The 72,089-nt window shown below is 37.7% G+C and overlaps 1 pseudogene; it reads left to right on the forward strand.

Moving 5' to 3' along the window:
- LOC102178940 lies at nucleotides 46,283-57,159 on the forward strand (annotated as a pseudogene).

The following is a 72,089-nucleotide window of genomic DNA, read 5'->3' on the forward strand; positions in this document are numbered from 1 at the left end:
TCCAATGGATGTTGGCAATTTGATCTTTGGTTCCTCTGACATTTCTAAAACCAGTTTGAACATCTGAAAAGTCTCAATTCATGTACTGTTGAAGCCTGGCTTGGAGAATTTTGAGCATAACTTTGTGACCATGCAAAATGAGTGTGTAAGTGTGTGACAGTTTGAACATTCTTTGACATTGCCCTCCTCTGGGATTGAAATGAAAACTCCTAGTTCTGTGGCCACTGTTGAGATTTCCATATTTTCTGGCATATTGAGTGTAGCACTTTAACAGCATCACCTTTTGAAATTTGAAATAGCTCAACTGGAATTCCATCGCCTCCATTAGCTTTGTTTGTAGTGATGTTTCCTGTGGCCCACTTGACTTTACACTCTCAGATGTCTGGCTGTAGGTGAGTGATCACACCACTGTGGTGTCCTGGGTGATTAACATCAGTTTTATATAGTTTCTATGTTTATTCTTCTTACCTTGTCTTACTATCTTTTACTTCTTTTAGGTCCATAACAGTTTTATTACTTTATTGTGCACATCATTGCCTGAAATATTCCCCAAGTATCTCTAATTTTCTTGAAGAGATCTCTAGTCTTCCCCATTCTATTTTTTTTCCTCTGTTGCTTATCGTTGTTCACTGAGGAAGGCTTCTCATCTCTCCTTGCTATTCTTTGGAACCCTGCTTTCAGGTGGGTATATCTTTCCTTTTCTCCTTAGCCTTTCTCCTGCTTCATTTTTTACTCCAAGGCCATACTTTCCTGTATTCCAGGTATCTCCTGACTTCTTACTTTTGCACTTCAGTCCCCTATGATGCATAGGTTACTTTTTTTGTGTGGATGTTTGTTGGTTCTAGAAGGTCTTGTAGGTCTTCATAGAACTGTTCAACTTCAGCTTCATTAGTATTTTGGTTGGGTCGTAGACTTGTATTACTCTCATATTGAGTGGCTTGCCTTGGAAATGAAGAGAGATTGTTCTGTTCATCATTGATTGATCATTCTGATCAATCCGTTTTAGAGATTGCACCCAAGCAGTACAGTTAAGAATCTTTTGCTGTCTTTTGTAAGGAGAGCTCCATTAATTTATTCTAAGGGATTCTTGCCCACAGTAGTGGATATAATGTTCATTGGAATTCAATTCACTCCTTCCAGTCCATTTTAGTTCACTGATTCCTAAAATGTCTATATTCACTTGTGCCATCTACTGTTTGATCACTTCCAATTTACCTTGATTCATGGACCTCGCATTTCAAGTTCCTGTACAGTATTGTTCTTTACAACATTGGACTTTTCTTTCACCACCAGACATATCCACAACTGGGCATTGTTTTCACTTTGACTCAGCCTCTTCATTCCTTCTGGATCTATTTGTATCTATTTCTCCATTCTTCTCCAGTAGCACATTGGGCACCTAACGACCTGGGGGAGGGGTTCATCTTTCAATGTCATATCTTTTTGAATTTTCATACTGTTCATGGGTTCTCAAGGCATGAATACTGAAGTCATTTTCCATTCCTTCCTCCACTGCACCACGTTTTGTCAGAACACTCCACCATGAGCTGTCAATTTTTAGTGGCCCTACATTCCATAGTTCATAATTTTTTTGAGTTAGATAATGCTGGATCCATGTGGTCATTCAGGTGCCTGAATTGAGGTAAACTGGACAATGTCAAGCAAGAGATGGCAAGAGTGAGTATGGACATTTTAGGAATTAGTAACCTGAAATGGATGAGGAAAGGCAAATTTAATTCATATGACCATTATATCTTCTACTGTGGGCAAGAATCCCTTACAAAAAGTGGAGTAGCTCTAGTAATCAACAAAAGAGTCTGAAATGTCTTATGTGGGTGCAGTCTCAAAAATGACAGAATGATCTTGGCTTGTTTCCAAGGCAATCCATTCAACATTACAGTACCAAATCTATGCCCCAAGCACTAATGCCAAAGAAGATGAAGTTAAATGATTCTATGAAGATACTCAAGAACTTCTATAAGTAATGCAAAGGAAAAAAAAAAGTTCTTTCATCATAGAGTATTGGTATGTAAAGGTAGGAAGTCAAGAGATATCTGCAGTAACAGGCAAGTTTGGCCTTGGAGAACAAAATGAAGCAAGGAAAAGGATAACAGAATTTTGCCAACAGAAAACATTGGTCATAGCAAACACTCTCTTCTAACAACACACGAGATGTCTCTACACATGGACATCACCATATGCTCAATATTGAAATCCGATTGCTTATATTTTTTGCAGCTTAAGATGGAGAATCTCTATAAAGGCATTAAAAAAAAAAAAGACAGACTTGGATCTGACTGTGGCTTCAATCATCATCTCCTTATTGTCAAATTCAGGCTCAAAGAAAGCAATGAAAACAACTAGACCATTCAGATAAGACTTAATTAAAATTCCTTATAATTCTACAATGAAGATGACAAATATATTTAAGAGATTAGATCTGGTAGAGAGAATGCCAGAGAAATTATGGACTGAGGCTCATATCATTTTACAGAAGGTAATGATCAAAACCATCCACAAGAAAAAGAAATTCAAGAAGGCAAAGTGGGTGTCTAAGGAGGGCTTACATATAGCTTGGAAAAGAAAGAAGCAAAAGCAAAGGAGAAAGGGAACAAAATACCCACTAAATGCAGAGTTCAACAGAATTTCAAGAAGAGAGAAAAAAGCCTTGTTAAGTGAACAATACAATGAATAGAGGAAAACAATATAATAAGAAAGACTAGAGATCTCTTCAAGAACATTGGAGAATCCAAGGGAATATTTCATGAAAGAATAAGCACAATAAAGGACAGAAATGTCAAGGACCTAAAAGAAGCAGAATAAGAGGTGGCAAGAATACCGAAGGATTATATTAAAAAAAAAAAAAAGAAAGAAAGAAAGAAAGAAAGAAAGAAAGAAAAAACTAAATGACCCAGAAAACTACAATAATGTAAAGCCAGACATCCTAAAGTGTGAAATTAAGCATCCCTTATGAAGCATTACTATAAAGAAAGTTAACGGAGGTGGTAGAATTCCAACTGAGATTTTTAAAATCTTAAATGATAATGCTGTTGAAGCACTGCACTCAATATGCCAGAAAATTCGGAAAGCTCAGCAGTGGCCACAGGACTGGAAAATTTCAGTTTTCATTCCAGTCCCCCCAAAAAACAATACCAGTGAATGTTCAAACGACAATTGTTCTTGGTTCAAATGCTAGCAAAATAATGCTAAAAATCTTTCAAGCTAGGCTTCAACAGTATGTGAAGCAAGAACTTGCAGATGTACAAGCTGGATTTTGAAAAGGCATAGGAACCAAAAATCAAATGGCCAAAATTCATTGGATCATACAGAAAGCAAGATAATTACTACATATATATATATATCTTCTTCATTGACTACACTAAAGCCTTTGACTCTAAATCACAACAGACTTTGGAAATTTCTTCCTAAGAAACCTGCATACAGGACAAGAAGCAACAGTTAGAACCGGACATGGAACATGGACTGGTTCAAAATCAGGAAAGGATTAATCAAGACTGCATATCATCATCCTGCTTATTTAACTTCTATGTTGGGTACTCATGAAATATGCCAGGCTAGAATCAAAATTGCTGGGAGAAATATGAACAACCTCCAATATGCAGATAATACCATACTAATGGTAGAAAATGCAGGTAAACTAAAGAACCTTTTGATGAAGGTGAAAAAGGAGAGTGAAAAAGCTGGCTTAAATCTCAACATTCAAAAGCTAAGGTCATGGCATCCGGTCGCAGGTTCCATCACTTCATGGCAAATAGATGGGGAAAAATTTGAAATATAGACTTTATTTTATTCTGCTCTAGTATCACTGTGGATGGTGACTGCAGCCATGAAATTAAAAAAATGTTTGCTCCTTAGGAGAAAAGCTATGAAAACCCTAGACATCGTATTGAAAAGCAAAGACATCACTTTGTCAACAAAACTTCTTTTAGTCAAAGCTATGGTTTTTCCAGTAGTCATGTACTGATGTGAGAAACGGACCATAGAGAAAACTGAGAACTAAAGAATTGGTGCTTGCAAACTATGGTGCAGAGAAGATTCTTGAGAGTCCTTTGGACCCCAAGGAGATTAAACCAATCAATCCTAAAAGGAATCAACCCTGAACATTCATTGGAACGACTGATGCTATATCTGAAGCTCCAATACTTCGGCCATTTGATGCAAACAGCTGATTCAGCATGGGGATGACCCAGAGAGATGTTATGGGGAGGGAGGTGGGAGGGGGGTTCATGTTTGGGAACGCATGCAAGAATTAAAGATTTTAAAATTTAAAAAATAAATAAATAAATAAAATTAAAAAAATAAAAACAAACAAACAAACAAACAAAAAAAGAAATTGAGAGCAAGAGGCCAAGGGAACAACAGAGGATGAGATGGTTGTATCGTATCACTGACTCAATGGACTTGACTTTGAGCAAAGTCTGGGAGATAGTGAAGGACAGGGAAGTCTTAGGTGCCACAGTTCATAGGGTCACATAGAGCTGGACATGACTTAGTGACTGAACAACAGCAATGCATATTCCAATTAGAAATCCTTTGTGTTCCCATGTAAAACCTACTTAAAATACTGTCTTTAGCCTAATAGCCTACTTAAAATATAGGCTGGATGTAGCTGGGACCTTGTTGCCTATGTAGGGAAAACCCAGGTGCCACAAAGAGGCTGTAAAACTTTTGTAGCTTTTAAGCCCCCTAAACCTCTCTAGGCACCTGCTCTTTTAGGCCCATGAAACTTTCATTATATCTTCTGCATTCTTTGCCCCTTTTCCAATACTGAAGAAATCCTATTTTAATTCGAATATCAGTTGGAGATATTTAATAAAAGCTTCTGTAAAGGCCTATTTTTCTTCATTTTGTTCTTTCCAAATATTTGTTTAGTCTCTCATCTCTAAATGTTTAAACATTTAGAATTTAAGGGTTAGAGCCTACCAGACTTTTTTTTTTTTTTCATTTATATTGTGACTACCATTTTCCAAGATAAATAATATCTGAAAAGGACTCAAATTGGGGAAGGGAGAAAGAATGGAAAATTATCTAACATATAAATCACATCATTCAACTACATAAAACAATTAAACATCATTAAGAATCATCTTTGCATTTGTTAAATGCAAAGTAATTATTCAAAAGTATTCAAAAGTATTCAAAATTCCAGAACCACAGAAGTTTTCATGCTGTACCTAAAGGCTAGGCAGCTATGTGTTACCTGGCTAGTCAGAAATCATTCTTCTCTTGCTCATCCTCTTCCTTACTTCTTCCCTTTACACTTCCCTCCTTTCTTTGATATTTTCTCCCTTACAGTCTGCATGCAAAATAATAACAAAAAGTATAATTTAAATAAGATATAAACTTTAATAAGATATAAACTTCTAAATCCCCCAACTTTTTGGGGGGAAAATAATGCAAAAATTCATTCTGTTTATGTTCCATATATAACATATGTGAAACATGTATGGATAGAGTACTGAGCCAAAGTTTATAATATTTAAAATTCCAAGGAATTCTTTCAGATAACATGAAGAGCCTTATTTTATGGTAGAGGAAACAACGCCTGTGAAACTAAATATATTGGGCACTTTTATTCCAGCCCTTCACCTATTAAGTGGCATAGCATTTCATCCTAACTTTTGAGGGAATACTGTGCTCTCTTTCACTAACATACAGTTTCTTAATTTTGTGTAACATTTCATATCACTGAAAACATTTTGAAAGTTTCTCCAAGACCACAGCTGTCAAACCTAATAGCCAGGACAAAGTCTTCTCACAGCCTCCAGAAGACGTGCTTTTCCAAAAGGAGACAACTTGATGTTTTTCTCACAGCCCTGTTGTCCATATGTAGAGTGGTTTCAAAATCTATGCTATCACCTCTCCCTTTAAGGGAGTCGGTATTATGTTATATTGAAGGGTGTGTTCAGTTAGTTCAGTCACTCAGTCGTGTCCGACTCTGAGATCTCATGAATCGCAGTACGCCAGGCCTCCCTGTCCATCACCATCTCCTGGAGTTCACTCAGACTCATGTCCATCGAGTCAGTGATGCCATCCAGCGATCTCATCCTCAGTAGTCCTCAGTAGTCTCCTCCTGCCCCTAATCCTTCCCAGCATCAGAGTCTTTTCCAATGAGTCAACTCTTTGCATGAGGTGGCCAAAATACTGGAGCTTCAGCTTTAGCAACCTTCCTTCCAAAGAAATCTTAGGGTTGATCTCCTTCAGAATGGAATGGTTGGATCTCCTTGCAGTCCAAGGGACTCTCAAGAGTCTTCTCCAACATCACAGTTCAAAGCATCAATTCTTCAGCGCTCAGCCTTCTTCACAGTTGAACTCTCACATCCATACATGACCACAGGAAAAACCATAGCCTTGACTAGATGGACGTTAGTCGGCAAAGTCATGTTTCTGCTTTTGAATATACTACTTAGGTTGGTCATAACTTTTCTTCTAAGGAATAAGCGTCTTTTAATTTCATGGCTGCAATCACTATCTGCAGTGATTTTGGAGCCCCAGAAAATAAAGTCTGACACTGTTTCCACTGTTTCCCCATCTATTTCCCATGAAGTGATGGGACCGAATGCCATGATCTTCGTTTTCTGAATGTTGAGCTTTAAGCCAACTTTTTCACTCTCCTCTTTCACTTTCATCAAGAGGCTTTTTAGTTCCTCTTCACTTTCTGCCATAAGGGTGGTGTCATCTGCATATCTGAGGTTATTGATATTTTTCCCGGCAATCTTGATTCCAGCTTGTGTTTCTTACAGCCCAGCATTTCTCATGATGTACTCTGCATAGAAGTTAAATAAGCAGGGTGACAATATACAGCCTTGACGTACTCCTTTTCCTATTTGCAACCAGTCTGTTGCTCCATGTCCAGTTCTAACTGTTGCTTCCTGACCTGTATACAGATTTCTCAAGAGGCAGGTTAGGTGGTCTGGTATTCCCACATGGTTTGCAGGAATTATCTGGCAAACAGGAAATATATAAACAGGTGATTGGCAGACAGCCAAGATCAATAAATGAAACTGAATAATTTTGTTTTTACATACCTGACATTACTACTTCTGACACTCCTTTCAGCATTCTGTTGACTTCCTTATGTCATTTGGCTCTAAATTAAAATGTATGGGAAGAAATGAGGAGTCATTTTGCTACAAGTTCAATGAATATTTTCTTCCTTTGACAAGTCCTGATTTGTTTCCCAACATTATTACATATGTTCTATTTTATTTTCTGTCAATTTTCTCACATTAAATAAGCTAAAATCTCTTTTTTTTTTTCTACATCTGATTACTGATATTGCTCTAAAAGTGGATTCTCTATTCCATTATTAGTCCTGATCAATTCAGATCATTGTGCATGAGAAATTTTCCCCTTTTCTTATTATGCAAAATATATTTGTTTTTATATCATGTTACTCTATATGTTTTTTGCATAACATTTATTTGTATCTTCAGAAATTATTTTGAAAGTTATTCATTTGCTTTAAAAAGTCAGGTCACAAAGATAGCAGAGGAATAGAATGTGGAGACCACTTTCTCCCCCACAAATTCAGTGAAAGAACATTTGAACGCTGAGCAAATTCCAGAAAACAACTCTGAATGCTGGTGGAGGACATCAGGCACGCAGAAAGGCAGTCCATTGTCTTTGAAAGGAGATAGGATAAAATATAAAAGATAAAAAGAGAGACAAAGAGGTAGGGATGGAGATCCAGCCCAGGAAGGGAGCCTTAAAGGAGAAGTTTCCAAACACCAGGAAACACTCTCACCAGTGGGTCTATGGGGAATCTGGGAATCTCAGAGGACAACATAACCAGGAGGAAAAATAAATAAATAATCAAAACCTACAGATTATGTGCCTAATGGCAACTCCCAGCATTCACAACCACCACCAGCAAGCAGGGGCTGAACAGGAAGGTGCAGGCTGCATTGCATAGAGTAAGAACTGGGCCGAATGCCCTGAGGGCAATCTGAGGGACCTAACATGAGCTAGCAACCCAAACTGTGTGATATCCAGAGAGAGAGAGAGAAAAAAAAAAAAAAAAAAAGAGAGATAGAGAGAAAGAACTATCCTCCAAAAAGCCCTAACCTGAGGCATTGCCAGACCAGCTCACAGAACAAAGGGCTGAGAAAACACCAGAGGAGAGCTAGCAGGCTGTGGACCGGCTGATCCCCCTCTGGAGACAAGCAGGTGGGGGGTAGGCAGAGCCAGAAAGAGGCAATCGCGGCCCCAGAGAGGCATTATCCTCTATCAAACTGCAAACAGACTCTACTGCTAACCAAGAGTTCTTGGAATTCTGGATGGTTGACATCCACCCAGACGGTCGAAGCCAGAGATCAGCTCCCCAGAAGAGACACACAGCACACCTGAGAAGGCATGCCCTTGTACACCCAGAAAACCGAGTGGCTGGGATAGGGGAGGTGATAAGATGCACCACCCTGGGGTGACTATGCTCACTAAGCACCTAGTCACCTGAGCTGCTCGGACCTGGGAAGGGCACAAAACACAGGCCCAACTGACCTGCGGCTTTGGAGAGTACTTGAGAACCTGAACCTGAACCTGAGTGGCTTAGACCTGGGAAGTGCACGCAACCCAAGGCCAGCCTCAGATAGTTCCCAGCAGAGCAACCTAGAGCCTGAGAAGTGTAGACTGTGAAAGCACACATGCCGTGAGTGGGGGCAAACCCAGTGCAGCTGAAACTCTGTGAGCACTCCCCACACACACCAGTGATATTTGTTTGCAATGTTCCTCACTCCCCACAGCACGACTGAACAAGTGAGCCTAAATAAGTGACCACCTTCGCCCCCTTCTGTCAGGACAGAAATTAAACACTGAAGAGACCAACAAACCAAAGAAGCTAAAATAAGCAGAGAGAACCACTTTGGAAGTGACAGGTGCAACAGATTAAAACCCTGTAGTTAGCACTGACTTTATTGGAAGGGGCCTATAGATCTTGAGAAATATAAGCTGAATCAAGGAATGATCTGAATCTGAACTGATCCCACACTGTCCACAAGAGATCCAGAGAAATTCCTAGATATATTTTTACTATTATCATTTTTTTAGGTAAAAAATATTAAGTCCTCTATTACTCCTTTAATTTTCATTTTTATAATCTACTGCTGCTGCTACTGCTGTTAAGTCACTTCAGTAGTGTCCGACTCTCTGTGACCCCATGGACCGCAGCCTACCAGGCTCCTCTGTCCATGGGATTTTCCCACATAGAGTGGGGTGCCATCGCCTTCTCCATTATAATCTACTATTACCTTGCAAAAAAAGACTATATTTTTAAAGCAAACTTCATATATATATATTTTATAATTTTGTGACTTTAAAAATATATTGTACTTTTGAGAGTCTAACCTCTACTCTAGATTTTTAATCCTTGCTTTTTGGTATTTGTTATTGATTTTGTACCTTTAAACCCCCAATCTTTAGTGCCCATTTTTACTTGGGAGTGTGATTACTGTCTTGATTTCTGTCTCCCCCTTTTGACTCTCCTTCTTCTCCACAAGGTTGCCTCTATCCCCTCCCTCCTCCTTTTATTCTCTACTCAACTCTGTGAATTTCTTTGTGTGTTCTGAGCTGTGAAGAACACTTAGGGAACTGAACACTTGCTGGATCTGTCTCTCTCCTTTTGATCCCCTCTTTTCTCCTCCTGACAACCTCTGTTTCCTTCCTCCCTCTTCTCTCCTCTGTGTAACTCCATGAACATCTCTGAGGGGTCCAGACTGTGGAGAGCACATAAGGAAGTGATTATTGGCTAGCTTGCTCTCTCCTCTTTTGATTCCCCCTCTTCGCCTCCTGGTCACGTCTATCTCCCTCCTCCATCTTCTCTTCTCCATGTAACTCTGTGAACCTCTCCAACTGTCCCTTACTGTGGAGAAACTTTTCATCTTTAACCTAGACTTTTAATCATCAGTGCTGTATAAATGGAGAAGGCTTGAGGAAACTGTAAGAATAAGACTGAAAACCAGAGGTAGGAGGCTTAAGTTCAAATCCTGAGAACACCAGAGAATGCCTGACTCCAGGGAACAGTAATCGATAAGAGCTTATCCAAAAGCCTCCATACCTACACTGAAAACAAGCACTACCCAAGAGCCAACAAGTTCCAGAGCAAGACATGCCATGTAAGTTTTCTAGCAACACAGGAACATAGCCCTGAGTTTCAATATACAGGCTGCCCAAAGTTACGCCAAACCCACAGACATCTCAAAACTCACTACTGGACACTTCATTGTACTCGAGAGAGAAGAAATCTGGCTCCACACAACAGAACAGTGACACAAGCTTTTCTAACCAGGAAACATTGGCAAGCCACCTGTCCAACCCCACCTGTAGTGAGGACCCTCCACAATAAAGAGGAACCACAAACTGTCAGAATACAGAAAGGCCACCCCAAACACAGCAATCTAAACAAGATGAAAAGGCAGAGAAATACTCAGCAGGTAAAGGAACAGGATAAATGCCCACCAAACCAAACAAAAGAGGAAGACATAGGGAATCTGCCTGAAAAATAATTCAGAATAGTGATAGTGAAAATGATCCAAAATCTTGAAAGCAAAATGAAGTTACAGATAAATAGCCTGGGGACAATGATTGAGAAGATGCAAGAAATGTTTAACAAGGACCTAGAAGAAATTTAAAAAAAGTCAATATATAATGAATAATGCAATAAATGACATCAAAAGCACTCTGAAGGGAACCAACAGTAGAATAACGCAGGGAGAAGATAGGATAAGGAGGGTAGAAGACAGAATGATAGAAATAAATGAAGCAGAGAGGAAAAAAAAAAAAGAATCAAAATAAATGAGGACAACCTCAGAAACTTCTGGGACAATGTTAAATGCCCTGACATTAGAATCATAAGAGTCCCAGAAGAAGAAGACAAAAGGAAAGACCATGAGAAAATACTTGAGGAGATAAGAGTTGAAAACTTCCCTAAAATGGGGAACGAAATAGTCACCCAAGTCCAAGAAACCCAGAGAGTCCCAAACATGACATACTCAAGGCTAAACACCCCGAGACACATATTAATCAAGTTAACAAAGATCAAGCACAAAGAGCAAAATTAAAAGCAGCAAGGGAAAAACAACAAATAACACACAAGGGGATTCCCATAAGGATAACAGCTGATCTTTCAAAAGAAACTCTTTAGGCCGGAAGAGAATGGCATGACATACTTAAAGTGATCAAAGAGAAAAACCTACAACCCAGATTGCTGTACCCAGAAAGGATCTCATTCAAACATGAAAGATAATTCAAAAGCTTTACAGACAAGCAAAAGCTGAGAGAATTCAGCATCACCAAACCAGCTCTCCAACAAGTGCTAAAGGATATTCTCTAGACAGGAAACACAGAAAGGGTGTATAAACTTGAACTCAAAACAACAAAGTAAATGGCAATGGGATCATACTTATGAATAATTACCTTAAAAGTAAATGCATTGAATGCCCCAACCAAAAGACAAAGTCTGGCTGAATGGATACAAAAACAAGACGGCTATATATGTTGTCTACAAGAGACCCACCTCAAAAGAAGAGACACATACAGACTGAAAGTGAAGAGCTAAGAAAAGATATTCCACAGAAAGAGAGACCAAAAGAAAGCAGGAGTAGCAATACTCATATCAGATAAAATAGACTTTAAAACAAAGGCTGTGAAAAGAGACAAAGAACACTATATAATGATCAAAGGATCAATACAAGAAGAAGATATAAATTACAACTGTTGGGTATATATGAACCCAACATCACTTCATGGGAAATAGATGGGGTAACAGTGGAAACAGTGTCGGACTATTTTGGGGGGCTCCAAAATCACTGCAGATGGTAATTGCAGCCATGAAATTAAAAGACACTCCTTGGAAGGAAAGTTATGACCAACCTAGATAGTATATTAGAAAGCAGAGACATTACTTTGCCAACAAATGTCCGTCTAGTCAAGGCTATGGTTTTTCCAGTGGTCATGTATGGATGTGAAAGTTGGACTGTGAAGAAAGCTGAATGGCGAAGAATTAATGCTTTTGAACGGTGGTGCTGGAAAAGGCTCTTGAGAGTCACTTGGACTGTAAGGAGATCCAATGATCCATCGTAGAGGAGACCAGTCCTGGGTATTCACTGGAAGGACTGATGCTCAAGCTGAAAATCCAATACTTTGACCACCTCATGTGAAGAGTTAACTCATTGGGGGAACTCTGGGAATTGGTGATAAACAGGGAGGCCTGGTGTTCTTCAATTCATGGGGTCGCAAAGAGTTGGACCCGGCTGAGCGAATGAACTGAACTGAACTGAACATAGAGCACCACAATATGTAAAGCAAATGCTAACAAGTATGAAAGGGGAAATTAACAATAGCATACCCACTCACACCTATGGATAGATCAACAAAACAGAAAATTAACAAAGAAACACAAACTTTAAATGATACAATAGACCAGTTAGACCTATTTGATATCTATAGGACATTTCACCCCAAAACAATGAATTTCACCTTCTTCTCAAGTGTGTAAGGAACCTTCTCCAGGATAAAGTACATCCTGGGCCATAAATCTAGCCTTGGCAAATTAAAAAAAAAAAAATTGAAATAATTTCAAGCATCTTTTCAGTAAGATTAGATGTCAATTACAGGATTAAAACTATTAAAAATTCAAACATGTGGAGGCTGAACAACACTCTGCTGAATAACCAACAAATCACAGGAGGAATCAAAAAAGAAATCAAAATATGCATAGAAACGAATGAAAAATGAAAACACAACAACCCAAAACCTATGTGACACTGTAAAAGCAGTGCTAAAAGGCAGGTTCAGAGCAATACAGACTTACCTCAAGCAACAAGAAAAAAGCCGAATAAATAACCTAACTCTACACCTATAGCAACTAGAAAAGGAAGAAATGAAAAACCCCAGGGTTAGTAGAAGGAAAATAAATCTTAAAAATTAGGGCAGAAATAAATGCAAAAGAAACAAAAAAGGCCATAGCAAAAATCAACAAATCTAAAATTTGGTTCTTTGGGAAGATAAATAAAACTGACAAACCGTTAGCCAGACTCGTCAAGAAACACAGGGAGAAAAATCAAATCAACAAAATTAGAAATGAAAATGGAAAGATCACAACAGACAACACAGAAATGCAAAGGATCATAAGAGACTACTATCAGCAACTATATGCTAATAAAATGGACAACTTGGAAGAAATGGACAACTTGGAAGAAATGGACAAATTCTTAGAAAAGTACAACTTTCCAAACCTGAACCAGGGAGAAATAGAAAACCTTAACAGACCCATCACAAGCACAGAAATTGAAACTGTAATAAAAAATCTTCCAGCAAGCAAAAGCCCAGGACCAGATGGCTTCACAGCTGAATTCAACCAAAAATTTAGAGAACCAACACCTAGCCTATGCAAACTCTTCCAGAAAATTGCAGAAAAAGTAAACTTCAAAACTCATTCTATGAGGCCATCATCACCCTAATACCAAAACCAGACAAAGATGCACCCCCAAAAAAGAAAACTACAGGCCAATATCACTGATGAACATAGATGAAAAAATCCTTAACAAAATTCTAGCAAACAGAATCAAACAACATATCAGAAAGACCATACATCATGACCAAGTGGGCTTTATCCCAGGGATGCGAGGATTCTTCAGTATCCACAAATCAATCAATGTAATACACCATCCTAACAAATTGAAAGATAAAAACCATAGGATTATCTCAGTAGATGTAGAGAAAGCCTTTGACGAAATTCAACATTCATTTTGAAACCCCTCCAGAAAGCAAGAATAGAAGGAACATACCTCAACATAATAAAAGCTGTAAATGGCAAACCCACAAGCAAGCATTATCCTCCGTGGTGAAGAATTGAAAGCATTTCCCCTGAAGTCAGGAACAAGACAAGGGTGACTATTCTCACCACTGCTATTCAACATAGCTTTGGAAGATTTGACCACAGAAATAAGATTAGAAAAAGAAATAAAAGGAATCCAGATTGGAACAGAAGAAGTAAAACTCTCACTGTTTGCAGACTACATGATTACTAGAGCTAATCAATGAATATAGAAAAGTTGTAGGATATAAAATCAACACACAGAAATCCCTTGCATTCCTATACCCTAACAATGAGAAAACAGAAAGAGAAATTAAGGAAACAATTCCATTCACCACTGCAACAAAAAGAATAAGATACTTAGGAAATATCTACCTTAAAAAAAAAAAGAAAGACCTATATATATATATAAAACTACAAAACACTGATGAAAGAAATCAAAGAGGACACATATAGAAGCAGAAATATACCGTGTTCATGGGTTGGATGAATCAATATAGTGAAAATGAGTATATTACCCAAAGCAATCTATAGATTCAATACAATTCCTATGAAGCTACCAACAGTATTTTTCACAAAACTAGAACAAATGATTTCACAATTTGTATGGAGATACAAAAAACCTTGAATAGCCAAAGCAACCTTGAGCAAGAAGAATGGAACTGGAGGAATCAATCTGCCTGACTTCAGGCTCTACTACAAAGCCATAGTCATCAAGACGGTATGGTACTGGCACAATGACAGAAATATAGATCAATGGAACAAAATAGAAAGCTCAGAGATAAATCCACACACCTATGGACACCTTATCTTTGACAAACGAGGCAAGAATATGCAATGAAATAAAGACAATCTCTTTAACAAGTGGTGCTGGGAAAACTGGTCAACCACTTGTAAGAGAATGAAACTAGATCACTTTCTAACACCATATACAAAAATAAACTCAAAATGGATTAAAGATTTAAACGTAAGACCAGAAACTATAAAACTCGTCAAGGAAAACATAGGCAAAACACTCTCCAACATAAATCATAGCTGGATCCTCTATGACCCACCTCCCAGAGTAATAGAAATAAAGGAAAAAATAAACAAATGGGACCTATATTAAATTTAAAACCTTTTGCACAATGAAGGAAACCAGAAGCAAGGTGAAAAGACCAAATTCAGAATGGGAGAAAATAATAGCAAACAAAACAATTGACAAAGAATTAATCTCAAATTATACAAGCAACTCCTGCAGCTCAATTCCAGAGAAAAAAAAGAGGGTGGGGGGCAAAGATCTAAACGGACATTTCTCCAAAGAAGACATACAAATGGCTAACAAACACATGAAAAGATACTCAACATAACTCATTATCAGAGAAATGCAAATCAAAAACAATGAGGTACCATTTCACACCAGTCAGAATGGCTACTATCCAAAAGTCTACAAGGAATAAATGCTGGAGAGGGTGTGGAGAAAAGGGAACCCTCTTACACTGTTGGTGGAAATGCAAACAAGTATAGCCACTATGGAGAACAGTGTGGAGATTCCTTAAAAAACTGAAAGAACTGCCACATGGCCCAACAATCTCACTGCTGGGCATACACACCAAGAAAACCAGAATTGAAAGAGACACGTGTACCCCAATGTTCATCACAGCACTGTTTATAATAGCCAGGACATGGAAGCAACCTAGATGTCTATCAGCAGACGAATTGATAAGAAAGCTGTGGCACATATACACAATGGAATATTACTCACTCATTAAAAAGAATACATTTGAATCAGTTCTAATGAGGTGGATGAAACGGGAGCCTATTATACATAGTGAAGTAAGCCAGAAAGAAAAACACCAATACAGTATACTAATGCATATTTATGGAATTTAGAAAGATAATAATGATAACCCTACATGCCTGATAGCAAAAGAGACACATATATATAGAACAGTCTTTTGGACTCTGCGGGAGAGGGCAAGGGTGGGTGAATTTGGAGAACTGTATTGAAACATGCATATTATCATATGTGAAATGGATCACCAGTCCAGGTTTGATGCATGGGACAGGGTGCTTGGGGCTGGTGCACTGGGGTGACCCAGAGGGATGGGATGGGGAGGGAGGTAGGAGGGGGTTTCAGGATGGGGAACACATTTACACCCATGGTGGATTCATGTCAGTATATGGCAAAACCACTACAATATTGTAATTAGCCTCTAATTAAAATGAATACATTAAAAAAAAAAAACCCTGCCATTACCTTGAGTTACTTTTTATAATTAAAGTAAAACAAAATAATAATAATAAAAAGAGATCACCGTACTATCCATATTTATAATCTGAGAATTAAAAGAAAACTCAACTTTGAAAAATAAATAAATAAATAAAAATTAAAAGTCAGGTCACATGACAATTTCAGTTTCTTATTTTAATGTGTGATTTTGCTTACTTACTGAACACATGTTAGTTCACCAGACATCATAGGCAGTGCTGAGGGTAAAATAATAATAATCATTATTAATGAAAATGAGATTTAAAATAATGAGCATTATTATAAGAATATATTTTTTCAGTTGTCTTTTAAAAAATGCATTTGTTTTTATTTGTAAGCTAATTGCTTTAAAATTTTATGTTGCTTTTTGCCATCTATCAGCATGAATCAGGCAGAGATATACATGCATATGTCCTCTACCCCTTGAGCCTCCCTCCCACCCAGTTACTCCACCCCACCTCTGGAGGTTGTCAGAGAGCACTGGGTTGAGCTCCCTGCATCATACAGAAAATTCCCACTGGCTACCTATTTTACATATAATAATGCATATGTTTCAGTGCTACTCTTGCAATTTGTCTCACCTTCTCCTTCCCTTGCTGTGTCCACGAATCTGTTTTATATGTCTTCGTGTCTGTTGCTGCCCTGCAAATAAGTTCATTAGTGCTATTTTTCAACATTCCATATATAAGCATTAATATTCAATATTTGTTTTTTGCTTTCTGATTTACTTGTCTGTAAAGCAGGCTCTAGGTTTGTCCACCTCAGTAGAACTGACTCAAATTCATTCTCTAGGGCTGAGTTATATTCCACTGCATAAATGTACCATAACTTCTTTATCCATTCATCTGTCAATGGACATCTAGGTTGCTTTGTGTCCTGGCTGTCGTAAATGGTTTTCTCTAGGCATGTGCCCAGTAATGGGATTTCTGAGTCATATGGTAGTTTTATTCCTACTTTATAAAGAAGTCTCCATACTATTCTCCACACCCTCCCTAGCATTTATTTTTGTAGACTCTTTGATGATGGCCATTCAGACTTGTGTGAAGTGACACCTCATTGTAGCTTGAGTTTGAATTTCTCTGATTATAAATGATATTGAACATCTATTCAGGTATTTATTAGTCATACGTATGTCTTTTTTGGAGAAATGTCTGTTTAAATCTTCTGTCCATTTTTTGATTGGGTTGTTTGTTTTTTTTTCTGATGTTGAGTTGCCTGATCTGTATGTATCTTGCTGTGATTTTTGTCACAATGAGATCTGCGTATGTTTTCCTTTATTAGTTTTAGAGTTTCTGGTATAATATTTAGGTCTTTAATTCATTTTGAGTTTATCTTTGTGTATGGCATTAGGTAGGATTCTAATGTCATTCTTTTTTTTTTATTTTATTTTTTATTTTTTAAATTTTAAAATCTTTAATTCTTACATGCGTTCCCAAACATGAACCCCCCTCCCACCTCCCTCCCCACAACATCTCTCTGGGTCATCCCCATGCACCAGCCCCAAGCATGCTGCACCCTACGTCAGACGTGGACTGGTGATTCAATTCTTACATGGTAGTATACATGTTAGAAATCCCATTCTCCCAAATCATCCCACCCTCTCCCTCTCCCTCTCCCTCTGAGTCCAAAAGTCCATTATACAGATCTGTGTCTTTTTTCCTGTCTTGCATACAGGGTCGTCATTGCCATCTTCCTAAATTCCATATATATGTGTTAGTATACTGTATTGGTGTTTTTCTTTCTGGCTTACTTCACTCTGTATAATTGGCTCCAGTTTCATCCATCTCATCAGAATTGATTCAAATGAATTCTTTTTAACGGCTGAGTAATACTCCATTGTGTATATGTACCACAGCTTTCTTATCCTTTCTTCTGCTGATGGACATCTAGGTTGTTTCCATGTCCTGGCTATTATAAACAGTGCTGCGATGAACATTGGGGTACATGTGTCTCTTTCAATTCTGGTTTCCTCGGTGTGTATGCCCAGAAGTGGGATTGCTGGGTCATAAGGTAGTTCTATTTGCAATTTTTTAAGGAATCTCCACACTGTTCTCCATAGTGGCTGTACTAGTTTGCATTCCCACCAACAGTGTAGGAGGGTTCCCTTTTCTCCACACCCTCTCCAGCATTTATTGCTTGTAGATTTTTGGATCGCAGCCATTCTGACTGGTGTGAAGTGGTACCTCATTGTGGTTTTGATTTGCATTTCTCTAATAATGAGTGATGTTGAGCATCTTTTCATGTGTTTGTTAGCCATCCGTATGTCTTCTTTGGAGAAATGTCTATTTAGTTCTTTGGCCCATTTTTTGATTGGATCGTTTATTTTTCTGGAATTGAGCTGCATAAGTTGCTTGTATATTTTTGAGATTAGTTGTTTGTCAGTTGCTTCAGTTGCTATTATTTTCTCCCATTCAGAAGGCTGTCTTTTCACCTTGCTTATATTTTCCTTTGTTGTGCAGAAGCTTTTAATTTTAATTTAATGTCATTCTTTTATACTTAGCTTTCTAGCTTTTGCCAGCATCATTTACTGAAGAGACTATATTTTCTCCATGGTGTATTTTTTACTCCTTTGACAAAGATAAAGTGCCCATAGTATGTTCATGGTTTTATCTCTGGGTTTTCTATCGTGTTCTATTGGTCTATATTTCTGTTTCTGTGCTAGTACCATATTGACTTGTTGACTGTAGCTTTAGAGTGTAGTCTGAAAATGATGTATATTAAGTTGTCACCAAAAACACTCCACAGCATAAGTACTCCCAATTGTTTCTTTTTTCAGGTGAGAAGCTAAAGCAAAGATGAATTTAATTACAACTATAGCTAGGAAGTGTCAGAGCTAGGTTTCTAAGCCTCTTAATCACTACACTTTTTTGTAGGTAGTGTTATTATCATCATGTATTTTGACTTACTATCTAGCAAGAAAATAAAAATCAAAGTCCACCATGAGAAAACACTTAAACACTCATTTATCTACAAAGTTTACCTACAAGTTACCTAGAAAGCTGCATCCAACTTTCCCAGCACCTACTTTACTAGTTATGACAAAAGAAAGCCCCAAGAGTATTTAGTGGTTACCTCCAAACTACAGCTCTTTTAAAATGACACAACAACCATTTTGTGGATAGATTCCTGTACTGAAAGACAAAAATAAGAGTAATAAACTTAGTTTTTAGTTTTGTCTTGAAGTTGGTAGCTTATTTTCATTCTAATGACACATGCATTTACATGTTCCTCCTGCTCCATATCTCAGGTACTATACTAGACTTTGCAATAATGATTACGACTTTGTTACCTGTCCTAGAAAACATTTTAGTATTTTTAAATTTCCCTCGAAGTAGTTTCCTTCTGGAGTCCTTCAAGCCCTATTAGACAATTACTTCATGACAGGAAAAATTTTGTCTCTCTTTCACCACTATCTTCTAGTGCTTTTCTCAGGATGAGAAGTCAGTAAATGTTTTTTGAAATTCATTAAAGAAATTTGCCTCCAATTATGGTCAGTGGCTCACAAAATAACCATCAAAAATTTCCTAGTGCATACATTCTTATCAAAAGGCAAAAAGATAGGACACTGAAAGTTGAACTCCCGAGGATGGTAGGTGCCCAATATGCTATTGGAGATAAGTGGAGAAATAACTCCAGAAAGAATGAAGAGAAGGAGCCAAAGCAAAGACAACACCCAGTTGTGGATGTGACAGGTGATAGAAGCAAGGTCTAATGCTGTAAAGAGCAAAATTGCATAGGAACCTGAAAGGTTGGATCCATGAATTAAGGTTAATTGGAAGTGGTCAAACAGGAGATGGCAAGAGTGAACACTGACATTTTAGGAATCAGGGAACTAAAATGGGCTGGAATGGGTGAATTTAACTCAGACGACCGTTATATCTACTGCTGTGGGCAATAATTTCTTAGAAGAAATGGAGTAGCCATCATAGCCAACAAAAGAATCTGAAATGCAGTAATTTGATGCAATCTCAAAAACGACAGAATAATCTCTGTTCATTTCCAGGCAAACCATTCAATATCATGGTAATTTTAAGTCTATGCATGACCAGTAATGCTGAAGAAGTTTAAGTTAAATGGATCTCTGAAGACCTACAAGACCTTTTAGAACTAACACCCCAAAAAGATATAATTTTCATTATAGGAAACTGGAATGCAAAAGTAGGAAGTCAAGAACTACCAGGAGTAACAGGCAAATTTGGCCTTGGAGCACAGAATGAAGTAGGGCAAATGCTAATAGAGTTTTCCCAAGAGAACACATTGGTCATAGCAAACACCCTCTTTCAACAACACAAGAGAAGAGTCTACACATGGACATCACCAGATGGTCTACTTCAAAATCAGGCTGATTATATTCTTTACAACCAAAGATGGAGAAACTCTATGAATTGGGGGAAAAAAAAAATACCAGGAGCTGACTGTGGCTCAGTTCATGAACTCTTTATTGCCAAATGTAGACTTAAATTGAAGAAAGTATGTTAAACTGATAGACTATTAAAGTATGACCTAAATCAAAGCCCTTACAATTAAACACTGGAAGTGAGAAATAGATTTAAGGAAGTAGATCTGATAGACAGAGTGCTTGAAGAACTATGGACAAAGGTTCGTGACACTGTACAGGAAACAGGAATCAAGAATATCCCCAGGAAAAAGAAATGCAAATAGGCAAAATGGTTGTCTGAGAAGGACTTACAAATAGCTGATAAAAGAATAGTAGTGAAAAGAAAATGAGAAAAGGAAAGATATAACCATTTCAATGCAGAAATCCAAAGAATAACAAGGAGAGATATGAAAGTCTTCCTGAGTGATCAGTGCAAAGCAATAGAAGAAAACAATAGAACGGAAAAGACTAGAGATCTCTTCAAGAAAATTAGAGATACCGAGGGAACACTTTATGCAAAGATAGTCTCAATAAAGGACAGAAAAGGTATGGACTTAACAGAAGCAGAAGATACTAAGAAGAGGTGGCAAGAATATATGGGAAAACTGTACAAAAAAGATCTTCAGGACCCAGATAATCATGATGGTGTGACAACTCACCTAGAGCCAGACATCCTAGAATGTGAAGTCAAGTGGGCCTTAGGAAGCATCATTATGAACAAAGCTAGTGGAGGTGATAGAATTCCAGTTGAACTGTTTCAAAACTTAATATATGATGCTGTGGAAGTGCTGCACTCAATATGCCAGCATATTTGGAAAACTTAGCAGTGGCCATGGGACTGCAAAAGGTCAGCTTTCATTTCAACCCTGAAGAAAGGCAAAGTGCAATAATGATGAAACTACCGCATAATCACTCTCATCTCACAAATTAATAAAGTAAAGCTCAAAATTCTCCAAGCCAGGATTCAACAATATGGCGACCATGAACTCCCAGATGTTCTAGCTGGTTTTAGAAAAGGCAGAGGAACCAGAGATTAATTGCCAACATCTGATGGATCATCAATAAAACAACATAGTTCCAGAAATCATCTACTTCTACTTTATTGACTATGCCAAAGCCTTTGAGTATGTGAATCACAACAATCTGTGGAAAATTATGAAAGAGATGGGAATAGCAGACCATCTGACCTCCCTCTTGAGAGACCTGTATACAAGTCAGGAAGCAACAGTTAGAACTGGATATGGAACAACAGACTGGTTCCAAATAGGAAAAGGAGTATGTCAAGGCTGTATATTGTCACCCTGCTTATTTAACTTATATGCAGAGGACATAATGAAAATCGCTGGGCTGGATGAAGCAGAAGCTGGAATCAAGATTGCTGGGACAAATAACGATGACCTCATGCAGATGACAGCACCCTTATGGCAAAAGATGGAGAAGAACTAAAAAGCCTCTTGATGAAAGTGAAAGAGGAGAGAGTGAAAAAGTTAGCTTAAAGCTCAACATTCAGAAAATTAAGATCATGGCATCCGGTCCCATCACTTCGTGGCAAATAGATGGGGAAACAGTGGAAACAGTATCAGACTATTTATTTTGGGCTCCAAAATCACTGGAGATGGTGACTGCATCCATAAAATTAAAACTCTTACTGCTTGGAAGGAAAGTTATGACCAATCTAGATAGCATATTGAAAAGCAGAGACATTACTTTGCCAACAAAGATCTGTATAGTCAAGGCTATGGTTTTTCCAGTGGTCATGCATGGATGTGACAGTTGGACTGTGAAGAAAGCTGAGTGCCAAATAATTGATGCTTTTGAACTGTGATGTTGGAGAAGACTCTTGAAAGTCCCTTGGACTGCAAGGAGATCCAACCAGTCTATTCTGAAGGAGATTATCCCTGAGATTTCTTTGCAAGCACTGATGCTAAAGCTGAAACTCTAATACTTTGGCCACCTCATGCGAAGAGTTGACTCGTTGAAAAATACTCTTATGCTGGGAGGGATTGGAGGCAGGAGGAAGAGGGAATGACAGAGGATGAGATGGCTGGAAGGCATCACAGACTTGATGGACATGAATTTGAGTGAACTCCAAGAGATGGTGATGGACAGGGAGGCCTGGCATTTCATGGTGTCACAAAGAGTTAGACACGACTGAGTGACTGAACTGAACTGATTATGAAATAAGACTTAAATATGTGTGTAACTAAAGTGAGAACAGAAAACGTTACTGGTGAACATGGAGGTTATGTAATTACAAAGAAAACTTAGTTCTTTAAATATTGTGAAGACCTGAATTTCTATAGTATTCAAAGGCTTAATATAGACAACATAAAGCACAGCAAATTATTTTGCTATGACATGAAATCTTTGCTGTCCAGGAATCCTAGATACAAAGTAGAGAAAAACTTTGTTTATGATTTCTTATTAAGAGTAAACTAATTTTTTTTTTAAACTTTGTCTTTTAGACATAGAGAAAGCAAATTTCAAAATATTCACCGGTGTACAGTTGATTTGTGGAGAAAAGGGAACCCTCCTACACTGTTGGTGGGAATGCAAACTAGTACAGCCACTATGGAGAACAATGTGGAGATTCCTTAAAAAATTGCAAATAGATCTACCTTATAACCCAGCAATCCCACTTCTGGGCATACACACCGAGGAAACCAGAATTGAAAGAGTACCCCAATGTTCATCGCAGCACTGTTTATAATAGCCAGGACATGGAAACAACCTAGATGTCCATCAGCAGATGAATGGATAAGAAAGCTGTGGTACATATACACAATGGAGTATTACTCAGCCATTAAAAAAAATTCATTTGAATCAGTTCTGATGAGATGGATGAAACTGGAGCCGATTATACAGAGTGAAGTAAGCCAGAAAGAAAAACACCAATACAGTATACTAACACATATATATAGAATTTAGAAAGATGGCAATGACGACCCTGTATGCAAGACAGCAAAAAGGATGCAGATGTGTATAATGGACTTTTGGACTCACAGGGAGAGGGAGAAGGTGGGATGATTTGGGAGAATGGCATTCTAACATGTATACTATCATGTAAGAATTGAATCGCCAGTCTATGTCAGGCGTAGGATACAGCATGCTTGGGGCTGGTGCATGGGGATGACCCACAGAGATGTTATGGGGAGGGAGGTGGGAGGGGGATTCATGTTTGGGAACACATGTAAGAATTAAAGATTTTAAAATTAAAAAAAAATAAAAATTAAAAAAAAAGTAAGATAGTATCCAAAGGAAATAAAATCAAATAGCTGGAAACATTAAAAAAAATAAATAAATATAACATTTAAAAAACCTGAAATGAAGCTATTTCTATCTCAACCAGGTTGAGCACAAATAGAATTACTTTCCTGTTTTCATTTTCACAAAGTTAGTGTGCGTTTTTTTTTTTTTTTTAATTTCAATTCATATTTTTCCCATGCTTTATTCTCTTTCTCATTCTGGATCAATCATTTTACTTTCCTTACCTACTTTTCATACACAGTCACCTTTCACTCTTATTATGCCCAAGAAGTTTTAATTACTTATACTGAATAGAATTAACACTTACGACCCTTTATTCCTAGTGGAAATTGTGAAGGCAGCAATTGTGGATTGTCTGTTACACCAACATTCTGTGGACTGGCAAATTCATAAACACATTTCATATTTTCTGCTAGTGTAAACTTCTTTTTAATAAACATTTGAATGTGACCCTGTGGCACATGTTTACTAATACACCCAAAAATCTTTTGTTCCTTTGTAAACAAACAAACAAACAAAAAAAGCAGGTAAACTTGTGTCCAATAATTTATATTTTAGTACTTTATCTTATTTGAAAATGATCTAGGTATTCATGAATATGTACCATTTAACTTAGTGTGGCCTGACATTTCACATTACTAAAAATGTTTTGGAAAATATTTTTAATTAAATATACCATAAACTTAATTATTGTTGTAAAGTTTGTACAATTTAATCATGTATCTGTTAAGTTTACTTGTTAACAATAATCTTTAGATTACTCATGAAAATTGAAATACACATTAGACAATTAACTATCATCTTTAGTTAGCTTTCTTGCTGATAAACTCTGAAATAGAGAAAATATAAGTTTATATGACTTAAAACTTGGTAGATTGACATTTGTGTACATGAAGTATATTTTACTGAATATATTTAAATATATACTTGTTTTAAATAACCAACAGACGTACACTAGGTTTATTTACTGGATATTATCTTCAGATCAGTTCAGTAGCTCAGTTGTGTCCAACTCTTGGCGACCCCTTGGACTGAAGCATGACAGGCCTCCCTGCTCATCACCAACACCTGGAGTTTACTCAGATTCATGCCCACTGAGTCTGTGATGCCATCCAGCCATCTCATCCTCTGTCATTTCCTTCTCTTCCAACTTTCAATATTTCCCAGCTTCAGGGTCTTTTCAAACGAGTCAGTTCTTCACATCAGGTGACTACAGTATTTGGAGTTTCAGCTTCATCATTAGTCCCTCCAATGAATATTCAGAACTGATTTCCTTTAGGATGGACTGGTGGGATCTCCTTGCAGTCCAAGGGGCTCTCAAGAGTCTTCTCCAACACCACAGTTCAAAAACATCAATTATTTGGTGATCAGCTTTCTTTATACTCCAACTCTCACATCCATACATGACTACTGAAAAGACCATAAATTTGACTAGACAGACTTTTGCTTGTAAAGTAATGTCTCTGCTTTTTAATATACTGTTTTGGTGAATAAAACTTTCCTTCCAAAGAGTAAGTGTCTTTTAATATCATGGCTACAATCACTACCTGCAGTGATTTTGGAGCCCCCCTAAAATAAAGTCTGTCACTGTTTCCATTGTTTCCCCATCTATTTGCCATGAAATGATGGCACCAGAAGACATGAGTTTAGTTTTCTGAATGTTGAATTTTAAGCCAAATTTTTCACTCTCCTCTTTCACTGTCATCAAGAGGTTCTTTAGTTCATCTTCAATTTCTGCCATAAATGTGATGTCATCTGCATATCTGAGATTATTGATATTTCTCCTGGCAATCTTGATTCTAGGTTGTACTTCATCCAGCCCAGAGTTTCTCATGATGCACTCTGTATATAAGTTAAATAAGCAGGATGACAATATAGAGCCTTGATGTACTCTTTTTCCTATTTGGAAACAGTCTGTTGTTCCACGTCCAGTTCTAACTGTTCTTTCCTGACCTGCATACAGGTTTCTCAAGGGTTAGTTCAAGTGCTCTGGTATTTCCATCTCTTTAAGAATTTTCCACAGTTTATCGTGATCCACACAGTCAGAGGTTTTGGCATAGTAAATAAAGCAGAAGTAGTTGTTTTTCTGGAACTCTCTTATTTTCTTGATGATCCAACAGATGTTGGCAATTTCATCTCTGGTTCCTCTGCCTTTTCCAAACCCAGACTGAACATCTGGAAGTTCATGGTTCTGGTACTGTTGAAGCTTGGCTTGGAGGATTTTGAGCATTACTTTACCAGCATGTAAGATGAGTGCAATGTGTGGTTCTTTGAGCATTTTTTGGCATTGCCTTTCTTTGGGATTGGAATGAAAACTGACCTTTTCCAGTCCTGTGGCCACTGCTGAGTTTTCCAAATATCCTGGCATATTGAGTGCAGAACTTTCACAGTATCATATTTTAGGATTTGAACTAGCTCAACTGAAGTTCCATCACCTCAACCAGCTTTGTTCGTAGTGATGCTTCCTAAGGCCCACGTGACTTCATGCTCCGGGATGTTTGGCTCTAGGTGAATGATTACACCATCATGGTTTTCTGGGTCATGAAGATCTTTTTTGTATAGTTCTGTGTATCATTGTTACCTCTTCTTAATAGCTTCTGTTAGTTCCATACCATTTCTGTCCTTAACTGTGCCCATCTTTGCATGAAATATTAACTTCGTATTTCTTTTTTTCTTGAAGAGATCTTTAAATTTTCCCATTCTATTGTCTTCCTTTTTTTTCTTTGCATTGATCACTGAGGAAGGCTTTCTTATCTCTCCTTTGTAGTCTTTGGAACTCGGCATTCAAATGGGTATATCCTTCCTTTTCTCCTTTGCCTTTCACTTCTCTTCTTTTCACGACTATTTATAAGGCCTCCTCAGACAACTATTTTGCCTTTTTACATTTATTTTTCTTGAGGATGGTCTTGTTCTCTTCCTCCTGTACAATGCAGGAACCTTTGTCATTAGTTCTTCATACACTCTGTCTATCAGATCGAATCCCTTGAATCTATTTCTCGCTTCTGCTGTATAATTAAGGGATTTGATTTAGATCATACCTGAATGGTCTAGTGGTTTTACCTACTTTCTTCAACTTAACTCTGAATTTGGTAATAATGAGTTCATGATCTGAGCCATAGCCAGCTCCCAGTCTTGTTTTTGCTGACTATATAGAGCTCCTTCGTCTTTGGCTGCAGAATATAATCAATCTGATTTCAGTATTGACCGTCTGGTGATGTCCATGTGTAGAGTCTTCTTTTGTGTTGTTGGATGACAGTGTTCCCTATGACCCATGTGTTCTCTTGGCAAAATTCTATTGGCCTTTGCCCTGCCTCATTATCTTAGATTACATCAACTTGGAAAACACTTCAATTATGTTCTATATTCCTGAAAGTATACTTATTTTATACAAATGTTTGACATTTTAAAAGCAATTAGATAAAGCTCTTTACAAATTGACTTTGATTATACATTGGAGCTAGAAAAAGCACACATTTATTATATATTAATACATACGTACATGGACATCCAGAAACATAAAGACAAACATAAAGACAATTTTGAGACAATTTGTCTCAAAATTTTATCCACTAGACAGGTACAATTAAGTTCTATTAAAAAGTACTTTTATTTCCTACATCTAGATCTGTTACAATATCTGCAAGTGTTTTGAGATGAACAGGGAAAATTTGCAGATTGTAAAAAGGGTAGGTGTACTTTGAATTGTTTCTAGAGCTACATCTCTGTTCTCATAAAGAGTAGATTTGTAAGACAACTATCTTTATTATTATTATTATTCAAAGAATTTCATTATAACCTGAATAGCAAGAGACGAGCAAATTTTCAGTTTGTGTCTTTGTATCAGGAAGATCTTCGAAAGTTAATCAAAAGACTGGTATAGTTAAAGTCTTTAGAATATTTTAGTAAATCATTTTACAAAGTTTTCAGAATGTTTTTATGTCCCTCTGGATTCATAGTTTCATTTTTTAGGTTGAATGAAAAGTTCTGATCAGTCTTTGACTATCAGCTTCCAATCTGATCAACTTCTCACCATTGAGTTAATTTAAAAAAAAAAAAATCCTTTCAGGTATTCTGTTAGGTTTCAGCCAGGACAAACAGAATATATTCCCAGCAGTTTTGAACAACTCCATGAAAACAAGAGTTTTCCCCAGAGAGGCTGCAAAACATACTACTCTCCCAAGATATAGAGGAACTCCCAAAGATAAATTAAAAGATGCTTGGGGCTGGTGCATGGGGATGATCCAGAGAGACGATATAGGGTGGGAGGTGGGAGGGGGGTTCATGTTTGGGAACTCATGTACACCCGTGGTGGATTCATGTCAATGTATGGCAAAACCGATACAGTATTGTAAAGAAAAATAAAGTAAAAATAAAAATTTAAAAAAATAAAAAAAAATAAAGACAATCCTCTAGGCTAATGATAGGGAGCATGTCCCACCAGATAGCAAGTCTTCTTATAAAGATACTAAAGCTAAAATAATGTGGTATTGTGAAAAAATAAACAAATAGATAAATGGAATGAAAAATAAATAAACAAAAAGACTTTGTTAATTCTCCTGAGTTGGCAACAGTGGTAGGACCCTAGCCACAAATGAATACTAACTCACATTTCTGTACAGTTATATCAAGGAACAAATGGGGTGCACCCCCTATTTCTCTCTGGCCAGAGCTTGGAGGTTCACAACCTGACAGTTGCCAAGCCAAGTTATCAGGATTCAGAATCATATGGGAAAAAAAAAAAAGGCAATAACTGTCCCTTGGAGAGAAAGAATGGACAATCGATGGGTACCTTAAAAAAAAAAAAATTCAAGTCAACATTCAAAGATCTAATTCTTAGAAGTGATTTTTTGCCTGTCAATCTGGATTTCGAAATAAAAGGGCAACATGAAAGGGGCAAAAAAAAAAAAAAAAAAAGGGCAACATGAAAGAAGGGTAACCCTTCTTTCTTAAATAGGCATCACAGATACATATCTGAAAGAACTGACTTTGCTGAGAATTCCTTTCTGGCTTCTGCCAGTTTTCCCAGAATCCCATCTGCTGGTTCTGGAGTCAGTGTTAGTGTCCCAGTGGGTCTCATTCTGTTCACCAAACACCTTTATAAGAGGAAACATAATTTTCCTTCCACCCTTTATGATGAAATCTAGACTAAGACCCGTTTTTCTCCATAGCATCTCATAAATGGATATGTTTACTTAGGATATAATTTCTCCGTTCTGAGCACAGTGATTCAAGATTATTTTTGGTACATTTAGCCTGATTCTTTAATCTTGAAATTTTATTTATCTGAGGTTTCACATTGGATTCAGTACAAATTAAGTGAGACCCAGCTAATTTTTGGGAAGTCTTCAGACTCATCCCAGAAAAGGAAATGCTGAAATAAAGTCTGAAACCTCATAATATAAAAACTGAAGAGCTAGTATCCAATAATGAATATCTCTAGGAAGATAGCACTAGAATTCAAGGGACTCAACAGGTACTCACTATTGATTGGTTGTTGCTCTTAGAAGCCTTGAGGGGTCTCATTTAGTTACCTCTTCAGGCCACAGAACTGTTAAAAGATAAACTGAGGCATATTAAAAATTGCAATAGTTTATTAGAGCAAAAATTATATCAAGCAACAGACAATCTAATAGAAAGGAGCTTGGAGGAGCTGTACAAAATGAAATATTTAATAAGGAAGAAGTGAGTAGGAACAAATATGTTATATTAGGAAAAAAGTAAATTGATTATTATAAGGTTGCTCTCTTTTAGAACTGGCGAGGATCTGTCAGACAGATTACCTAACTAGTGCTGATCAGCCAATTTCTGGCTAACTTGTTTAACATTTCATTTCTCTGAGAGCCAAAAACGTGATTGTCTCAGCTTGGAGATGTGGAGCTTAAGTGACTCCATTTTGGGCCTATTATCTTGTTTTTAATGGTGGATATGCTTGTAGAAATGGTGTAGCCATCATAGTAAACAAAAGTGTCAGAAATGCAGTACTTGGATGCAAGTAATTGGATGCAATCTCAAAAATGACAGAATAAACTCTGTTCCTTTCCAAGGTAAACCATTGAATATCATAGTAATCAAAGTCTGTGCCCCAAAAGTAATGATGAAGCAGATGAAGTCTAATGGTTCTCTGAAGACCTATAAGATCTTGGAGAACGAACACTCAAAAAAGATGTCTTTTTCATTATAGGGGACTGGAATGCAGAAGTACAAAGTCAAGAGATTTATGGAGTAATGGGGAAATTTTGCCTTGGAGTACAAAATTAAGCAGGGGAAAGGGTAACACAGTTTTGCCAAGAGAACGCACTGGTCATAGCAAACACCCTTCTCCAACAACACAAGAGAAGGCTACATATGAACATCATAGATGGTCCATACAAAAATCAGATTGATTGTATATTTTTGCAGCCAAAGATGGAGAAGCTCTATACAGTCAACAAAAACAAGACCAGGAGCTGACTGTGGTTCAGGTCATGAACCCCTTATTTTCAGTTTCAGATGTAAATTGATGAAAGTAGGGAAAACAGCTAGACAATTCAGGTATGACCTAAATCAAATTCCTTACGATTATACAGTGGAAGTGAGAAATAGATTAAAGGGATTAGACCTGATAGACAGAGTGTGTGAAGAACTAATGGAAAAGGTTCCTGACATTGTACTGAAGGCAGGGAACAAGACTGTCCTCTAGAAAAAGAAATGCAAGAAGGCAAAATGGTTGTCTGAGGAGGACTTACAAATAGCTGAGAAAAGAAGAGAAGCTAAAGGCAAAGGAGAAAAGGGAAGATAGACCCATTTGAATGCAGAGTTCCAAATAATAGAAAGGAGAGATAAGAAAGCCTTCCTCAGTGATCAATGCAAAGAAACAAAAGAAGAAAATGGAATAGGAAAAACTAGAGATACCTTAAAGAAAATTAAATATAACAAGGAAGCATTTCATGCAAAGATGGGCATAATAAAAGGCAAATGTCATGGATCTAACCGAAGCAGAAAATATTAACAATAGGTGGCAAGGATACATAGAAGAACTTCATCTTCTGTGAAGATGATTTTCATGATCCAAAAGACTACAATGGTGTGATCACTACCTAGAGCCAGACATCCTGGAATGCGAAGTCAAGTGGGCCTTAGGAAGCATCACTACCAACAAAGTTAGTGGAGGTGAAGGAATTCCACTTGAGCCATTTCAAATCCTATTTGATGATTCTGTAAAAGTGCTGCACTCACTAGGCCAGCAAATTTGAGAAACTCAGCAGTGGCCACAGGACTGGAAAACATCAATTTTCCTTCCAATCCCAAAGAAAGTTGATGCCTTAAATTGCTCAAACTACTGCACAATTTCATTCATTTTACACACTAGTAAAGTAATGCTCAAAATTCTCCAAGACAGACTTCAACAGTACATGAACCATGAACTTCCAGATGTTCAATCTGGATTTGAAAAAGGCAGAAGAACCAGAGATCAAATTGTCAACATCTACCGGATCATGGACAAAGCAAGAGAGTTCCAGATAAAACGTCTATTTCTGCTTTATTGACTATGCTAAAGCCTTTGACAGTGTGGATCACAACAAACTGGAAAATTCTTAAAGAGATAAAAATACAGACCACCTGACCTGACTCCTGAGAAATTTGTATGCAGGTCAGGAAGCGACAGTTAGAGCTGGACATGGAAAAACAGACTGTTTCCAAATTGGGAAAGGAGTATTTCAAGGATTTATATTGTCACCCTGTTTATATAACTTATATTCAGATAACGTCATGAAAAATGCTGAGTTGTATGAAGCATAAGCTTGAATCAACATTGCTGGAAGAAATACCAACAACCTCAGAAATGCAGAAGACATCACCCTTATGGTAGAAAGTGAAGAGGAACTAAAGAGCCTCTTGATGAAAGTGAAAAAGGAGAGTGAAAAAGTTGGCTTTAAACTCAGCACTCAGAAAATTAAGACCATGGCATATGATTTCATCACTTGAGGCAAATAGATAGGGAAACAATGGGAACAGTGAGAGGCTTTATATTTTGGAGCTCCAAAATCACTGCAGATGATGATTACAGTCAAGAATTAAAAGATGCTTGTTCCTTGGAAGAAAAGCTATGACCAATCTAGACAGTATATTAAAAAGCAGAGATATTACTTTGCCAACAAAGGCCTGTGTAGCCGAAGCTATGGTTTTTCCAGTAGCCATGTTTGGATGTAAAAGAGTTGGAGTATAAAGAAAGATGAATGTTGATGAATTGATGCTTTTGAAGTGTGGTGTTGGAGAAGGCTGTTGAGAGTCCCTTGGACTGCAAGGAGATCCAACCAGGCCTACCTAAAGGAAATCAGTCCTGAATATTCATTGGAAGTACTGATGTTGAAGCTGAAACTACAGTAGTTTGGCCACCTGATGTGAAGAACTGACTCATTGGAAAAGCCACTGATGCTGGGAAAGATTGAAGGTGGGAGGAGAAGGGAATGAAAGAGGAAGAGATGGCTGGATGGCATCACTGACTCTATGGACCTGAGTTTGAGTGAGCTCAGGAACTGGAGATTGACCAGGAAGCCTGGTGTGCTGCAGTCCGCAGGGTCAAAAATAGTCTCATTTGACTAAGCGACTGAACTGAACTGATACTTTTGTTTTTAGTGTATTGAGGAAGGAAGGAGCTCATGTTCTCATCAATTCAGTTCAGTTCAGTAACTCAGTCATGTCTGACTCTTTGCGACCCCATGAATCGCAGCACACCAGGCCTCCCTGTCCATCACCAACTTCCGGAGTTCACTCAGACTCATGTCCAACGAGTCAGTGATGCCATCCAGCCAGCTCACCCTCTGTTGTCCCCTTCTCCTCCTGCCCCCAATCCCTCTCAACATCAGAATCTTTTCCAATGAGTTAATTCTTCGCATGAGGTGGCCAAAGTACTGGAGTTTCAGCTTTAGCATCATTCATTCCAAAGAACACCCAGGGTTGATCTCCTTCAGAATGGACTGTTTGGATCTCTTTGAAGTCCAAGGGATACTCAAGAGGCTTCTCCAACACCACAGTTCAAAAACATCAATTCTTCAGCCCTCAGCTTTCTTCACAGTCCAACTCTCACATCAGTACATGACCACTGGAAAAACCATAGTCTTGGCTAGATGGACCTTTGTTGGCAAAGTAATGTCCCTGCTTTTCAATATGCTGTCTAGATTGGTCATAACTTTCCCACCAAAGAGTAAGTGTCTTTTAATATCATGGCTGCAGTCACCATCTGCAATGATTTTGGAGCCTCCAAAAAAGAGTCTGACTCTCTTTCCACTGTTTTCCCATCTATTTCCCATGAAGTGACGGGACCAGATGCCATGATCTTTGCTTTCTGAATGTTGAGCTTTAAGCCAACTTTTTCACTATCCTCTTTCACTTTCATCAGGTGGCTCTTTAGTTCCTTTTCACTTTCTGCCATAAGGGTAGTGTCATCTGCATATCTGAGGTTATTAATATTTCTCCCAACAATCTTGATTCCAGCTTGTGCTTCTTCCAGCCCAGCGTTTCTTATGATGTACTCTGCATAGAAGTGAAGTAAGCAGGGTGACAATATACAGCCTTGACGTACTCCTTTTCCCATTTGGAACCAGTCTGTTTTTCCATGTTCAGTTCTAACTGTTGCTTCCTGACCTGCATATAGGTTTCTCAAGAGGCAGGTCAGGTGGTCTGGTATTCCTATCTCTCTCAGAATTTTCCACAGTTTATTGTGATCCACAGAGTCAAAGGCTTTGGCATAATCAAGAAGGCAAAAATAGATGCTTTTCTGGAACTCTCTTGCTTTTTTGATGTTTCAGCAGATTTTGACAATTTGATCTCTGGTTCCTCTTCCTTTTCTAAAACCAGCTTGAACATCTGAAAGTTCATGGTTCACATATTACTGAAGCCTGGCTTGGAGAATTTTGACATTACTTTACTAGCATGTGAGATGAGTCCAATTGTGCGGTAGTTTGAGCATTCTTTGGCATTGCCTTTCTTTGGGATTGGAATGAAAACTGACCTTTTCCAGTCCTGTGGCCACTGCTGAGTTTTCCAAATTTGCTGGCATATTGAGTGAGGCATGTTCACAACATCATCTTTCAGGATTTGAAATAGCTCAACTGGAATTCCATAACCTCCACTAGCTTTGTTTGTAGGGGTTCTTTCTAAGACCCACTTGCCTTCATATTGCAGGATGTCTAGCTCTGTTCCCATTACTTCATTGCAAATACATGGCAAAACCATAGAAATGGTTAGGGACTTAATTTTAGGAGGCTTCAAAATCACTGAAGACAGTGACTGTAGCCTTGAAACTAAAGATGCTTGCTCCTTGGTAGAAAAACTATGTCCAACCTAGACAGCATATTGTAAAGCGGAGACTTTACCAGCAAACGTCCATCTATTCAAAGCTATGGTTTTTCCAGTAGTCATGTATGGATGTGAGAGCTGGACTATAAAGAAAGCTGAATCCTGAATATTTAATGCTTTTCACCTGTGGTGTTAGAGAAGACTCTTGAGACTCCCTGGACTGCAAGGAGATCCAACAAGTCAATCATAAAGGAAATCAGTCCGAATATTCAGTGGAATGACTGATGATGAAGCTGAAACTCTAATACTTTGGTCACCTGATGCGAATGACTCATTGGGAAAGACCTCGATGCTGGGAAAGATTGAAAGTGGGAGGAGAAAGGGATGACAGAGGATGAGATGGCTGGATGGCATCACTGACTCAATGGACATAAATTTGAGTAGGCTCCAGGAGTTTGTGATGGACAAGGAAGCCTGGCTTTCCCCATGTGGTCCGTGGTGTTACCAATTGTAGACATGACTGAGGGACTGAAATGAACTGAACTGAAGTACACAAAAAGAAGCATAATATAACTCACTGGAAAGTTTAAGACTTTGGCCCACCACTTCAACCACATGTCCCTCCATCCTAACAAACAGAGAGGGGGCCCCAGAACTCTAGAGAATTTGATTCACTTTCCTATGTGTTTTTTAATGGTGAATTGCAGTACTAATACACTATTTGTATTTTACTTCCCTTATTGCTTCTCAATTCCCAAATACCTATTCTGTTATTAATAACAATCTATATAGATGGGGAAACAGAGGATGATATGGTTAGATAAGCATCACTGCCTCAATGAACATCATTTTGAGCAAACTTCAGGAGACAGTAGAGGAAAAAAAGAGTGTGATAGGCTATTGTCCATGGGGCCACAAAGAGCTGGACACAACTGAGTCACTGAACAACAACAAAACTAGTGGCAATGGCAGAGCCTGGTGAAAGAGAATGAAGTAAACAGAGTCAAAGGCCAACTAAGATCCTGCTCTAGCCTTCATTAACTGTGTGACACTGAGGATATTAATTTACTTCTGTAAGCTTCAGGTTTATCATCTAGAAAATAATGAGAAGTATTTAGAATCACATCATAGAATTTATGTGAACATTAAAAATGATAATGAACATAAAATACTTACCACAGTACATGGAAATAGTAAATTCACAACAAAATAAGTATTGTAAGTCCCAGATTGGTTTATCAGTAGATAAACCTTCCTGGACTTGAGCCCTAACCACACTATTTTCTTCGCTTTTCCCATCTGTTAAATTAGAATTATAAAGTCGACAAATCAAGATTTTTAGGTGAAATGCTTAGTCTGACACCCAAGGTTTCAGAATTCATAGGGTTAGGGATGGAAAAGATAAGACATTCTTAAATATTTTTCTTTGCTGCTGCTGCTGCTGCTGCTGCTGCTGCTGCTGCTAAGTCGCTTCAGTCGTGTCCAACTCTGTGAGACCACAGAGATGGCAGCCCACCAGGCTCCCCCATCCATGGGATTCTCCAGGCAAGAACACTGGAGTGGGTTGCCATTTCCTTCTGCAATGCATGAAAGTGAAAAGTGAAAGTGAAGTTGTTCAGTCGTGTCCGACTCCTAGCGACCCCATGAACTGCAGCCTACCAGACCCCTCCATCCATGGGATTTTCCAGGCCAGAGTACTGGAGTGGGGTGCCATTGCTTTCTCCGATATTTTTCTTTAACCATACTTAATAAATTCAACTTACATTATCCTGTCAAAGATATAATCAATTTTATTTTTTGGTAACTCTAGAATTAAAATCCTACAAGTAACATTGTTTCTTAATGTTTAATAGCTAAATCTGCATATTATTCTTTGGATTACAAAAGAGCTGAGACTTACTACTTGGGCCCCAGTCAGAGAAATACAGGAGAGACTTTCAGTGGGGAAAGAGATAGTTGAGGAAAATTGTGCATATTCTTTTCTCAACTGAGTTGACTTTGTAATTAATTCCAAAATCAATTTTGAATCAATAATTGTTTGGCATTTTATATTAGTTGTTAAAATTATGAGAAAAGGTAGAAAGAAAAGCACATGACTTAGAAATTGCTTTTGACTACACCAAAGGCCTTCTTCCCAGGTGACCCAGTTAGTAAATAATCTGCCTGCAATGCAAAAGACCCAAGTTCAATTCCTGGGTGGGGAAGATACCCTAGAGATGGAGATGGCAATCCATTCCAATATTTTTGCCTGGGAAATTCCATGGAGAGAGGAGCCTGGTGGGCTATATTTCATGGGGTCGCAAAAATTCAGACATGACTTTGTGACTACATCATATCAAAGGTACACTGAAAGCTAAAAGTTGGACACTGTGACTGCTAAAATGATACAGTGCTTTGAAGAAACACAAAGGATTGGGGTAAGTTCACTTGCAGGTTGCATGATATGAGCTGGTAAGCCCTGATAGTTACTGATCCCTTCCTTGTGTTTATTTTCTCCTATTTATCAGCATTTCAGTTCATAATATTGCCTCTTGCTTATATCCTTAAAATTTTGACGGGGGAAAAAAGGAGAGGGTATTTTAGAAAGAGTCCCAGGTTTTCAAGATATAGTGAGGTAGATTTGTCTTTCAAAATTTCCTTCACACTCTCAGCCATTTATCACAAAATATTCCAGCACATGCCTCTAAAGCAGAATAAAGATCCAGCTATCTTTCAGAAGAGCTACTTTGTTTGCATATTCAGGCACCATATTGATTTTAATCTTAACAATTTTGCAAAATCCTAACAGTGTTGTAGTTTGTATGCCAGATCTTAATCTAACAGATGTGTTTCAGATCAGAGGGATCATGAGAAGTTGGAGGGAATTCCGCAGTAACAGTAACTGCACATTAGATCACAAAAACTGTTCCTCATGACATCCTTATTTGTATGTAAAGATTCAGGCCTGACTGGCTGATGAAATATATAGGAAAAAATATTATGATAAATATTTAAAATAAATATATATATGACATAGGTATAAACTAAATATTCAAATTAGTAAAATTTTTCTGCATTTTACATACTATATATACATTTTATCTATAAACAGTAAATTATTTCTTTATATATGTGTGTATATCTATCCAAACACACAAACAAACATATATATGGGGTATAAACATGCATATATATTTACATACTTTAGTGGAAGAATTGTAGAAAATTGCTTGTTATGTTGTTTTAAATCTACTCTTATCTTTCTTTTCATTCCCTCCCAAGGAAGTAAAGTTATGATTATGGTAAGCAAAGTTTAAAAAGCAACATTTAATCTCAAAAAATGTAAGCAAAAGCTTAAGTAAACAAATGAAGTCTTTTAAAAATTTTTGAAAGGACAGTAATTTCTTACGTTATTTAGAAAACATTATACAGTATCTGACACTTAGTAGGTGTTAATTCTCATCAATGAGTGAGTAAATTAGTTAATGAATGAAAATAATATTTAAAGAATTATTGGATCCAAGTATCTATGCTTCATTTTACTGCACTCACAAGCATATAAACATATTTTGTTTTCCTATTTCTGGAGGAGGACACTTAGATTCAATACTATGTGTCACGTTTCATGGGCTAATTGTTTTGTGAGGAACACTTTAATTGGAAGCCAAACAACATAAGCATTTCACTAAGGACATATCAAACAAGCTCACATTCATGAACATCACAAAGAGAAATGTGTTTCACGGCTTATGACCAACCAGTGATTTTATCTTTTTGCAGACTATGCTGACCACTTATTCTATACTGAACAGTAGATGGAATATACGAGAGCTAATGAGTGTTTTGTTGAAACTTTATGCCAATTTAGTCCTTTAAGTGTTCATGGTGGATCATGATCTTGAGAACTAAGAGGATTAAATATGTATGCATATTAATTTTGACGTTTGCCACCATATTTAAAAAAAATTTCAATCACAAAATTTCCATTAGACAAACAAAAAATTACTGAGTTAAACAAAAGAAAATACTGAGAAACATTTAATGAGAAAAGCTTATTGAGTTAAAGAAGTCCCTTTTTGCAAAATTCAGGCCAAGATTGAAGAAAGTAGGGACAACCGCTAGGCCATTTAGGTTCAACCTAAATCATCCCTTATGACTGATATCCCTCATGACCTAAATCATATCCCCTTATACAGAGGAGGTGACAAACATATTGAAGGGACTGATCTGGTAGGCAGAGTGCCGGAAGAAATATAGACAGAGGTTCACAATTGTACATGAGGTAGTGATCAAAATCTTTTCAAAGAAGAAATGCAAGAAGGCAAAGTAGTTATCTGAGCAGGATTTATAAATAGTTGAGGAAAGAAGTGAAAAGCAAGCAAGAAAGGAAAAGCTATGCCCAGCTAAATACAGAGTTCCAGAGATGAGCAAAGAGATTTAAGAAGGCCTTCTTAAATGAATAATTCAAAGAAAAAGAGGAAAACAGTAGAATAAGAAAAACTAGAGATGTCTTCAAGGAAATTGGAGATCCCAAGGGAACATTTCATACAAGGATGGGTATGATACAGAACAGAAATGATGTGGACCTAACAGAAGTAGAAGAGATTGAGAAGAGGAGGCAAGAATACACAGAATAACTGTACAAATAAAAGATCTTTTGACTTAGATAGCCACGATGGTGTAGTCAATCAACTAAAGTTATACATCCTGGTGTGTGAAGTCAAGGGGCCTAAGGAAGCATTACTACAAACACAGCAAGTGGAGGTGGTGGAATTCCAGCTGAGTTGTTTAAAATCCTAGAAGATTTAAAATCCTAATAGCTATTTAAATCCTGTTAAAGTTCTATGCTCAATATATCAACTAATTTGGAAAGCTCAGCAGTGGCCACAGGATTGCAAAAGGTCAGCTTTAATTCCAATCTGAAAGAAGGGCAATCTGAAACTGCCACACAATTGTGTTCATTTCTCATGTTAGGAAGGTTATATTCAAAATCTTTCAAGCTAGACTTCGGCAGTATGTGAACCAAGAATTTTCAGATATACCAGCTGGATTTAGAAAGGACAGAGGGACCAGAGATCAAATTTCCAACATCCATTGGATCATAGAGAAATCAAGAGAATTAATATATATATATACATATATATATATATATTTATTTATTTATTTATTTCTCCTTCATTGACTATGCTAAAGACTTTTTGTGGATCACAACATATCATGGAAAATTCTTAGAGATGGGGATACCAGACTACCTTACCTGCCTCCTGAGAAAGCTGTATGCACCTCAAGAAGCAACAATTAGAACTGGACATGGAACAACAGACTGGTTCCAAAATGGGAAAAGAGTACATCAAGGCTGCATATTGTCACCTGCTTATTTAGCTTGTATGTAGAGTACATCTTCACAACTAAGGGATTGTGCAAAATTCCAGGCTAGATGAAGCAAAACAAGGAATAAAAATTGTCAGGAGAAATATCAATAACCTCAGATATGCAGATGACACCACCCTTATGGCAGAAAGTGAAGAAGAACCAACTAAAGAGCCCCTTGATGAAAGTGAAAGATGGGAGTGAAAAAGTTGGGTTTAAATTCAACATTCAAAAAACTAAGATTATGGCATCTGGTCCCATCACTTCATGGCAAATATATGGGGAAACTGGAAACTTTTATTGACTTTTATTTTTGAGGGCTCCAAAATCACTGCAGATGGTGATTGCAGTCATGAAAGTAAAAGACACTTACTCCTTGGAAGAAAAGCTATGACCAACCTAGACAGCATATTAAAAAGCAGAGACATTATTTGCTGACAAAGGCCAATTTGGTCAAACCTGTTTTTTCCAGTAGTCATGTATGGATGTGAGAGTTAGACTATAAAGAAAGCTGAATGCTGAAGACTGATGCTTTTGAACTGTGGTGTTGAAGAAGACTCTTGAGTCCCCTGAACTGCAAGGAGATCAAACCAGTCAATTCCAAAGAAAAGCAACCCTTGGTTTTCATTGAAAGGACTGAAGTTAAATTGAAACTCCAATACTTTGGTCACCTGATGCAAAGAATTGCGTCATTGGAAAAGATCCTGTTGCTGGGGAAGATTGAAGGAGTAGGGGACGACAAAGGATGAGATGGTTGGATGGCATCAGCGACTTGATGGACATAAGTTGAGCAAGCACCAGGAGTTGGTGATGGACAGGGAAGCCTGGCCTACTGCAATCCATGGTGTCACAGAGTTGGACATGACTGACTGACTGAACTTACTGACTGACTGCTCCTTGGAAGAAAAGATTTGACAAATCTACACAGTGTATTAAAAGGCAGAGACATCAATTTGCTGACAAGGGTCTGTATACTCAAAGCTATAATTTTCCCATGGTCATGTATGGATGTCTACATTTGACCATAAAGAAGGCTGTGCCCCAAAGAATTGATGCTTTTTAATAATGGGTTTGGGGTCCCTTGGACAGCAAGGAAATCAAACCAGCCAATCTTAAAGGAATTCAACCCAGAATATTCATGGGAAAGACTGATGCTGAACCTCAAAATACTTTGACTACCTGATGCAAAGAGCTGTCTCATTGGAAAAGATCTTGATGCTGGGAAAGACTTAAGGCAAAAAGAGAGGAGGGTAGCAGAGAATGAGATGATTGGATGGCATCACTGACTCAATGGACACTACTTTCAGCAAACTGTGGGATATAGTGAAGAACAGGGGAACCTGACATGCTGCAGTCCATAGCGTTGAGAAGTTGGAGATGACTTTAGCAAGTGAGCAGCAACAAAGAGAAAATTAGTACAATAGAAATATCAATGAAATTTTTGCTGGGAGTGATGTCACTAAGTAGTGTTCTAAAATTCGTTCAGGAAATATATTTAAGAATATCGAACATAAACCAATAAGATGATGAGTAATGAAAAGTCTTGGGAGATATTGAACTGTAAAGTAAAATCATAATCTCACTTTAATTTAAAGTTTTAATTTAAAATATAAATATATATTTAATTTAAAATATAAATTATTTTAAAGTCATGACTCTATCAATAGGGCACAGGAGACAAATAGCTTCACAAATTTATATGCATCTTATTTAGTATGTTGTTGTTATTCAGTCACTCAGTCATATCTGAATCTGTGCAACCTCATGAACTGCAGCATGCCTGGCTTCCCTGTCCTTTGTGATCTCCTGGAGTTTGCTCAAACTCATGTCCATTGAATCGGTGATGCCATCCAACCATTTCATCCTCTGTCATCCCTTTCTCCTGCCTTCAATCTTTCCAGCAGCATCAGGGTCTTTTACAATGAGTTGACTCTTCACACCAAGTGGCCAAACTATTGGAGCTTCAGTTTCATCATTGGTCCTTCCAATGTATAGTCAGGGTTGATTTCCTTTAGGATTGACTAGCTTGATATCCTTGCTGTTCAAGGGACACTCAAGAATCTTTTCCAGCCTCACAGCTCAAAAGCAGCAATTTTTCAGTGTTCAGGCTTCTTTATGGTTTGATTCTCACACCCATACATGACTATTGGAAATATCATCACTTTGACTGCAGACCTTCATTGGCAAATTGATGTCACTCTTTTTAATATGTTGTCTATGTTTGTCATGGTTTTTTCTTCCAGGGAGGAAGCATCTTTTAATTTCATAGCTTCAATCACCATCTGCAGTTATTTTGGAGCCAAATAAAACAAAATCTGTCACTTTTTCTATTATTTCCCAATCTATGTGCCACGAAGTGATGGAACCATAGGCCATGATCTCAATTTTTGAATGTTGAGTTTGAAGCCAGATTTTTCACTCTCCTCTTTGAGCTTGATCAAGAGGTTCTTTAGTTCCTCTTCACTTTCTGCCATTAGGATGGTGTCATCTATGTATCTGAGGTTATTGATATTTCTCCCAGTAATTTTAATTCCAGCTTAAGCTTCATCCAGCCTGGGAGTTCAAATGATGTACTCTGCATGTTAATTAAATGAGCAAGATTACAATATACAGTCTTGACATGGAACCTCAAAAGATTATTCTGTTATTGCTGAAAACAGCACATTGTTCTAGTTTTACATTTCCTGAAAGAAACCATATCTTAGTCCTACCATAATAAAATATAATAGGACCGTTAATACTTTCAATAGTTAAAGTTTAATCTTCACACAATTATGCAATTTAATAATCAACATGCTCATGTATTTTCAGATAAGATAAATGAGTTTCAGAAATTTTCATGAGCCTGCCTGCTGTGGTAAATTCTCTCATCAGCATCATTTCACTCACTCAGTCATCTCCAACTCTTTGTGACCCCATGGACTTTAGGACAACAGGCTTTCCCTGTCCATCACCGATTCCTGGAGTTTACTTAAACTCATGTCCATTGAGTCGGGGATGCCATCCAACCATCTTATCCTCTGTCACCTCCTTCATCTATGCCTTCAATGCTTCCCAGAATCACAGACTTTTCCAATGAGCCAGATCTTCAAATCAGGTGGCCATTGTACTGGAGTTTCAGCTTCAACATAAGTCCTTCCAATGAATATTAAGGACTGATTTCATTTAGGATTGACTGCTTGGGTCTCCTTGCAGTCCAAGGGACTTTTAAGAGTTTTTGAACATCAGTTCAAAAACTTCAATTATTCGTTGCTCAGCTTTATTTATAGTCCAACTCTTAAATCTATACATGACTCCTGGGAAAAGCATAGCTTTGATTAGATGGGCCTTTGTTGGCAAAATAATATCTCTGCTTTTTAACATGCTGTCTAGGTTGGTCATAGCTTTTCTTCCAAGGAGCAAGCACCTTTTAATCTCATGGCTTCAGTTACCACCTGCAGTAAAATAAAGTCTGTCAATGTTTCCATTGTTTCCCCATCTATTTGCCATGAAGTGATGGGACTGGATACCATGGCCTTAGTTTTCTGAATGCTAAGCTTTAAGTCTGCTTTTTCACTCTACTCTTGCAATTTATCAAGAGGTTCTTTAGTTCTTCTTTGCTTTCTGCCATAAAGGTGGTATCATCTGCATATCTGAGTTTATTGATATTTCTCCCGGCAGTCTTGATTCCAGCTTGTGCTTCATCTAGCCTGGCATTTTGCATGATATGCTCTGCATATGACTTAAATAAGCAGGGTGACAACATACAGCCTTGATGTCCTCCCTTGCCAAATTGCAACCAGTCTCTTGTTCCATGTCCAGTTCTAACTGTTGATCCTTGACCTGCATACAGATTTCTCAGGAAGTATGTAAAGTGGTCTGGTATTTCCATCACTTTAAGAATTTTTCACAGTTTGTTGTGATCCACACAGTCAAAATCTTTGTTATATTCTATAAAGCAGAAGCAGATTTCTTTTTTTTTTTTTTTTCCTGGAACTCTTTCACTTTTTCTATGATTGAACAGATATAGGCAATTTGATCTCTGATTTCCCTGACTTTTCCAAATTTAGCTTGAGCATCAGGAATTTCATGGTTCATGTACTGGTGAAGCCTGGCTTGGAGGATTTTGAGCATAACTTTGCCAGCGTGTGAAATTAGCATAATTGTGCAGTAGTTTGAACATACTTTGGCATTGCCTTTCTTTCAGATTTAAATGACAACAGATCTTTTCCAGTCCTGTGGCTGCTGCTGAGTTCTCCAAATTTGACAGCATATAGAGTGCAGCACTTTCACAGTATTATCTTTTAGGGTTTGAAATAGCTCAACTGGAATTCCACCCCCCTCACTACCTTTGTTCCACCCCCCCCCACTACCTTTGTTCATAGTGATGCTTCCTAGGCCCTCTTGACTTTGCATTCCAGGATGGCTGGCTCTAGGTGAGTGACCACACCATCGTGGTTATCTGGGTCATAAAGATCTTTTTTGTATAGTTCTTCTGTGCATTCTTGCCACCTCTTCTTAATATCTTCTGCTTCCGTTAGGCCCATACAATTTCTGTCCTTAACTGAGGCCATCTTCTCATGAAATGTTCCCATGGTATCTCTAATTTTCTTGAAGAGATCTATAGCCTTTCCCATTCTATTGTTTTCCTCTATTTCTTTGCACTGATCACTGAGGAAGTTTACCTTATCTCTCCTTGCTATTTTTTGGAACTCTGCATTCAAAATGGGCATATCTTCCCTTTTCTCCTTTGCCTTTAGTTTCTCTTCTTTTTTCAGCAATTTGTAAGTCCTCCTCAGACAGCCATTTTGCCTTTTTACATTAGCCAGCATTCAAGTAGTCACATGCGGCAATCACAGATGTTTCTTCATTTATTTATTTCTTCCTAAGGCTGAGTACCGAAGAATTGATGCTTTTGAACTGTGGTGCTGGAGAAGACTCTTGAGAGTCCCTTGGATTGCAAGGAGATCCAACCAGTCAATTCTAAAGAGGATCAGTCCTGGGTGTTCATTGGAAGGACTGATGTTGAAGCTGAAATTCCAATACTTTGGCCACCTGATGTGAAGAGCTGACTCATTGGAAAAGACCCTCATGCTGGGAAAGACTAAGGGCAGGAGGAGAAGGGGATGACAGAGGATGAGATGATTGGATGGTATCACCGACTTAATGGACATGGGTTTGGGTGGATTTGGAGTTGGTGATGGACAGGGAGGCCTGGCGTGCTGTGGTTCATGGGGTCGCAAAGAGTCAGACACGACTGAGAAACTGAAATGAACTAAACTGAACTGAAGCCATAAAAACGTTGACAGTAAGAACAAGCTATACTGTTTCTTTTTGGGAAACATAGAACAATTGACAAACTATTGAATTTCAATTTTAAAAGTGTTGCACTATATCTTTGAATTAGAATGTAGAGACCTAAGAGCAGAATTCCCCAAATGAGCCTTTCCACTAGTAGCTACTTTGAATTCTTTGCTTCTGTTTACTTAGAGAAGGCATTTCTCAGTCAATAGCAGTCTTTCTAAAGTTGTTCTTTCTAAGCGGAGACACTTAAGATGAATATAATAGCCTGATGGGTGAAAATCATAAAATGAAATATTCAAGGCCATGTACATTTTGCTACATTTAATTAAAAACACACTTCTACTGTAATGCCCCATTAAATAAAAAAGAATGCAAGAAGAATGTAAACAATATTTTTATTAAATAATAGGTTATTTTATTGGTTTTATGATGTTCATATGATGAACAGATGTTTATTTTTATAAATTTACATTAAAAAAGAAAACATTGCATAAATCTTGCCTAAAATACTAGATAGAAGCAAGCATTTTTTTCATGATTAATGCTTTATTGAAGTCTTCAAAAATTTTTCAAAAATCTGAGATTATACTATGTATGCTCTTTTGTAGTCTGATTTATCCCAGCACCAGTGAATTTTCCAATGATTCAGCTGTTCACATCAGATAACCAAAATTATTTCCCTGATGCTGGGAAAGATTGAGGGTGGAAGGAGAAGAGGGTGTCAGAGGATGAGATGGATGAATGGCATCACCAACGCAATGGACATAAATTTTGGCAAACTTCAGGAGATAGTGAGGGACAGAGAGGTCTGGCATTTGGCAGTCCATGGTATCTCATAGAGTTGAACACAACCTGGGTGGCTGAATAACAAAAGCTTTGGTTTTTAATTGCTAATATAAATTGAGATTTTTTTTTCTTTTTGTTATATATTCTTCTAAAGAATTATTTCTAATATTTGTCTATGAAGGTACTATATGTATAATGTAATTTAACCATTTCCTTGTAATTAGTTATTGTGACAACTAATATTTCATGAAATATAATGAAATTAAAACTGTAGTAAACAAGTTTTTGATAAATGATAGTCGAGGAATTCATTGCCAAAATGTTGAGGTCCTTGTTTGAAAGACTTGTGACATATTTTGTCAAATACACAATACCTTCCAGACCTTATAAAGTAATGTTCGTTGCATGTGTGTGTTAGCCTATATAGCCTTTCCAGTACTAGATATTTTCATTAAAATAGCTTTGAAAAAGGTGACAGCTGAAAATTCTACCTAATGTCTGAATACATTGCATTCAGTTAACATTGAACCTGATTATTGTGTGCATATGTATATAAAACCACATCTAATCCCTTGACAGTTTAAAAAAATGAAGAGACATCACTTTTCCAATAAAGGGCCATACAGTCAAAGCTATGGTCTTTCCAGGAGTTATGTAGAAATGTGAGAGTTGGGCCATAAAAAAAGCTGAGCACTGAATAATTTAGGCTTTTGATGCTGGAGAAGATTTTTGAGAGTCCCTTGAACAGCAAGGAGATCCAATCCATGCATCTTTTTTTTTTTTCATACATACTGCTTCAAAAAGCTGCTGCTACCCCACGTTCAATGTCAGGAGCAGAGGTCATGTGGAGATACCCCACATGCAAGGTAAGAGAAACCCCAGAAAGACAGTAGGCACTGAGAGAGGGCATCAGAGGGCAGACAGACTGAAACCACAGTCATAGAAACCTAACAACAACAACAACAACAACAACAACAAACAATTTGATCACATGGACCACAACCTTGTTTAACTCAATGAAACTAAGGCATGCCATGTAGGGCCACCCAAGAGTGACAGGTGATGGTGGAGAGTTCTGAGAAAGTGTGATCAACTGGAGTAAAGAATGACAAACCACTTCAGTATTCTTGCCTTGAGAACCACATGAACAGTATGAAAAAGCAAAAAGATAGGACATTGAAAGATGAACTTCCCAGGTCAGTAGGTGCCCAATATGTTACTGGAGATCAATGGAGAAATAACTTCAGAAAGAGTGAAAGGACAGAGCCAAAGAAAAAACAACACCCAGTTGTGGATGTGACTGGTAATGGATGCAAGGTTCAATGCTGTAAAGAGCAATATTGCATAAGAATCTGGAATGTTAGGTCCATGAATCAAGGCAAATTGGAAATGGTCAAACAGGAGATGGCAAGAGTGAATGTCGAAATTGTAGGAATCAGCAAACTAAAATGGACAGAAATTTAACTCAGATGACCATTATATCTACTATTGTGAGAAAGAATCCTTTAGAAGAAATGGAGTAGCCATCATAGTCAACAAAAGAGTCCAAAATGCAGTACTTGGATGCAATCTCAAAAAAGACAGAATGATTTCTGTTCATTTCCAAGGCAAAACATGCAATATCACAGTAATCTAAGTCTATGCCCTGACCAGTAATGATGAAGAAGCTGAAATTGAACAGTTCTATGAAGACCTACAAGACCTTTTAGAAATAACATCCAAAAAAGATTTCCTTTTCATTATACAGGACTGGAATGAAAAAGGAAGTCAAGAACCCCCTGGGAATAACAGGCAGATTTGCCTTGGGGACAGAATAAAGCAGGGCAAAGGCTAATGGAGTTTTGCCAAGAGAACACGCTGGTCATAGCAAACACCTTCTTCCACCACAAGAGAAGACTGTACAGATGGACATCACCAGATGGCCAACACTAAAATCAGATAGATTATATGTTTTGCAGCCAAAGATGGAGAAGCTCTATACAGTCAGCACAAACAAGACCGGGAGATGACTGTGGCTCAGATCATGAACTCCTTATTGCCAAATTCAGACTTAAATTGAAGAATGTGGGGAAAACCATTAGACCATTCAGGTATGACCTAATTAAATCCCTTATGATTATACAGTGGAAGTGAGAAATATCTTTAAGGGACTAGATCTGAGAGACAGAGTGCCTGGTGAACTATGGACAAAGGTTTGGGACATTATATAGGTGACAGGAAGCAAGACAATAACCAAGAAAAATAAATACAAAACAGTAAAATGGCTATCTGAGGAGGCCTTACAAATAGCTGTAAAAGAAGAAAAGCCAAAATCATTGGAGAAAAGGAAAGATATACCCATTTGAATGAACAGTCCCAAAGAATAGCAAGGAGAGATAAGAACGCCTTTCTCAATGATCAATGCAAAGAAATAGAGGAAAACAATAGAATGGGAAAGGCTAGAGATCTGTTCAAGAAAATTAGTGATACCAAGGGAACACTTCTTACAACGATGTGCTCAATAAAGGACAGAAATGGTATGGACCTAACAGAAGCAGAAGATATTAAGAAGAGGTGGCAAGAATACACAGAAGAACTATAGGAAAAAGACCTTTATGACCCAGATAATCACGATGGTGTGATAACTCACCTAGAGCCAGACATCCTGGAATGTGAAGTCAAGTGGGCCTTAGGAAGCATCACCACAAACAAAGCTAGTGGAGGTGATGGAATTTCAGTGGAGCTATTCCAAATCCTAAAAGATGATGCTGTGAAAGTGCTACACTAAATATGCCAACAAATCTGGAAAACTAAGCAGTGGCCACAGGACTGGAAAAGGTCAGTTTTCATTTTGATCCCAAAGAAAGGCAATGCCAAAGAATGCTCAAAGTACCACACAATTGCACTCGTCTCACACGATAGCAAAGCAGTGATCAAAACTCTCCAAGCGAGGTGTCAATTATACATGAATCATGAACTTCCAAGTATTCAAGCTAGTTTTAGAAAAGGCAGAGGAACCAGAGATCAAATTGCCAAGCATCTGCTGGATTATCAAAAAAGCAAGAGAGTTACAGAAAAACATCTATTTCTGCTTTATTGACTATGCCGAAGCCTTTGACTGTGTGGATCACAATAAACTGTGGAAAATTCTGAAAGAGATGGGAATCCCAGACCACCTGACCTGCCTCTTGAGAAACCTGTATGCAGGTCAGGAAGCAACAGTTCAAACTGGACATGGAACAACAGACTGTTTCCAACTTGGAAAAGGAATACTTCAAGGCAGTATATTGTCACCAGGCTTATTTAACTTATATGCAAAGTACATAATGAGAAACACTGGGCTGGATGAAACACAAGCTGGAATCAAGCTTGCCTGGAGAGATACCAAAAACCTCAGATATGCAGATGACACCACACTTATGCCAGAAAGTAAAGAACTAAAGAGCTTCTTGATGAAAGTGAAAGAGGAGAGTTAAAAAGTTGGCTTAAAACTCAACATTCAGAAAACTAAGATCATGGCATCTGGTCCCATCACTTCATGAAAAATAGATAGGGAAAAAGTGGAAACAGCGGCTGACTTTTTTTTTTTTTTTATTCCAAAATCACTGCAGATGGTGACTGCAGCCATGAAAATAGACATTTACTCCTTGGGAGGAAAGTTGTGACCAACTTAGACAGCAGATTAAAAAGCAGAGAGATTACTTTGCCAACAATGGTCCATCTAGTCAAGGCTATGATTTTTCCAGTAGTCACGTATGGATGTGAGAGATGGGCTATAAAGAAAGCTGAGCATCAAAGAATTGATTCTATTGAACTGTGTTGTTGGGGAAGACTCTTGAGAATCTCTTAGTCTGCAAGGAGATCCAATCCATTCAATCCCAAAGGAGATCAGTCCTGGGTGTTCATTTTAATGGCTGATGTTCAAGCTGAAACTGCAATACTCTAGCCACCTCATGTGAAGAACTGACTCATTTGAAAAGACCCAAATGCTGGGGATGATTGTGGGTAGGAGGAGAAGGGGACAACAGAGGATGAAATGGTTAGATGGCATCACCGACTCAATGGACATGAATTTGGGTTACCTCTGGAAGTTGGTGATGGACAGGGAGGCCTGGCGTGCTGCAGTCCATGAGGTTTCAAAGAGTTGGACATGACTGAGGGACTGAACTGAACTGAAAAAGCTGCTCATATATTAGAACAAATGCTCCTTGGATTGTCTTTATAATGCAAAAATTACTTTATTTTTAAATTTACTTTTATGTATTAATGCATAACTTTTTTCCTTGTTTTAACTCATTTTTTAAATTATAATACACAAATTTACAGAAACACACGTACATACACAGAAAAAAAAAACAATATTGCAATTTAATGTCTATATTATTAGCTGAGAGTTGTCCATAACATTCCTTATTATTATTTTTTGTCTGTAAAATATGTAATGATGTCACCTCAATTATTTTCATAATTGATAACTTGTGTTTCTCTCTTTCTTTTTTTCCTGGTATATCTGTCTTTGATGTTTCATCAATTTTATTGATCATATCAAAGATTTAGGTTTGGTTTCAAAAAGCAAGCACTAGAGGAAATATTAATGGATTGATAATATATGTAATATAATACCAGACCACCTGACCTGCCTCTTGAGAAACCTGTATGCAAGTCAGGAAGCAACAGTTAGAACTGGGCATGGAACAACAGACTAGTTTCACATAGGAAAAGGAGTACATCAAGGCTGTATATTGTCACCCTGCTTATTTCACTTCTATGCAGAGTACATCATGAGAAATGCTGGACTGGAAGAAACACAAGCTGGAATCAAGATTGCCAGGAGAAATATCAATAACCTCAGATATGCAAATTACACCACCCTTATGGCAGAAAGTGAAGAGGAACTAAAAAGATTCTTGATGAAACTGAAAGAGGAGAGTGACAAAGTTGCCTTAAAGCTCAACATTCAGAAAACGAATATCACGGCATCCGGTCCCATCACTTAATGGGAAACAGATGGGGAAACAGTGGAAAAAGTGTCAGACTTTATTTTGGGGTGCTCCAAAATCACTGCAGATGGTGATTGCAGCCATGAAATTAAAAGACGCTTACTCCTTGGGAGAAAAGTTATGACCAACCTAGAAAGCATATTCAAAAGCAGAGACATTACTTTGTCGACTAAGGTCTGTCTAGTCAAGACTCTGGTTTCTCCTGTGGTCATGTATGGATGTGAGAGTTGGACTGTGAAGAAGGCTGAGCACCGAAGAATTGATGCTTTTGAACTGTGGTGTGGGAGAAGACTCTTGAGAGTCCCTTGGACTGCAAGGGGATCCAACCAGTCCATTCTGTAGGAGATCAGTCTTGGGATTTCTTTGGAAGGAATGATGCTGAAGCTGAAAACTCCAGTACTTTGGCCACCTCATGCGAAAAGTTGACTTATTGGAAAAGACTGTGATGCTGGGAGGGATTAGGGGCAGGAAGATAAGGGGACGATAGAGGATGAGATGGTTGGATGGCATCACTGACTCGATGGACGTGAGTCTGAGTGAACTCCGGGAGATGGTGGTGGACAGGGAGGCCTGGTGCTGCGATTCATGGGGTTGCAAGGAGTCAGACATGACTAAGCGACTGAACTGAACTGAAGCACACACACACACACAACTGTACGACATACAAAATAATAGCACAATTCTATAAAAATTATGTAGGTTTGTTATTTATTTCTAAGAGTTTTTTGGTACCATAATTCATGTACCATGCCACAGAATGCATCCATTCAAAGTGTACAATTCAATGTTTGTTTGTTTGTTTGTTTGTTTTTTATTTCACAGATATATGTAATCATCACCACAATCAATTTTGTTTTCTTTTGCATTTTTTAAGTTAAAGTATAGGTGTTTTACACTGCTGTATCAGTTTCCATTATACAGCAAAATAAATCAACTATATGTATACATTTATCCCCTCTTTTCTTAAATTTCCTTCCCATTTTCACCACAAAACACTGAGTTCCCTGTGCTATAAAGAAAGTTCCCATTAGTTATCTATTTTATACATGAAAGTGAAAGTGAGAGTGTTTTTTGTTCTGTTTTGTCTCTTTGTGACCCCATGGACTGTAGCCTGTCAGGCTCCTCTGTCTCAGAATTCTTCAGGCAAGAATACTAGAATGAGTTGCCATTTCTTTCTCCAGGGAATCTTCCAAACCCAGGGATCAAACCCAGGACTCCAGCATTGCAGGCAGATTCTTTACCATTTGAGCCACTAGAGCAGCCCATTTTATACATAATACTGTCTATATGTCAACTCAAATCTCCTAATTTCTCCCTTTCCCTCTTACCCATATATTTGTTCTGTACATCTCTATTTCTACTTTGCAAATAAAATCACCTATACAATTTTTTTCTAGATTCCACATATATGTTTTAATATGCTATTTGTTTTTTCCTCTATTTGGATTCACTTTATATGTCAGTCTCTAGGTCCATCCACATCTCTGCTAAAGACACAATGTTTATTGCCTTTAATGCTGAGTAATATTCCATTGTATATATGTACTACATCTTCTGTATCCATTATTCTTTTTATAGACATTTAGGTTGCTTTCATGTTCTGGTTATTGTGAATATTACTTCCATGAACACTTGGCTGCATGCAGCTTTTTAAATTATAATTTTCTCTGAGTATATGTCCAGGAGCGGGATTGCTGGGTTATATCGTAGCTCTATTTTTAGCTTTTTAAGGAACAGCCACACTGTTCTCCATAGTGGCTGTATCAATTTACATTCCCATCAAAGGTGTAAGATAATTCCATTTTCTCCACACTCTCTCTAGCATTTATTGTTTGTAGATATTTTGATGATGGCCATTCTGAGAATTTAACTTTATACCATATTGTAACTTTGATTTGAATTTCTCTAATAATTAGAAATGTTGATATTTCTTCATATGTTTGATGCCCATCTGTATGTCTGCTTTAGTGAAATATCTATTTAAGTCTTCACCCGTTGTTTGATTCAGTTTCTCTTTTTGATATTGAGCTGCATGAGCTGTTCATACATTTTGGAGATTAATCTCTTGTCAATTGCTTTGTTTGCAAATATTTTCTCCCATTCTGAAGGTTGTTTTGTAATCTTGTTTGTGGATTTATTTGGTGTGCAAAAGCTATTCAGTTTAATTAGGTCTCATTTGTCTATTTTTTTAATTTTTATTTTTACTTTATTTTACTTTACAATACTGTATTGGTTTTGCCATACATTGACATGAATCCTCCACGGGTGTACATTCGATCCCAAACATGAACCCCCATCCCACCTCCCTCCCAACAACATCCCTCTGGGTCATCCCCGTGCACCAGCACCAAGCATGCTGTATCCTGCTTCGGACATAGACTGGTGATTTTACTTTCATTACTTTAGGAAGTGAATCAAAAAAGTCTTTGTGTTGTGTATGTCAGAGTGTTTTACCTATGCTTTTCTCTGAAAGTTTTATAGTGTCCTGATTTACATTTAGACATTTAATCAATTGTGTCTGTGTGTGTGTGTGTGTGTGTGTGTGGTGTTATGGAGTGTTCTAATTTTGTTCTTTTATATGTAGCCGTCCAGTTTTCACAACACATTTGTTGAAGAGGTTGTCTTTTCTCCCTTTCTCCTTTCTCATTGATTAGGTGACATTGGGTGGGTGGGTTTGTTTATGGACTTTCTATCCTATGCTGTTAATATGTTGTTGTTGTTGTTGTTGTTTCTCTCTCTCTCTCTTTTTTTCTATTTTTTAATTTTTTTATTTTTTTTAAATTTTAAAATCTTTAATTCTTACATGCATTCCCAAACATGAACCCCCCTCCCACCTCCCTCCCCACAACATCTCTCTGGGTCATCCCCATGCACCAGCCCCAAGCAAGCTGCACCCTATGTCAGACATGGACTGGTGATTCAATTCTTACATGACAGTATACATGTTAGAATTCCCATTCTCCCAAATCATCCCACCCTCTCCCTCTCCCTCTGAGTCCAAAAGTCCGGTATACACATCTGTGTCTTTTTTCCTGTCTTGCATACAGGGTCGTCATTGCCATCTTCCTAAATTCCATATATATGTGTTAGTATACTGTATTGGTGTTTTTCTTTCTGGCTGTATAATTGGCTCCAGTTTCATCCATCTCATCAGAACTGATTCAAATGAATTCTTTTTAATGGCTGAATAATACTCCATTGTGTATATGTACCACAGCTTTCTTATCCATTCATCTGCTGATGGACATCTAGGTTGTTTCCATGTCCTGGCTATTGTAAACAGTGCTGCGATGAACATTGGGGTACATGTGTCTCTTTCAATTCTGGTTTCCTCGGTGTGTATGCCCAGAAGTGGGATTGCTGGGTCATAAGGTAGTTCTATTTGCAATTTTTTAAGGAATCTCCACACTGTTCTCCATAGTGGCTGTACTAGTTTGCATTCCCACCAACAGTGTAGGAGGGTTCCCTTTTCTCCACACCCTCTCCAGCATTTATTGCTTGTAGATTTTTGGATCGCAGCCATTCTGACTGGTGTGAAGTGGTACCTCATTGTGGTTTTGATTTGCATTTCTCTAATAATGAGTGATGTTGAGCATCTTTTCATGTGTTTGTTAGCCATCCGTATGTCTTCTTTGGAGTAATGTCTATTTAGTTCTTTAGCCCATTTTTTGATTGGGTCGTTTATTTTTCTGGAATTGAGCTGCATAAGTTGCTTGTATATTTTTGAGATTAGTTGTTTGTCAGTTGTTTCAGTTGCTATTATTTTCTCCCATTCAGAAGGCTGTCTTTTCACCTTGCTTATATTTTCCTTTGTTGTACAGAAGCTTTTAATTTTAATTAGATCCCATTTGTTTATTTTTGCTTTTATTTCCAGAATTCTGGGAGGTGGATCATAGAGGATCCTGCTGTGATTTATGTCTGAGAGTGTTTTGCCTATGTTCTCCTCTAGGAGTTTTATAGTTTCTGATCTTACATTTAGATCTTTAATCCATTTTGAGTTTATTTTTGTGTACGGTGTTAGAAAGTGATCTAGTTTCATTCTTTTACAAGTGGTTGACCAGTTTTCCCAGCACCACTGTTAAAGTGATTGTCTTTACTCCATTGTATATTCTTGCCTCCTTTGTCAAAGATAAGGTGTCCATATGTGTGTGGATTTATCTCTGGGCTTTCTATTTTGTTCCATTGATCTATATGTCTGTCTTTGTGCCAGTACCATACTGTCTTGATGACAGTGGCTTTGTAGTAGAGCCTGAAGTCAGGCAAGTTGATTCCTCCAGTTCCATTCTTCTTTCTCAAGATTGCTTTGGCTATTCGAGGTTTTTTGTATTTCCATACAAATCTTGAAATTATTTGTTCTAGTTCTGTGAAAAATGTGGCTGATAGCTTGACAGGGATTGCATTGAATTTGTAAATTGCTTTGGGTAGTATACTCTTTTTCACTATATTGATTCTTCCGATCCATGAACATGGTATATTTCTCCATCTATTAGTGGAGAAACTTTTCATCTTTAACCTAGATGTTTTATCATCAGTGCTGTATAGATGGAGAAGTCTAGAGGCTACTGTAAAAATAAAACTGAAAACCAGAAGCAGGAGGCTTAAATCCAAAGCCTGAAAACATTAGAGAACTCTTGAATTCAAGGAACATTAAGCAATAGGAGCCCATCTAATGCCTTCATACCTACACCGAAACCAAGTTCCACCCAAGGGCCAACAAATTCCAAAACAAGACATACCACGCAAATTCTCCAGCAACACAGGAACACTCCCCTGAGCTTCAATATACAGGCAGCTCAAAATTATCCCAAAACCTTTGATGTCTCGTAACCCATTACGGGTCACTCCACTGCACTCCAGAGAGAAGAAACCCAGCTCCACCCACCAAAACTCCAACACAAGCCTCCCTAACCAGGAAACCTTGACAAGCCACTGATAGAAACCCACCCAAAGTGAGGAAGCTCCATAATAAAGAGAACTCCACAAATTCCCAGAATATAGAAAGGCCACCCCAAACGCAGCAATATAACCAAGATGAAGAGACAGAGGAATACACAGCAGGTAAAGGAACAGGAGAGTTGCCCACCAAACCAAACAAAAGTGGAAGAAGTAGGGAATCTACCGGAGAAGGAATTCCGAATATTGATAGTGAAAATGATCCAAAATCTTGAAATCAAAATGGAATCACAGATAAATAGGCTAGAGACAAGGATTGAGAAGATGCAAGAAAGGTTTAACAAGGACCTAGAAGAAATAAAAAAGAGTCAAAATATAATGAATAATGCAATAAATGAGATCAGAAACACTTTTTTTCTATTTCTGTGATAGTACCATACAGTCTCACTTACTGCAGCTTTGTAGTATCATCTGAAACCAAGGAGCCTGATTCATCCAGCCTATGCCTTTCTTTCTCAAGATAGTTTTGGCTATTTGGGGTCTTTTGTGTTTCCATACAAATTGTAAATTGTTTTATTCTAATTCTGTGAAAAATGTCATTGCTAATTTGATAGGATTGCATTAAAACTATGGGTTACTTTGGATATTGTAGTCATTTTCACATCATTGATTCTTCTAATCCCACAATATGATATATCATTTTGTCTGTGTCATCTTTGATTAATTTCATCACTATCTTATAGCTTTCTTTCAACTGGTATCTTGCCTTGTTTTTAAAAGAAATGACTGATGGAAAAGCAAGGCAGGAGTAGCAGGGGTGTGAGTATTGACCACAAGGGTGGTGGAGACAAAGCAGGCCACAAGAAGTAGCACAGGCAGTCCAGTTGAGCCATAAATGCCACTGCTGGGAAGATCACTGGAAGCTGGGTAGCCAGTCAGTAGCTCTGCATCTTGGAAGAAACATAATCCTGCTCAAGAGTATGGGGTCATCCTACCTATGTCTGTAGAAGAATATCAAGTAGAGCAGCTGTATTCCATGGCTGGGGCCAGTGGAAATGAAATGGGTGATGGTGAAAATGTGAAGGTCTTGGCAAACACCACCTATGAAAAGAACAGTGAGAAAGGCCACTACACACACACACACACACACACACACACACACACACACAATGTCTACCACTTACAGAGCAAATTGTCCATATTTGTTCAAATGCTGGTCCAAGAAGGAACCATGAATATATTTGAAAAAGCATGGCATGATAACTCTTATTGCAGACCTGTCAATATAAGTGAGTACATGAAAGAAGGCTTTTTGATTAAAATTGAAACCTGGCAAAAACCAGATCTTGGCACCCAGGAGAATGTACATTAACTGGAGACTCAGGCATGGAAACATGTGGAAGCCATTATATAGACATTGTAGATAGAGACAAAGTACTTAGTAAGCATTACAAAGCAGAAGAAGACTCAGAATAATTTAAATATTTCAAAACAGGCCAAGGACTATTGAGTCCTAATTGGAATCAAGAACTTATAAATCAGAGAGATATTCCATACTTGTGTGCATACAAACTGGACATTGTAAAGTTCAAGTGGTGGGGGATGCTTGCAGAATAAAGTGGAAAAACTTACTAGAAAGCAAACATGGCATCTGTTTACAACAAACAGACATCTGTTTGGTCTGCTCAATAAGTGGGTTGACCTGACTATGGACAACATTCAAAGGATGGAAGAAAGGAAGAGACAGCCAGGTGAGATGAGAGAGAACGATCCAGTGAAAGGAATGATGGCAGATGACTAAATCCATCCCTCCTATTTCTGTACCTTTTGCAAGACAGAGGTCAACAGGAAGGCACAGCAGCTCCACCCTCCCAAATGACAGAGCATGCAGAATCAGCCTTTCTGTGCCCATCCTCCAGGCAACTTTAAATCCCTTACTGTAGCTAATTCCAAATGCCACTTAATATTGTGAACAATTAAGCCATCTAGTATTATGAAACCCCTGTCTGAAAGCCTGAACTTCTGAGACACGTGCCTATATTAACAGTTCCTCCCTTTTCAACCACTGTGTTCTCAACACATGTATGTGCCCACCCCTTTATTTCCAAGTGACATATTTATTTAATGTGATGACTTTTTAAAATTAATTTAATTGACCAATAAGTATTTTACAGTTTTGGGATGGTTTTTGCCATGAATCAGCCACAGGTACACATATGTTCCCTCATCCTGAAACCCCCTCCCACATCCCTCCCAATCCTATCCTTCTGGGTTGCCTCAGAGCACTGGCTTTGGGTACCTTGCTTCATGCATCGAACTTGCACTGGCCATCTGTTTTACATATGATAATATACATGTTTCAATGTTTTTCTCTCAAGTCATCCCACCCTCACCTTACCCCGCTGAGTTCAAAATATGTTTTTATTGTATGTGTCTTTTTTGGTGCCCTGCATTTAGAATCATTGGCACCATCATTCTAAATTCCATATATATGTGTTAATATACAGTATTTGTCTTTCTCTTTCTGACGTGCTTCACTCTGTGTAATAGGCTCCAGTTTCATCCCCTTTATTAGAACTGACTCAAGTGCATTCCTTTTATAGCTGAGTAATATTCATTTTGTATGTGAATCACAACTTCTTTACCCATTCATCTCCTGATGGACATCTAGGTTTCTTCCATATCGTCACTATTGTAAACAGTGATATAATGAACATTGGGGCACAGGTGTCTCTTTCAATTATGGTTTCTTTGGAATATAAGCCCAGCAGTGGGATTTCTTAGCTGAATGGCAGTTCTATTCCCAATTTTTTCAGGGAATTTTTTCAGGGAAACAGTATTCCACACTGTTTTCCATAGTGGCTGTTCCAGTTTGCATTCCCACCAACAGCATAAGAAGGTTCCCTTTGCTTCTCATGCTCTCCAGCATTTATTGTTCACAGAATTTTTGATGATGGCCACTCGGACGAGCATAAGATAGTAACTCAAAGTGGTTTTGATTTGCATTTATCTAATAATGAGTCATGTTGAGCAACTTTTCATGTGTTTTTTTGGCATCTGTAAGTCTTCTTTGGAGAAATGTCCATTTAGGTCTTTTCCCCATTTTTTGGTTGGGTTGTTCGTTTTTCTGGTATTGAGCTGCATGAGCTGCTTGTGTATTTTGGAGGCTAATTCCTTGTCAATTGTTTTGTTTGCTATTTTTTCTCCCATTCTGTGGGGTGTCTTTTCACTTTGTTTATAGTTTCTTTCATTGTGCAGAAGCTTTTAAATTTAATCAGGTCCCATTTGTTTATTTTTGTTTTTATTTCCATTACTCTGGGAGGTGGGTCATAGAAGATCTTGGTTCATTTACATCAGAAAGTGTTTTGCCTATGTTTTCCTCTAAGAGTTTTACAGTATTTGGATTTAAATTTATCTCTTTAATCCATTTTGAGTTTATTTTTGTGCATGGAATTATTTTTTTTTTGCATGTATCATTTTTTTTTTAATTTTTTATTTTTTTTTTAAATTTTTAAATCTTTAATTCTTACATGCGTTCCCAAACATGAACCCCCCTCCCACCTCCCTCCCCACAACATCTCTCTGGGTCATCCCCATGCACCAGCCCCAAGCAAGCTGCACCCTACGTCAGACATGGACTGGCGATTCAATTCTTACATGACAGTATACATGTTAGAATTCCCATTCTCCCAAATCATCCCACCCTCTCCCTCTCCCTCTGAGTCCAAAAGTCTGGTATACACATCTGTGTCTTTCTTCCTGTCTTGCATACAGGGTCGTCATTGCCATCTTCCTAAATTCCATATATATGTGTTAGTATACTGTATTGGTGTTTTTCTTTCTGGCTTACTTCACTCTGTATAATTGGCTCCAGTTTCACCCATCTCATCAGAACTGATTCAAATGAATTCTTTTTAACGGCTGAATAATACTCCATTGTGTATATGTACCACAGCTTTCTTATCCATTCATCTGCTGATGGACATCTAGGTTGTTTCCATGTCCTGGCTATTGTAAACAGTGCTGCGATGAACATTGGGGTACATGTGTCTCTTTCAATTCTGGTTTCCTCGGTGTGTATGCCCAGAAGTGGGATTGCTGGGTCATAAGGTAGTTCTATTTGCAATTTTTTAAGGAATCTCCACACTGTTCTCCATAGTGGCTGTACTAGTTTGCATTCCCACCAACAGTGTAGGAGGGTTCCCTTTTCTCCACACCCTCTCCAGCATTTATTGCTTGCAGATTTTTGGATCGCAGCCATTCTGACTGGTGTGAAGTGGTACCTCATTGTGGTTTTGATTTGCATTTCTCTAATAATGAGTGATGTTGAGCATCTTTTCATGTGTTTGTTAGCCATCCGTATGTCTTCTTTGGAGAAATGTCTACTTAGTTCTTTAGCCCATTTTTTGATTGGGTCGTTTATTTTTCTGGAATTGAGCTGCATAAGTTGCTTGTATATTTTTGAGATTAGTTGTTTGTCAGTTGTTTCAGTTGCTATTATTTTCTCCCATTCAGAAGGCTGTCTTTTCACCTTGCTTATATTTTCCTTTGTTGTACAGAAGCTTTTAATTTTAATTAGATCCCATTTGTTTATTTTTGCTTTTATTTCCAGAATTCTGGGAGGTGGATCATAGAGGATCCTGCTGTGATTTACCTAAAGAAACTAAAGACCTATATATAGAAAACTATAAAACACTGATGAAAGAAATCAAAGAGGACACTAATAGATGGAGAAATATACCATGTTCATGGATCGGAAGAATCAATATAGTGAAAATGAGTATACTACCCAAAGCAATTTACAAATTCAATGCAATCCCTATCAAGCTACCAGCCACATTTTTCACAGAACTAGAACAAATAATTTCAAGATTTGTATGGAAATACAAAAAACCTCGAATAGCCAAAGCAATCTTGAGAAAGAAGAATGGAACTGGAGGAATCAACTTGCCTGACTTCAGGCTCTACTACAAAGCCACAGTCATCAAGACAGTATGGTACTGGCACAAAGACAGACATATAGATCAATGGAACAAAATAGAAAGCCCAGAGATAAATCCACACACATATGGACACCTTATCTTTGACAAAGGAGGCAAGAATATACAATGGAGTAAAGACAATCTCTTTAACAAGTGGTGCTGGGAAAACTGGTCAACCACTTGTAAAAGAATGAAACTAGATCACTTTCTATCACCGTACACAAAAATAAACTCAAAATGGATTAAAGATCTAAATGTAAGATCAGAAACTATAAAACTCCTAGAGGAGAACATAGGCAAAACACTCTCAGACATAAATCACAGCAGGATCCTCTATGTGCATGGAATTATAAAGTGTTCTAGTTTCATTCTTTCATATGGAGTTGACCATTTTTCCTGGCACCACATGCTGAAGAGACTGTCTTATCCACTGTATATTTTTGCCTGCTTTGTCAAAGATAAGGAGTCCACTGGTGTGTGGACTTATTACTGACTTTATATTTTGTTCCACTGATTTATCTTTTTGTTTTTGTACCAGTACCATATTGTCTTAATGACTGTAACTTTATAGTATAGTCTGAAGTCAAGAAGGTGGATTCTTCCACTTCTATTCTTCTTTCTCAGTATTGCTTTGACTATTTGGGATCTTTTGTGTTTCCATACAAATTGTGATTTTTTTTTTCTAGTTCTGTGAAAAATATCATTGTTAATTTAATATGGACTGTGTTGAATCACAGAGAAGGCAATGGCACCCCACTCTGGTACTCTTGCCTGGAAAATCCCATGGATGGAGGAGCCTGGTAGGCTGCAGTCCATGGGGTCACGAAGAGTCCAACATGACTGATCAACTTCACTTTTACTTTCCACTTTCATGCATTGGAGAAGGAAATGGCAACCCACTCCAGTGTTCTTGTCTGGAGAATCCCAGGGAAGGGGGAGCCTGGTGGGCTGCCGTATATGGGGTCACAGAGTCGGACACGACTGAAGTGACAGCAGCAGCAGCAGCAGCAGTGTTGAATCAAAAGATTGTTTTGGGCAGCACACTTGTTTTCACTACATAGATAATTCCAATCCAAGAACACAGTATATTTCTCCATTTGTGTCATCTTTGATTTCTTTAATCAGTGTCTTATAATTATATATATATATATGTAAAATATAGGTATTTTGTTTCTTTAGGTAAATTTATCCCCAAGTATTTTATTCTTATTATTGCTATCGTAAATGGGAATATTTCTTTAATTTCTCTTCCTGATTTTTCACTGTTAGTATATAGGAATGCAAGGGATTTATTTGTATTAATTTTATATCTTGAGACTTTACTGCATTCATTGATTAGCTCTAGTAATTTTCTGGTGGTATCTTTAGCATGTTCTATGTAGAAGAGCATGTCATCTGCAAAAGTGAGAGTTTTACTTCTTTTCCAATCTGAGTTCCTTTATTTCTTTTTCTTCTCTGTTTGCTGTGGCTAGGACTTCCAAAAATATGTTGAATAATAGTGGTGAGAGTGGACACCCTTGTCTTATTGTTGATATTAGAAGAAATGCTTTGTTTTTCACCATTGAGGATGATATTTGTTGTGCATTTGTTGTATATGGCTTTTATTATATTGATGTATGTTCTTTATATGCCTACTTTCTGGAGAACTTTTATTAAAAATGATGTTGAATTTTATTAAAGGCTCTCTTTGCATCTATTGAAATGATCATGAGGTTTCCCCTATCAATTTATTAATATGGTAAATCATATGGATTGTTTTGCAAATTTTGAGAATCATTGCATCCCTGAAAAAGTCCACTTGCTTATGATGCATAACATTTTTAATATGTCGTTGGCTTCTGTTTGCTAGAAATTTTGTTGACGATTTGTGCATCTATGTTAATCAGTGATGTTAGAGTGCAGTTTTCTTTCTCTTGTAGGATCTTTGTCTGGTTTTGGTATCACTATGACTGAGAATGAGTTTAGGAGGTTTTTTATCCTCTGCAATTTCCTGAAACAGCTTGAGAAGGATATGTGTTAACTATTCTCTAAATTTTGGGTAGAATTTCCGGTGAAGCAATCTGGTCCTGGCCTTTTGTTTGTTGGAGATTTGTTATTACTGTTTCAATTTCCATGCTTGAGATTGGTCTGTTCAAATTTTCTATTTCTTTGTGGTTCAGTTTTGGAAGGTTACACTTTTCTAAGAATTTGCCTATTTCCTCCAGGTTGTCCATTTTATTGCGATATAGTTGCTCACAGTAGTCCCTTAAGTTCATTTGCATTTATGTGTTATCTGTTGTAATTTCTCCATTTCTGTTTTTATTTATTTATTTATTTTAATTTTTATTTTTACTTTATTTTACCTTACAATATGTATTGGTTTTGCCATACATTGACATGAAACCACCACGGGTGTACATGCGATCCCAGACATGAACCCCCCTCCCACCTCCCTCCCCATAACATCCCTCTGGGTCATCCCCGTGCACCAGCCCCAAGCATGCTGTATCCTGCATTGGACATAGACTAGTGATTCGATTTTTACATGATAGTATACATGTTTCAATGCCATTCTCCCAAGTCATCCCACCCTCTCGCTCTCCCTCTCCCTCTGAGTCCAAAAGCCCGCTATACACATCTGTGTCTTTTTTGCTGTCTTGCATACAGGGTCATCATTGCCATCTTTCTAAATTCCGTATATATGTGTTAGTATACTGTATTGGTGTTTTTCTTTCTGGCCTACTTCACTCTGTATAATCGGCTCCATTTTCATCCATCTCATCAGAACTGATTCAAATGTATTCTTTTTAACGGCTGAGTAATACTCCATTGTGTATATGTACCACAGCTTTCTTATCCTTTCTTCTGCTGATGGACATCTAGGTTGTCTCCATGTCCTGGCTATTATAAGCAGTGCTGCAATGAACATTGGGGTACATGTGTCTCAATTCTGGTTTCCTCTGTGTGCATGCCCAGCAGTGGGATTGCTGGGTCATATGGCAGTTCTATTTGCAATTTTTTAAGGAATCTCCACACTGTTCTCCATAGTGGCTGTACTAGTTTGCATTCCCACCAACAGTGTAGGAGGGTTCCCTTTTCTCCACACCCTCTCCAGCATTTATTGCTTGTAGATTTTTGGATCGCAGACATTCTGATTGGTGTGAAGTGGTACCTCATTGTGGTTTTGATTTGCATTTCTCTAATAATGAGTGATGTTGAGCATGTTTCCATGTGTTTTTAGCCATCCGTATGTCTTCTTTGGAGAAATGTCTATTTAGTTCTTTGGCCCATATTTTGATTGGGTCGTTTATTTTTCTGGAATTGAGCTGCATAAATTGCTTGTATATTTTTGAGATTAGTTGTTTGTCAGTTGTTTCATTTGCTATTATTTTCTCCCATTCAGAAGGCTGTCTTTTCACCTTGCTTATATTTTCCTTTGTTGTGCAGAAGCTATTAATTTTAATTAGATCCCATTTGTTTATTTTTGCTTTTATTTCCAGAATTCTGGGAGGTGGGTCATAGAGAATCCTGCTGTGGTTTATGTCGGAGAGTGTTTTGCCTATGTTCTCCTCTAGGAGTTTTATAGTTTCTGGTCTTACATTTAGATCTTTAATCCATTTTGAATTTATTTTCATGTGCGGTGTTAGAAAGTGATCTAGTTTCATTCTTTTACAAGTGGTTGACCAGTTTTCCCAGCACCATTTGTTAAAGAGATTGTCTTTACTCCACTGTATATTCTTGCCTCCTTTGTCAAAGATAAGGTGTCCATATGTGTGTGGATTTATCTCTGGCCTTTCTATTTTGTTCCATTGACCTATATTTCTGTCTTTGTGCCAGTACCATACTGTCTTGATGACTGTGGCCTTGTAGTAGAGCCTGAAGTCAGGCAGCTTGATTCCTCCAGTTCCATCTTCTTTCTCAAGATAGCTTTGGCTAGTCGAGGCTTTTTGTATTTCCATAAAAATCTTGAAATTGTTGATTCTAATTCTGTGAAAAATTTCGCTGGTAGCTTGATAGGGATTGCATTGAATTCGTAACTTGCTTTGGGTAGTATACTCATTTTCACTATATTGATTCTTCCAATCCATGAACATGGTATATTTCTCCATCTATTAGTGTCCTCTTTGATTTCTTTCATCAGTGTTTTATAGTTTTCTATATATAGGTCTTTAGTTTCTTTAGGTAGATATATTCCTATTTTATTCTTTTCATTGCAATGGTCAATGGAATTATTTCCTTAATTTCTTTTTCTACTTTCTCATTATTAGTGTACAGGAATGCAAGGGATTTCTGTGTGTTGATTTTATATCCTGCAACTTTATTATGTTCATTGATTAGCTCTAGCAATTTTCTGATGGAGTCTTTAGGGCTTTCTATATAGAGGATCAAGTCATCTGCACACAGTGAGAGTTTTACTTCTTCTTTTCCAATTTGGATTTCTTTCTTCTTCTTTTTTTTTTTTTTTTCTGCTCTGATTGCTGTGGCCAAAATTTCCAGAACTATGTTGAATAGTAGCAGTGAAAGTGGGCACCCTTGTCTTGTTCCTGACTTTAGGGGAAGTGCTTTCAATTTTTCGCCATTGAGGATAATGTTTGTTGTGGGTTTGTCATATATAGTTTTTATTATGTTGAGGCATGTTCCTTCTATTCCTGCTTTCTGGAGAGTTTTTATCATAAATGGATGTTGAATTTTGTCAAAGGTCTTCTCTACATCTATTGAGATATCATATGGCTTTTATTTTTCAATTTGTTAATGTGGTGAATTACATTGATTGATTTGTGGATATTGAAGAATCCTTGCATCCCTGGGGTAAAGTCCACTTGGTCATAGTGTATGATCTTTTTAATGTGTTGTTGGATTCTGATTGCTAGAATTTTGTTGAGGATTTTTGCATCTATGTTCATCAGTGATATTGGCCTGTAGTTTTCTTTTTTTGTAGTATCTTTGTTAGGTTTTGGTATTAGGGTGATGGTGGCCTCATAGAATGAGTTTGGAAGTTTACCTTCCTTTGCAATTTTCTGGAAGAGTTTGAGGAGGATAGGTGGTAGCTCTTCTCGAAATTTTTGGTAGAATTCAGCTGTGAAGCCGTCTGGACCTGGGCTTTTGTTTTGCTGGAAGATTTCTGATTACAGTTTCAATTTCCGTGCTTGTGATGAGTCTGTTAAGATTTTTTATTTCTTCCTGGTTCAATTTTGGAAAGTTGTACTTTTCTAAGAATTTGTCCATTTCTTCCAAGTTGTCCATTTTATTGGCATATAATTGCTGATAGTACTCTCTTATGATCCTTTGTATTTCTGTGTTGGCTGTTGTGATCTCTCCATTTTCATTTCTAATTTTATTGATTTGATTTTATCTCTTTGCTTCGTGATGAGTCTGGCTAATGGTTTTTCAATTTTATTATCCTTTCAAAGAACCAGCTTTTGGCTTTGTTGATTTTTGGTATGGTCTCTTTTGTTTCTTTTGCATTTATATCTTCCCTAATTTTTAAGATTTCTTTCCTTCTACTAACTCTGGGGTTCTCCAATTCTTCCTTTTCTTGTTGCTTTTGGTGTAGAGTTAGGTTATTTATTTGAATTTTTTCTTGTTTCTTGAGGTATGGCTGTAGTGCTATGCGCTTTCCTCTTAGCACTGCTTTTATAGTGTCCCACAGGTTTTGGGTTGTTGTGTTTTCATTTTCACTAGTTTCTATGCATAGTTTGATTTCTTTTTTTGATATCTTCTGTGATTTGTTGGTTATTCAGAAGTGTGTTGTTCAGCCTCCATATGTTGGAATTTTTAATAGTTTTTCTCCTGTAATTGAGATCTAATCTTAATGCATTATGGTCAGAAAAGATGGTTGGAATGATTTCAATTTTTTTGAATTTATCAAGCTTAGATTTATGGCCCAGGATGTGATCTATCCTGGAGAAGGTTCCATGAGCACTTGAGAAAAAGGTGAAATTCATTGTTTTGGGGTGAAATGTCCTTTAGATATCAATTAGGTGTAACTGGTCTATTGTATCATTTAAAGTTTGCATTTCTTTGTTAATTTTCTGTTTAGTTGATCTGTCCATAGTTGTGAGTGGGGTATTAAAGTCTCCCACTATTATTGTGTTATTGTTAATTTCCCCTTTCATACTTGTTGGCATTTGTCTTACATATTGTGGTGCGCCTATATTGGGTGCATATATATTTATAATTGTTCTATCCTCTTCTTGGATTGATCCTTTGATTATTATGTAGTGGCCTTCTTTGTCTCTTTTCACAGACTTTGTTTTAAAGTCTATTTTATCGGATATGAGTATTGCCAATCCTGCTTTCTTTTGGTCTCTATTTGGGTGGAATATCTTTTTCCAGCCCTTCACTTTCAGTTTGTATGTGTCCCTTGTTTTGAGGTGGGTCTCTTGTAAGCAGCATATAGAGGGGTCTTGTTTTTGTATCCATTCGGCCAATCTTTGCCTTTTGGTTGTTGTATTCAACCCATTTACATTTAAGGTAATTATTGATAAGTGTGATCCCATTACCATTTACTTTATTGTTTTGGGTTTGGGTTTATACACACTTTTTGTGTTTCATGTCTAGAGAATGTCCTTTAGCATTTGTTGGAGAGCTGGTTTGGTGGTGCTGAATTCTCTCGGCTTTTGCTTGTCTGTAAAGCTTTTGATTTCTCCTTCATATTTGAATGAGATCCTTGCTGGGTACAGTAATCTGGTCTCTAGGTTATTTTCTTTCATCACTTAAAGTATGTCTTGCCATTCCCTCCTGGCCTGAAGAGTTTCTATTGAAACATCAGCTGTTATCCTTATGGGAATTCCCTTGTGTGTTATTTGTTGGTTTTCCCTTGCTGCTTTTAATATTTGTTCTTTGTGTTTGATCTTTGTTAATTTGATTAATATGTGTCTTGGGGTGTTTCGCCTTGGGTTTATCCTATTTGGAACGCTCTGTGTTTCTTGGACTAGGGTGATTATTTCTTTCCCCATTGTAGGGAAGTTTTCAACTATTATCTCCTCAAGGATTTTCTCATGGTCTTCCTTTTTGTCTTCTTCTTCTGGGACTCCTATAATTCAAATGTTGGAGCGTTTCATATTGTCCTGGAGGTCTCTGAGATTGTCCTCATTTCTTTGAATTTGTTTTTCTTTTTTCCCCTCTGATTCATTTATTTCTACCATTCTATCTTCTATTTCACTAATCCTATCTTCTGTCTCCATTATTCTACTATTTGTTGCCTCCAGTGTTTCTGATCTCATTTATTGTGTTATTCATTATATATTGACTCTTTTTTATTTGTTCTAGGTCCTTGTTAAACCTTTCTTGCATCTTCTCAATCCTTGTCTCTAGCCTATTTATCTGTGATTCCATTTTGATTTCAAGATTTTGGATAATTTTCACTATCAATATTCGGAATTCCTTCTCAGGTGGATTCCCTATCTCTTCCTCTTTTGCTTGGTTTGTTGGGCATTTCTCCTGTTCCTTTACCTGCTGAGTATTCCTCTGTCTCTTCATCTTGGTTATATTGCTGCGTTTGGGGTGGCCTTTTTATATTCTGGTAACTGGTGGAGTTCTCTTTATTATGAAGCTTCCTCACTGTGGGTGGGGTTGTATCAGTGGCTTGTCAAGGTTTCCTGGTTAGGGAGGTTTGTGTTGGAGTTCTGATGGGTGGAGTTGGGTTTCTTCTCTCTGGAGTGCAGTGAAGTGACCAGTAATGTGTTATGAGACATCAATGGTTTTGGAGTAGCTTTGAGCTGCCTGTATATTGAAGCTCAGGGGTGTGTTCCTGTGTTGCTGGAAAATTTGTGTGGAATGTCTTGCTCTGAAACTTATTGGCCCTTGGGTGGAGCTTTGTTTCAGTATAGGTATGGAGGCATTTGATGAGCTCCTATTGCTTAATGTTCCCTGAATTCAGGAGTTCTCTGATGTTCTCAGGCTTTGGACTTAAGCCTCCTGCTTCTGGTTTTCAGTTTTATTTTTACAGTAGCCTCTAGACTTCTCCATCTATACAGCACCAATGAAAAGAACATCTAGGTTAAAGATGAAACGTTTCTCCACATTGAGGGACACCCAGAAAGGTTCACTGAGTTACATGGAGAAGAGAAGATGGAGGGGGTAGTTAGAGGTAACTGGAATGAGATGCTGTGAGATCAAAAGAGGAGAGAACAAGCTAGCCAGTAGTCACTTCCTTATGTGCACTTATAGTCTGGACCACTCAGAGGTATTTACGGAGTAATACAGGGAAGAGGAGAGGGAGGAAGTAGACAGAGGTGGCCAGGAGGAGAAGAGAGAGGAATGAAAAGGAGAGAGACAAATCCTGCCAGTAACCAGTTTCTTAGGTGTTCTCCACCATCTGGAACTCACAGAGATTCACAGAGTTGGATAGAGAAGAGATGGGGGAGGAAAGAGACAGAAGCCACCTGGTGGAGAAAAAGGAGAGTCCAAAGGAGGAGAGAGTGGTCAAGCCAGTAGTCTTGCTCTCAGGTAAAATTGGGTAGTGAAGTTTGGGTTTTTTAATGTACAAAACCAAAAAGCAAAGATTAAAAATCTAAAGTAGAGGTTGAATTTTCAAAAATACAATATTAAAGAAAAGAAGCAGAAGGATAAAAGAAAAAAGAAAAAAAAAAGCCACAAGAATTATTAAAAAACACGAACAACAACCACACAAAGACTATATATGGTGTTTGCCTTAAAAAAAATAGTCTTTTTTTTGAAAAGCAATAGTAGGTTATAGAAATAAAAATTAGAGGAGAAATAGAAGACTTAACAATTTTAAAAAAAGTTAGAAAAAAGAAAAAAAAAGAGGGGAAAAAAAAAAAGGAATGCTTGTATAAATAGTAAAGATATATCTGGCCCTTCTCTGATGTTGTGGGCTGTGTGGGGTCACTTCCAAAGCGGTTCCCTCTGTTTAACTTCTGTTTGCTGGTTTTTTAGGCTCACTAGTTCAGTCGTGCTGTGGGGAGAGGGGATGCTGCAAACAAATAGCACTGTCATGTGCACACAGTGTTTCAGCCCCACTGGACCTGTCCATTCTCACGGCACACAAACCGCTCAGGTTCTACGATGCTCAGCCGGGAACCATCTGAGGCTGGCCCTAGGCTGCGTGCACCTCCCCAGTCTAAGCTGCTCAGGTTTGGCGCTCAGATAGCCCTCAGAGGCACAGATTCGGTTGGGACTGCGTTTTGTGCCCTTCCCAGGTCCAAGTAGCTCAGGAGTCTGGCGAGCATGGTCACTGCAACTTGTCGCCTTTCCTGTCTCTGCTGCTCAGTTTTCTGGGTGGACCGCTGGCGCCCCTTGTGAGGCAGATGGTGACTGCCCAGCACACCCAGAAGTCTTAGCAAAGAGGCCTGTTTGCAGTTGGGAACGTAAAGTCTCTCCGGGTCTGCAATTGCCCCTTTCCAGCCCTTATGGCTCTGGCTGCCTGTCCCCGGTGGGGGATGGTCTGCAGCCGGCTATTTCTGTTCCATTCTTTGTTCTGTGCGTGGTCCTGGTGGTGTCTTATGTTCGAGCTTTTCGCGTGATAGCTATCCCACAGTCTGGTTTGCTGTTGTTGAAGACAATTGTCTGCTTTTCTGGTTGCCTGATGTCCTCTGCCAGCATTCAGAAGTTGTTTTGTGGAGTTTGCTCAGCGTTGAAATGTTCTTTTGAGGAATTTGTGAGGGAGAAAGTGGTCTTCCCTTCCTATTCTTCTGCCATCTTAGGACGGCCCCCTCTATTTTTTTTTTTAATTTTTTTTTATTTTTTTTTTATTTTTTAAATTTTAAAATCTTTAATTCTTACATGTGTTCCCAAACATGAACCCCCCTCCCACCCCCCTCCCCACAACATCTCTCTGGGTCATCCCCATGCACCAGCCCCAAGCATGCTGCACCCTATGTCAGACATGGACTGGCGATTCAACTCCTACATGACAGTATACATGTTAGAATTCCCATTCTCCCAAATCATCCCACCTTCTCCCCCTCCCTCTGAGTCCAAAAGTCCGTTATACACATCTGTGTCTTTTTTCCTGTCTTGCATACAGGGTCGTCATTGCCGTCTTCCTAAATTCTATATATATGTGTTACTATACTGTATTGGTGTTTTTCTTTCTGGCTTACTTCACTCTGTATAATTGGCTCCAGTTTCATCCATCTCATCAGAACTGATTCAAGTGAATTCTTTTTAACGGCTGAGTAATACTCCATTGTGTATATGTACCACAGCTTTCTTATCCATTCATCTGCTGATGGACATCTAGGTTGTTTCCATGTCCTGGCTATTATAAACAGTGCTGCGATGAACATTGGGGTGCATGTGTCTCTTTCAATTCTGGTTTCCTCGGTGTGTATGCCCAGCAGTGGGATTGCTGGGTCATAAGGTAGTTCTATTTGCAATTTTTTAAGGAATCTCCACACTGTTCTCCATAGTGGCTGTACTAGTTTGCATTCCCACCAACAGTGTAGGAGGGTTCCCTTTTCTCCACACCCTCTCCAGCATTTATTGCTTGCAGATTTTTGGATTGCAGCCATTCTGACTGGTGTGAAGTGGTACTGGTCAACCACTTGTAAAAGAATGAAACTAGATCACTTTCTAACACCGTACACAAAAATAAACTCAAAATGGATTAAAGATCTAAATGTAAGATCAGAAACTATAAAACTCCTAGAGGAGAACATAGGCAAAACACTCTCAGACATAAATCACAGCAGGATCCTCTATGATCCACCTCCCAGAATTCTGGAAATAAAAGCAAAAATAAACAAATGGGATCTAATTAAAATTAAAAGCTTCTGCACAACAAACGAAAATATAAGCAAGGTGAAAAGACAGCCTTCTGAATGGGAGAAAATAATAGCAAATGAAGCAACTGACAAACAACTAATCTCAAAAATATACAAGCAACTTATGCAGCTCAATTCCAGAAAAATAAACGACCCAATCAAAAAATGGGCCAAAGAACTAAATAGACATTTCTCCAAAGAAGACATACAGATGGCTAACAAACACATGAAAAAATGCTCAACATCACTCATTATTAGAGAAATGCAAATCTATTTTTAATTTTATTGATTTGTGGTGTTTTCTCCCCCCCCCCTTTTTTTTTTAACATGATGGGTCTGGGTAGCTCTTGGTCTATGTTGTTTATCTTCGCAAAGAACCAGCTTTTAGTTTTATTGACCATTGCTTTGGTCTTCATTTCTTTTTCATTTATTTTTGCACTCATGTTTACGGTTCCTTCCCTTGTACTAATTTTGTTGTTGTTGTTGTTGTTTTCTAATGTAAGGTTAAGTCTTTTATTTGATGTTTCTCTTCTTTCTTGACATGGAATTACATTGTTATGAACTTTCCTCTTTGCACTGCTTTTACTGAATCCAATAGGTTTTAGGTTGTTGTTTTTTATTATCATTGGTTTCTATGCATATTTAGACTTCCTTTTTAATTTTTCAGTGATTTATTGGTTATTCAGAAGCATGTTGCTTAGCCTTCATTTGTCTTTTTTATGGTTTATTTCCTGTTGCTGATATCTAATCTTACACCATTATAATCAGAAAAGATGCTTACAATGATTTCTTTTTTTTTTTTTTTTTATTTACCAAGGCTGGATTTGTGGCCCAGGATTGGCCACATCCTGGAGAATGTACAGTGTGCACTTGAGAAGAAAAAATGTAAAATACATTGTTTTTGTATGAAATGCCTTGTAGATATCAATTAGGTCTAACTAGATCAATGTATCTTTTAAAGCTTATGTTTACTTGTTAATTTTCTGTTTGGATGATATGTCCATTGGTGTGAGTGGAGTGTTAAAATCCCCCACCATTATCATGTTACTGTCATTTTCCCCTTTAACAGTTGTTAGCATTTGCCTTATCTATTGAGGTACTCC

This window comes from Capra hircus, chromosome 19 (genome assembly GCF_001704415.2).
Source record: "Capra hircus breed San Clemente chromosome 19, ASM170441v1, whole genome shotgun sequence".
In the NCBI taxonomy this organism is placed as follows: domain Eukaryota; kingdom Metazoa; phylum Chordata; class Mammalia; order Artiodactyla; family Bovidae; genus Capra; species Capra hircus.